General features: G+C 37.4%; 1 long non-coding RNA gene and 1 pseudogene across 6 annotated transcripts; both read left to right on the top strand.

Moving 5' to 3' along the window:
- Nucleotides 1-26,125: 26,125 nt before the first annotated feature.
- LOC111891968 (putative F-box protein At5g55150) lies at nucleotides 26,126-35,863 on the top strand (annotated as a pseudogene).
- Nucleotides 35,864-58,599: 22,736 nt separating this feature from the next.
- On the top strand, nucleotides 58,600-63,209 carry LOC122197281 (uncharacterized). Of its 6 annotated transcripts, none has more exons than XR_006190207.2 (6): nucleotides 58,600-58,882; nucleotides 59,107-59,273; nucleotides 59,439-61,049; nucleotides 61,334-61,391; nucleotides 61,608-61,693; nucleotides 62,852-63,209. It is a non-coding gene; the product is annotated as an uncharacterized LOC122197281 (long non-coding RNA). The 6 variants fall into 6 exon arrangements; XR_006190208.2 differs by having other exon boundaries at nucleotides 58,601-58,882; nucleotides 60,666-61,049; XR_006190203.2 differs by having other exon boundaries at nucleotides 59,107-61,049.
- The last annotated feature ends 8,880 nt before the right edge of the window (nucleotides 63,210-72,089 follow it).

Genomic DNA, 72,089 nt, shown 5'->3' with positions numbered 1-72,089 from the left:
TAGTATGATATGATGCCATGTGCTAGTGACAGTAGGGGGAGATAGTCCCCAGATTACCGGTCGATAGGGCCGAAGGGGCGGTTATGCCCAACCATGCTAGATAGATTATGTGATATGTGTTATGTGGTAGTAGTAGGGGGTGAAATAGTCCCCAACATCCGGTCGAGAGGACCGAAGGGGAGACCAACACCCATATATGCTAGTCAGTATCCGGTCGAGAGGACCGAAGGGGAGGCCAACACCCAGATATGCTAGTCAGTATCCGGTCGAGAGGACCGAAGGGGTAAGTCGGGCACCCAAATATGTCTGACAATATATGTATGTTATGTGGTTATATGGTATGCGGTACAGTGGGGGAACTCACTAAGCTTCGTGCTTACAGTTTTCAGTTGTTGTTTCAGGTACCTCTTCAGTCAAGGGGAAGGAGCAGGCGCGGTAGCGGCCCATCACACACACGCTCTTTGTTTTCCGCACTATGAGTCATTCTGGGATTTGTACTCTGACCTTATCATGTTTTGCGTTTTGGTTTACGACCACGAGACATGTTTTATCAAATGTTATGATCGTATGATATTTTGTTACAAACGTTTTTACAAATCACTTAATCAAAAATGAAATTTTTGGCCCGTATTTTTGGGATGTTATAGAAGAATTGCAAAAAAAAAAAAAAAAAAGCTCCGAAATTAAGAACAATTCCAAAATAGGGACATACACAAAAGAAAATGGATGAGAATGTGACGAATCTAGAACCAAAATCAACATGGTTCCTTATATAAATGAAATGGAAAAAATATGAAAATGTACATTTTTTTGACAAAAATAAGTTAGTTCATTATGCTTTTTTATATATAATTATTGTATTAAAAAAGAAAAAAGATAGGTCCTAGGACCTACCTTGAGTATACATAGATACGCCCCTAGATGAGATCTTCATAAAAATCAAACTTTTCGGCTATCTTGTTTAGAACATGCGGCGGAATGTCTAACAAGAGGGCATTGTAAAAGAACTTGGATTGAAATCTTGGAGTAGAGTGGGTATAAATGGGTGGCGGAATGTCTAACAAGAGGGCATTGTAAAAGAACTTGGATTGAAATCTTGGAGTAGAGTGGGTATAAATGGGTAACGTCACTACATTCATGCCCCAACAATGAATGAACCTGGTATGCATCTTGCGTTAGATACAAAAAGGTGTCTTGCTGAAATCTAGATGTCCTTTTTTCTAATGGAACGTCACTACGTTCATTCCCAAAAAAGCTTTGAAGGAACAGCGATACGCGAGTATCTTGATTAAATCAGCGAATCAAAAGTTATCACACATTTAAATTTAGTAATTCGTTTAATATGGTGGCTTAGAAATAGACACTACTACAAAACTGCGCTACTACGTCTGTTTTTGAAAATTGTGGTTTTTGTTTTCATTTTTCTCATCGGTCATAAACTAATTCATATAAATATTTCCATGACAATTTACTATTTTTAATGTTAGATTTTAATAATAAACGAACTATTTTTCTCAAAATTTCGAAACTGTTCATCGGGTTTATGAGTTTTTTTGAAGGAAGAATTTCATATATGTCCTTCTTAAACTTCAAAATATCATATTTATCCAACTTAATTTCTCAATATCATATTTACCCTTCATAAACCTTCAAAATATCATATTTGCCCAAATCCCTTTTTATTATGTTTTTAATATTTTATAATAATTTTTTATACCGTAGAATTATTATAATAATTAAAAATTTAAACCATATTATCTTTACGTTTATGATAATGGAATGTGAACTTCTAAATTGTTGGAATGTCATCCTCTTTACAAACAAAATGATTCGTCTTCAACCCTCTCCTTAGAATGTATATTTTGATTGTTTAGTTTTTGTTGTTGTTGTTGATTATTATGACTTTGTAGATTGAAGATATTTTAGATATTACCATTAATATTTTGATGTTTAAAAAGTACATATATGATATTTCGATATTTATGAAGGAAAATATATGATATTTTGATATTTAAAAAAGACATATATGATATTTTGAAAATTTATGAAGGGTAAATATGATATTTAGAAATTTTATGAAACATAAATATGATATTTAGAAATTAAGTTGGATAAATATGATATTTTGATGTTTAAGAAAGACATATATGAAATTCTTTCTTTTTTGGAACTTCAGAGTAATTGTATTTTTTTTAGAAAAAAAAACTTTTGGTTGGTCGGATGATTAATTCCGAACTTATTGATCATTTGAAAAACGTTATTATTGTTCTTAATATTAATTAAAATATGGTTAATTTTATTAATATCCCTTCTAATAAATATCTAATATAGATCTAACTGAAAATTTCTCCAAATTATAAATTGTTCTGCAAAGCTTTTAGGGCTTGAATGTTGAGACATTCCATAAAAAAAGGATGGTCGGATTTCGGACACCTTTTTTGTGCTAATACCTGTCTATAATAAGACAGTATAAAACTTTATCTCAATAATTCAAATTTTTACCTATTTATACTCACTCTACTCCAAGATTTCAAACCAAATTCTTTTACAATGCCCCCTTGTTAGGAACCAAGATTCCAAACCAAATTCTTTTACAATGCCCCTTGTTAGACATTCCACCCCACATTCTAAAAAAGATAGCCGAAAAGTTTGATTTTTATGAAGATCTCATCCATTTTCTTTTGTGTATGTCCCTATTTTGGAATTGTTCTTAATTTCGGAGCTTTTTTTTGCATTTCTTCTTTTCAAAAAACTATTTTTACTGATGTACGCAGTTTATTTTGAATTATTTAATATCACCGTTTTTCAGTCAAATGTCTGATTTTAAGACGTTATATAGTATATACTTCCATTTGCTATATTTATTATTATTATTAATGTTAGATTTTAATAATAAACGAACTATTTTTATCAAAATTTCGAAACTGTTCATCAGATTTAAGAGTTCTTTTGAAGGGAGAATTTCATATGTGCCTCTCTTAAACTTCAAAATGTCATATTTATCCAGCTTAATTTCTCAATATCATATTTACCCTTCATAAACCTTCAAAATATCATATTTGCCCAAATCCTTTTTTATCATGTTTTTAATATTTTATAATAATTTTTTATACCATAATATTATTATAATAATTAAAAATTTGCCCTATGTTTTAGAAGAAAGGGTGTGATCTTAGAAGGGTTCGCCGATGCTGATTTGGGTGGATGTGTGGGTTCAGGAAAGAGCACAACAGGTTATGCGTTCATGATTGGAGGTACATCAATCAATTGGATGTCTAGGTTACAAAAGAGTGTTGCTCTCTCAACCACAAAAGCAGAGTATATGGCTATTGCAGAAGCAACCAAGGAGCTTATATGGTTGAAGAACTTCCTATCAGAACTTGGAATGCATTAGGAGGATTGTGTATTGCATTGTGACAACTAGAGTGCAGTTTACTTGGCAAAGAATCCAGTGTTTCATAGTAGAACGAAACACATTCAAACGAGGTACCATTTTTTTCGAGAATTAATTAATGATGGAACTCTAAATCTGAAGAAAATCCTCGGAACGAAGAATCCAGCAGATATGTTCACCAAGGTGGTTACCACTGAAAAGTTGAAGCTTTGTATGGCTTCAACTGGCCTTTCAGAAGTTTGAGAAAAGGCATGGCAGAGAATGAGAGAGAGAGAGAGTGTGTGTGTGTGTGAGATAGAGATTAAGGAATGTTGCAAAGCTTTTGAATGACAGAGAAATAATAAGTCATTTAAGTCTCCAAGTGGGAGATTGTTGAGCTAGTGAAGCCATAAATGACAAAGTTCAAGGGCCAATATTGTAACTATATAATTAATTGGTTCATGTGTGAAGACTTGGAGTACTTTCTAATGAAAAGCATGCTACTGGTGAAACTGGAAATTTGTACATGTTGGGTTTTGAGCATTCTAACACTCCTATGATATACATGCAACCCTAAATACCTTGGATCTATGTTTTCTCTAATATACATACAAATACTAATATTCCAAGGTATTACCCTATCTAGCATACAATCATAGATACTTGGGTAATAATATAGATAGAATAGATACCTTTTGTAGTGTAGCTTGAATCCATGGGGCTTGAGTGCCTAGTGCCTCAAATGTGACACCTCAAATGGCTCACACAACATCAAATGCTCTTGGAATAACTTAGAGAGAAATCCACACTTCATAAAATTGGCTAACCCTTCTTTTACACACCCTAGTGGCCGATTTTGGTGAATAATATGATGCTTATATAGTATGTTACAATTAGGGTTACACCATGTAAACCCTAATTGTCATGACCTTTCATTTCCATGACCCATGGGTTATGTAACCTCCATGGAGCATGCATGGAGCATCCTATGGTTTAACCTAACTTGATATCCATGGAGCTTTGGCCCACTATATAAGTTATGGATGATTTACACAATCAAACCATATATTTAATTAGTCTTCTTTTGATCACATAATTAATTCTAAATTAATTCTTGATCAATACTAATTAAATATTATTATTCTTATTATTAATATATTAGAACTTATAATATATTAATAACCATAAGTGTCTTATTTCTCTCATTTAGTCTATCCAAGTGCATGATGCCATGCAACCCAAATGGACCATGCCTGGTCGGGTCAAGTACATACCAAATATAGTTATGGACTTAAACATTAATCCAACAGTCTCCCACTTGGATAAGTCTAAAACTATTATTGCGTATGACTTCGAAACCCAACTAGCAATCGTAGATCTCAAAAGCCGCTGTCGAACTCTGACCTTGTAACTGAACTCTGACCTTGTTAATGACTTGTCCATTAGATAAGTGATCATATATTCCTCCATTCTAGATATCATATGGACTGAGACATGGATTAATAATCATTCTCTCTGTCCATTTGTTGTTTCTCGATTTTTGATTTATGACGACTGACTGATTGAACAAATCACATCAGTCCTGGCTTGGCCAAGCACTCACATGTGTCATCACTAAATCATCGAGGGGCCCACATATATCGCTTTTATCCCGAAGGTAAAAGGAATGGATAAACTTCGACTCATATGGCTTGTTCTACTACTTGTTGAGTCATACACAAAGGCACGTTTTATAACATCGAGTTACCAATGCGTTTTCGTGCAACCAATGTACTATCAACTCATAGTAACAACTCATATCTCTAGGTTTGAAGAATATAAGATATTATCGTCTCATGATCACTCGTGATAAAATCCATGAAGTGATTCAAATGAGCGCGGGTTGAATCCTATACTCAGAACTTATGAGCACTCATGAGTGTTGTAGCACCACTTTGTCCACCAACTTAGACCTCTACAAGCCAACCCATAACAGTCTTGATTCATATCTACTTCCAACATATGACCAACTATGGATGGTTTAAATAACTTAGTCATTCAGGAAGAATAACCTAGTTTATTCTGGAAGTGAAAACATGCAAAATGAAACACAAGAATAAATGAATCTAATATGGTATCAAAACTATGAATATAAATAAAACACTTTTTATTTATCACCATACTGATTACTCATTATTCATTGTTTCGGTTTTATCAACTTTATACTTGAATTTAAAAAACACTAGTTGTCCGATGCTCCAAGCATGTACACTATGTTTTCTAAACAATAGCTTTGCAATACATCAAGTATGCACTCTATGTTTGTCTATGATCCTTACTTTGTGAAATAGATTGATTGAACGTACTTTCAATGATTCTCTTTTCACACTCCCAAATCCTTATCGAAAAAATGTAAGAATTCCAAATTCCTAACATTTACCAAAATCTGTTTAGATTTTAAACTTATATGCACAGATCCTCTTGTAATGAATATGTATAAAGTTACAAATACTTGTCAACAGTCATTACAGGTTATTCCAATGGAGATCAATTCCATGGAGACAAAGTCTCATAGCACATTGCTTTGAATATCCTTCTTGCATTAAGTTTCTAATCTTACACATATAACTTCCACCTATGGAGACAACTCCATATTCCTATTTTGACTACTACTTCGGAACAAGAGTTGTCTCTTTTCTAGAATATGTCAATATGGTCCTTCCAATATTAACAATATACTTCCAACTGCCCTTGAGTAGCCAATCTTTGGTAAAACCTTAGATTGTCCTCGACAATTGCTTAATCACTTTAGTCATATCCAATTCTAGACCTTTTTCCCCTTAATGTCCCAAGACATTTGGAAAATTTAGAAAGGATAAATATTATAGCACATGCAATCGATCTTGTACCCAAAGCAAACGGGACACGATTCATGATGTCTCACATAAAGACATGATTCTAGACCAGTCTTTTGCTACAATAATGTTTGTTTTCCATGTTTTCAAAATTTGACTATGAAGAGGGATGCCGTAATCATAACCGAATTTTCATAACACAATATATAGAATTTCCTTAAGTTGAGCCAATCCAACATGAAATTCATATATATATATATATATATATATATATATATATTCTTGACTAAAATGATTACAATCTCAATCTAAGCCTTTTAGAATTGAAATGAAGTATAATTTCCTCTCCCTTAATTATAGCAAAACAACCTTTTCAACTCTTGCATCCTCACGAGTTGAACTTTTGTTTTCTATAATTAACATTGCTAACTTGCAATACTTATCATAATTATCATGCTCCCACTAACATGATGATTATTAGCATAACACTTATGCTCCCACTAGCTTTGACATGTGCTCAGAAATCAGTTGGACTTCCAGAAATCAATACTTTATTGACTTTCTTACCAAAGTTCAGATTTATGTTACTAGATTGCTTTGATAAAACTTTATCATAATCATACACCTTATCTTAGATAGCTCACTGATATGTCTACACAATTTCAGAACTATGAAAAGGTATGCCGTAATCATAGTCTCAATTGTTTAGACCTTTGCCACTTCTCACAAGTCTATGTTAGTGTGCCGATAAACCACACACGCTCCACTAACAACTTTGAGAATGCAAATATCACAATTGATATCTACTTAAAAAATCTACTTAGTGAAAGTGTTTCCTCACCATCATTTTCATGAATCGGAGAGAAACCTTAGGACACTTAGATTTTTCTGGTGTATGAGTTCCTACCCATATGAATTTGTCAAAACCATAATCACAAGACAATGTTAGTGACAAATCCAAACTCATATGGATTGAACTTGTGTAATCTTAAGTTCTTGCCACCTGGCAGCACAAGGGCCTGCCATAGCTTCCAAGTAGCCGTGCAACCAATTGAGAACTCTCAGAACTACTATGCAAAGTCAATTTGAATAGGCACAAAAATGTCAACACGATATGTTATACACCTCAAGCCGTGTGCTAGTGAAGAATTTCAGGTTTTATTCTTGATTAGGTCTTGAAACTTTCAAGAGCTTTGGGACTCCCATTGTCCTCTTGACATATAAGACTCACTTGCCAAATATACAAGAGATAGTGCGGATTCTTTATCACAACTTACCAATTTCAAATATACAAGAGTAGATAACCTTTTAATCTTACATTTGACTAGTGTTAATAAACCTTCTTTAAGATATGTCACTCAAGTTACAATCTTGGAGTATGACTCTAAGAATTGGTTTGGAACGAAGTATGACTCATCTTTTTGATTTAATCATTTCAACAATTCATGACTCCTCTTCTTAGTCATAAAAATGCACTAAAATAAACTTAGAGGATCAATTGTGATATGGTATCTTAATCATTAAGATGATCATAAACATGATACTAAAGTACTCTCCCTTCTTTTCAGATTTGTGAAACTTTTATCTTTCTGCCAAATTTGATTCTTCTCATTCGTTCTGCCATACATTGAAGTATTTTCAATGTTTCAGAATTATACTTAAACTTGTAACTATAACCATATTTACTAAGCTTTAGTAAATCATGACGAATATTCTTTGTGGTGGACCTGACCAGCACACACCCAAGTGTACCCGATCCCTTTGTCCTTCCCTTAACTAATATATACATGTGAACAAGGAATTAGTCTTAATTTTCCAAAGATGAAAATTCTCATTCATCATACTATACAACTTGCATGATTTCAGGTTTCGGTCCAATTTAAACTTGGGTGATGAGAATCTTTCCTTATTTGGTAAAACTAGACACTACCACAGACGAAAGAATCAAATCGATTTTCAATATTGCTATCAATGGAATCTTATAAGCAACAAATTTTTCCACAAATGCCATTGTAAGGATACTTAAAATAAATGAAATAAATTTTTTTTCCTTTTATTTTAAAACTTTGCGGAAAACCTTATCCTTACAATCCATATGAAAACCTTGTTGTTATCTATATCTAAGCAATATATCATAACTCTTAAGCAACAACTCAAAAATTCTGATCACCAAACCATGCAATCGAAATCCATCTTCGCAATCAAAATCAATATATACTTCCTTTAAGTTTCTTTACTTTTCTTTGATTCTTAAAACATCAACATGTGACCCAATCACATCATGTAATAAGAATCTCCAAGTAGGAACTTAAGAGAGTTAGACAATGGACTTTACCTAAAATAAAGTCAAACTTATTGACTTTACCATCCTTAGGTAAGTTTGGTAGCTTCGTAACCAAAGCTCCTTCCTTTGGCAATAGAAACATATGGACCCTTAGGTAATAGTACATGGGACTATCTCAGACATAGCCTTTCTCTTTACCATTTGGTCAACCAAATTGACTATGGCCAATCCCTTTCCATTGGGAAGAGAACGCTTTTCTGGATTTCCTTGTCACTATTGTCCCTATCCATAAAGTTTTGGGAAGTTGATCTCCTAATCAAATTTGCTTTACTAGTACACCAAATCATTTCTGATTTAGCAGCACCAAGCGAATAGATAAGATCATTAAGGGTCTTGTCATAGTCTATTTCATTGGAGTCCCAAAGGAATTAACTATGTGACTTAGAAAGTGATTGAACATCTACTTCCTCTAGACTTTGACACCCAACTCTCCCGGCTTGTGAATACGTGACTTTATCTCCAAGATGTGATCACACATAGACCTTGCTTGCTAATAGGGATTGAGTGATCTTAAACTTTTCAAGAACTTGTGGTTAGGGAGAATAATTGGAGGAGGTGAAAGAAGTAAAGTTCCAAGAGATTTGGGAAGATCATAGATGTCTGAACTTAGACATCTTTTGGGAGATATTCAAGATAGTTGATCTAAAGTACTTAATATGACACCCAATATGAAATATTAAGGCTAGGACCCAACAAACTATTTTATAACTTAGAAGAGGGATGTCGTAATCCAAGCTATAAAATATTTGAAGGTAGGTGAATGACGATTCACCAATTTCCACCAAGATAAACGAAATGTATTATTAGGTTTTAATTAGATTTGAAACTCCTAGATCTTTTGAGATTCATTGAACTTTTCAATGGCATGTTTCAATCTCGAGTGTGCCCTTTAGGTTTTGTGACCGGGATGCCGAGGATCACAAAACAAGGTGTGAAGTAACCATGCAAATTACTTGGTACCCTTAAGTGTTTACCCCTCAATCGATGTGCCGGTTAACCACACACGCTCCATCGATACTATGATAAACATTAAGTTACCCTTTGCCTACCTTGTTAAGTCCAGGTTAGTGTGCCGGTTAACCACACAGGCTCCACTAACGGCTTAAACAAAGTGCAAAGTGTAATTCCATGGATTAGCACCTTATTCACATTTTCCTAAGTAACCAAGATTGGGGATTTATAAGTGTTTAGTTACTTAGTATTTATCATTAATACTTTTAATGAAGGGAGAATTATAGTCTTTGTCCTACCCGGTCGGCTAACGACCCTCCGCCACTCAAGGAAGCGGTGGGTGAGAGTGGACACCCATTAAACTGCCATTTTATAGGCAGTAACCTTATATCCCCCTTATAGACCGGTTTCGTGAATGAGGCCTACTAACGGTAAGACTGACTTTACTCTTATAAATATATATATATATATATATATATATATATATATATATATATATATATATATAAACTTATAATATTATAAAGTATAAGGGTTGAATTTTAAAATTCTAAGGGCTAACTTGGAATTAAAGTATTCACAAGTGAAAACTTTTCAAATTCCAAAACTTGAGGGCAAGTTTTGAAACTATTCAAAACTAATTAATTCCATAACTTATGTGTTTAAAGTAGTTTTAATTAAAAGACTCTCCAAGTTCCATAACTTGAGGACAAGTTATGGAAGACTTTAAACTAATAAAAGAATGTAACTTTTCTTTATTTTGTAACTTATGGAATTAATTAAGGTTACACATTTTATTACTTAATGAAGTGACTCTTGAACCTCCATAACTTGAGGACAAGTTATGGAGTCATAAAACCATTTAATGAGAACAAGACTCTTCATTTTTGTAACCTTTGCCATCTTTTATGAGTTTTAAGAAACTTAAATGTGACCTTTCATGTAACTTGAGGACAAGTTACACAAACACATTTTAGAATCATCTCTTAGATTAATATGGATTGAAAACACATAATCAATTAACTTATCTATTAATCTAAGCAACTCATATGAACAAAGACAATACACATCAAAAAATTTCATGTAATTAGCATACCTTTTAAACTAATACAAAACATGAACCTATTGACAATTATCTTTGGAATTGGATTAGTATGAACATTACCACATCAAAACAAGTTTATAAGATCAAAAACAGCTTAGGTTAATGTTCTTAGTCCATTTCTAGCCAAAAAACTCGAAAATATGTTGTCTGGGGCTCCTACTCGTCGAGTGTATCAACCTAATCGACGAGTAGGATGGGTTTTTCCTTGGACTCGGCGAGTTCATCAGTGGACTCGGCGAGTCCAGTGCCCAGAAAGCCAGAAAATCGATTTTTTCAGCATTTTTCAGCAATTTGCATCAAGTATAATTGAAAACAAGCCTAGGCTCTGATACCACTGTTGGGTTTTGAGCATTCTAACACTCCTATGGTGTACATGCAACCCTAAATACCTTGGATCTATGTTTTCTCTAATATATATGCAAATACTAATATTCCAAGGTATTACCCTATCTAGCATACAATCGTAGATACTTGGGTAATAATATAGATATAATACATAACTTTTGTAGTGTAGCTTGACTCCATGGGGCTTGAGTGCCTAGTGCCTCAAATGTCACACCTCAAATGGCTCACACAACATCAAATGCTCTAGGAATAACTTAGAGAGAAATCCACACTTCATGAAATCGGCTAACCCTTCTTTTACACACCCTAGTGGCCGATTTTGGTGAATAATATGATGCTTATATAGTATGTTACAATTAGGGTTACACCATGTAAACCCTATTTGTCATGACCTTTCATTTCGTTGACCCATGGGTTATGTAACCTCCATGGAGCATGCATGGAGCATCCTATGGTTTAACCCAACTTGATTATCCATGGAGCTTTGGCCCACTATATAAGTTATGGATGATTTACACAATTAACCCATATATTTAATTAGTCTTCTTTTGATCACATAATTAATTCTAAATTAATTCTTGATCAATACTAATTAAATATTATTATTCTTATTATTAATATATTAGAACTTATAATATATTAATAACCATAAGTGTCTTATTTCTCTCATTTAGTCTATCCAAGTGCGTGATGCCATGCAACCCAAATGGACCATGCCTGGTCGAGTCAAGTACATACCAAATATAGTTATGGACTTAGACATTAATCCAACAGTACGTAGCTTCAAAGTCAAGAATATGCAGTAGGCATGTGATATATTAAATGCATGAGACACACAAGTCATACTTTGCAGCAACATATACGTATATGTGTGTGTGAATTGAAGAAGAAGGTTACGACTCAAAAGACTATAATATTCATTTTCTCTTCATTTCTTAGATACACAATAACCATAACATCATAGAGAGTAGATACACAGATAAATTAGTGAGGTATTAATTTTTGTACAGAGCCTTAATTTTTGGCAGCCAAAAATTACGAGTGATATCTTACAATCAGTGATCTGATTACAAGTTCAAATTTTAGCCTTGTATGATTGTAATTTCCTTGGTGTTAATAAAATACCCTCTCTCTCGTTCGCCCGTGGATGTAGGTCAGATTAGACTGAACCACGCTAAATATTGTGTTCAGTTTCGTTTGTAATTTTTCAGTAGTTTTTATTCCGCGAGTGTTACCGAAATCATTTATTAAATTTTAGAAGTGCTTAACTTGTCTCGTTGCATTCCCAACAAACTGGTATCAGAGCTATGGCTGAATATGGGAAAGTTAAGATAAAAAATTTTGATGGTCAAGATTTCGGTTTCTCGAAAATGCAAATCGAAGATTATCTCTACCAGAAGAAGTTACACCAACCTTTTTCCAAAGACAAATCAGAAGCAATGACACAGGAGGAGTGGGACTTATTAGATCGGTAGGCACTCGGAGTGATAAGGTTGTCATTGGCAAAGAATGTCGCTTACAATATTGTGAATGTGAAGCAACCTACAATCTGATAAATGCGTTGTCTAATATGTACGAAAAACCTTTGGCAGCAAATAAGGTTTTCTTGATTCGACAACTTGTAAATTTGAAGATGAAGGAGGGTAGCTTGGTGACAGACCACGTGAAAGAATTTAACTCAATAATATCACGATTGATATCTGTTGATATTGGATTTGAAGATGAAGTTATGACGTTGCTACTGTTATCATCGTTACCCGATAGTTGGTCCAGCACAGTGACAACCGTTAGCAGTTCAGCCGGAGGTGCCAAGCTATCATTCGAAGGTATTCACGATTTAATCCTTGGTGAGGATGTACGTAGAAGGAGTATCAGAGAATCTTCCAGTAGTCTTCTAACTACTGGAGGCAAAGGAAGAAAGACCAACATAGGAGGTGGTGGTAGAGGAAGATTGAAGTCAAGAAAGAGAGGTCAGTCGAAGACCAGGAAAGATATTACCTATTGGAACTGTAATGAGAAAGGTCATTTCAGAAATCAGTGCCCAAAGCCTTCAACGGACAAAGGAAAGAAGGAAGTAAATATGGCAGCAGATTTTGAAGATGATGCGCTCATTTGTTGTGTCGAAAACTCAACTGAATCCTGGATCATGGATTCTCGTGCGTCTTTTCATGCTAGTCATTCCAGAGAAGTAATGCATAATTTCAAGCAGTGCAAAGGGAAAGTCAAATTAGCAGATAACAAGAGTCTGGATATTACTAGAGTTGGGGATATGGTCCTCAAGACAACCTTGGGTACGAAGTGGACTTTGAAGAATGTTAAGTTCATTCCAGACTTGAAGAGGATGTTAATATCTGTGGGGCAGCTTGATGATGAAGGTCACCATGTTACATTTGGTGATCATCAGTGGAAAGTGACAAAGGGAAACTTAGTTGTTGCTAGAGGTCAGAAGCAGGGTGCATTATATATGGTGGAAGTTTCTAATGCTGAAGTACATGCTGTTGAAGAAGTTGGGATATCCACTCTATGGAACCAAAGACTTGGATATATGAGTAAGAAAGGTCATATAAGAAAGGAATGAGGATGCTAGCATCCAAAGGAAGAATACCATATTTGAAGACTATGACAATTGACTTCTATGAGCCATGTATTCTGGGTAAACAGAAGAAGGTTACTTTCACAAAGATAGGTCATCCGCCCAAGTCCATGAAGTTGGAGTTAGTTCATTCAGATGTTTATGGCCCCACTTCAGTTTCTTAAGTGGGAGGGTCCCGATATTACGTTACTTTCATTGACGACTGCACAAGGAAAGTTTGGGTTTATTTCTTGAAGCATAAGTCTGAAGTTTTCAGCACATTAAAGAAATGGAAAGCTATTGTTGAGAATGAAACAAACTTGAAAATCAAGTGTTTCAGATCAGACAATGGGGGTGAATATGGTAGCAAAGAATTTGTTGATTATTGTGCTGACCAAGGAATCAGAATGCAGAAGACGGTTCCGGAGACACCCAGCAAAATGGAGTAGCAGAGAGGATGAACTGCACATTGAACGAGAGGGCTAAAAGCCTGAGACTACATGCAGGTTTACCCAAGATGTTTTGGGCAGATTCGGTCAACACAGCTGCATATTTAATCAACAGAGGACCCTCAGTCCCCATAGGGTTCAAGATTCCAGAAGAGGAATGGAAAGGTCGGGAGATTTCGCTCAAACACTTGAAGGTATTTGGTTGTGTCTCGTATGTTAAAGTTAAAGACTCGGAGAGAGACAAGCTAGAGGCAAAGGCAAGGAAGTGCACATTTATAGGTTACAGGTTGGATGAAATGGGGTACCTTTTCTGGGATAATGAGAATAAGAAGGTTATCAGAAGTCGGGATGTGGTGTTCAACGAGAATGTTCTATACAATGATGAACTTGCAAAAAGCTCAAACGGTGACAAGCAACCAGAAAAGAAGGATCAAGTTGAGTTAGAAGAAATCTCAGATGATGACGTTGTAAAACCTATTAGTACTCTAGAGATAAGTGAAAGTTCAGGAAGCAGTGGGAGCTCTGATGTATCTGGAGATAGTGGGAGCACAGTGGATAGTAGTTCAGAGGATGAGGTTGTAGATGATACAGAAACCGAAACTCCTATTATCCGTAGATCCACTAGAGTACGAAGACCTCCAGTCAGGTATTCTCCTTCAGCTAATTACTTGCTGTTGACTGAGAATTATGAACCCGAGTCTTATCTAGAGGGCTTAAGGATGAAAGATTCCATACAGTGGAAGAAGGCTATGGAAGATGAGTTGAGCTCACTTGATAAGAACCATACTTGGTCCTTGGTCAAGCTCTCGATAGGGAAGAAAACACTGCAGAACAAATGGGTGTTTCAGGTTAAAGATGAGATTGATGGCACCAAACGATACAAGGCAAGGTTGGTATTCAAAGGGTTTCAACAAAGGAGAGGAGTTGATTACAATGAGATATTTTCTCTAGTTGTAAAGATGGCTACAATCAGAATGGTCTTGGGTATTGTAGCCTCTGAAGATCTCCATCTAGAGTAGCTAGATGTGAAGACAACTTTTATCCATGGTGACCAGAAAGAAGACATCTACATGACACAACCAGAGGGTTTTCCCACAGTTGGTAAGGAAATCTGGTGTGCAAACTAAAGAAAAGTTTGTATGGATTGAAGCAAGCTCCAAGACAGTGGTACTTGAAGTTTGATAGCTTCATGCAAATGAGTGGTTACAATAGATGTCAAATGGATCACTGTTGTTACTTGAAGAAATTCAACTCCTCATACATCATCCTTTTATTGTATGTTGATGACATGTTGATCGTTGGATCTGACATGCAGGAGATCAACAAGCTTAAGAAGGAGTTGTCAAGAGAGTTCGAGATGAAGGACCTAGGGGCTGCTAAGCAGATTTTGGGCATGAGCATAGCAAGGAACAGAGGTATCAGTACACTAAAACTTTCACAAGCTAAGTACATCAAGAAAGTTTTAGAAAAGTTCAGCATGGTAGATGCTAAAGCCAGAAGTACAACTTTGGGAAGTCATTTGAGACTCTCAAAGAAGAAATACCCAAAGACGGAAGAAGACAAGGAATAGATGAATAAAGTTCCCTACGCATATACAGTTGGTAGCTTGATGTATGCTGTGGTATACACCAGACCAGACATTGCTCATGCAGTGGGAGTTGTGAGCAGGTTCATGTCAAATCCAAGAAAAGAGCATTGGGAAGGAGTAAAGTGGTTGCTACGCTACTTGAAAGGAACATCTGAGGTTGCCCTATGTTTCAGAAGAAAGGGTGTGATCTTAGAAGTGATGGGCTTTGAGCATTCTAACACTTCCTAAGTGTACATGCAACCCTAATAAACCTTGGATCTATGTTTGTCTAAGATACATGCAAATAATTATTTTTCCAAGGTTCATATCCTAACTAGCATGGCATGGGGAACATGATTCAAATAAAGCTAGTAGAAATACTTACCTTGTAGTCGTAGTTGATTCCTTGGAGTTTTAGAGCCTAGCACCAATAGTGTGGATGCCTCAAATGGAAATCACAAATCACCACAAACTTGGAACTTTGAGAGAATAGTCACTACTATCTTGAAATCGACCCTCTTGCTGTACTCACCTCAACTCGTGTGATTTCAAGAACCAAAGCCTCCTTTATATAGTGTGGTGGATTAGGGTTACATCCATGTAAACCCTAATACCCATGTCTCTTCGTTTACATGAGATTTATGGGTTAAAGCTCCATGGAGTATCCATGGACTTTCCATGCAAGCCTAGCCCATTCCAAATAAGCATTAGCCCACACTATATAAATATAGAAGCCCATATTTAATTAGTAACACTTTTGATCTCTAAATTAATCCTAGATTAATTATATGTAGCACCTGGTTCCTGGTACGTAAATCTTATTTGAGTATTTTCCATTTTTTTAGCCTTGGACTCGACGAGTCATAGGTCCGACTCGTCGAGTAGAGACGGGACCCCGGTACACATTTAAGTTGGTGACACGGCGAGTCCATATTTCGGACTCGACGAGTCACCGCTGTTGGATGAAACCCTAAGTTTCAGGGGTTTGCACCCTATTTAAACAACATATCCGCCCCAAGCCAGCCCCCATTCACCCCCCAGAGCTTCCAACCCTCGTTCTAAGCTATTCATTGAAGAGTTTGAAGCAATTGTTGTGTGTTCTTGAAGGTTTTGAGGCAAAAGGGAAGTAGATCAAGAGGAAGGGAAGGAATCCAAGCATCTTTGTGCTCTCTCAGTAGTTCCTTTGAGGTATAACCCGTTTTCCCCCTGTTTCTATGCTTATTACTTCATTTAAGTCATTCTTGAGCCAATCCCCAAGCTTGTATGTGCAAATTATTTCGTAATAAGCTGATTGGCCCTTAGATCTAGGCATGGTTGAGCTCCAAGAGCTCAGATCTGTTGCCTTTATGGACCCTCATTGCATGAAGACCCTAGATCTACCCTTTTGGGTGCATTTAGAACCCTAAAACCCTTATTGGTGAATATCTACACGTAAAGTTGGAAACTTTACGTGTGATTCATGCTCTAGGAACCCAGATCTGTGAATGGCATGGACTGGAATCGAGAAAATCCGTGTAGATAATGGTTGCATGGCAACGACTCGGCGAGTCGTTCATATGACACGGCGAGTCGGTTCGCGAGTCTCCGAGTTTGTCCCCTTTTCGTAGTGTCGAGTGAGCAGTGAGTCACGGGGTGTGACTCAGTGAGTCGGAAGCTGAACTCATCCATGGAGGAACTCAGCGAGTCAATGCCCTGACTCGGCGAGTTCAAGGCAATATCCTTAGATAAAGAACGGACTCGGCGAGCTGTTCATACAACTCGGCGAGTCGCAGCATAAGTGTTCTTCGGATGAAGATGAACTCGGCGAGCTGTTCATACAACTCGACGAGTCTTAGCATAAGTGTTCATCGGATGAAGATGAACTCGATGAGTTGTTCATACAAGTCGGCGAGTAGGATGAAAGACTTGAATATCAGTTTAGAAGGAGAACTCGTCGAGTCATCGCCTAACTCGACGAGTAGAAACGGGATTCAGGACAATCGTTTGGGTAGGGAATCGGCGAGTTGAAGAGCCAACTCGACGAGTCGGGTCAACTAAAAGTTGACTCTGACTTTGACTTAGGGCATGATCAGGGTAAAATGGTCATTTTACCCAAAGGACAGTTAGCAGTGTTTGATTGAGTATGTTGTGGGAATTGCAGCCGGAGGATTTCCGGAGCAACAGCAGCAGTAGACAGTCAGTTCCCGATCAGATCAGCAGCTACTTCGAGGTGAGCTACCTTCCAGTAGCGGTGGGTCTACGGCCACAATGCCGGCCCACCAGTAGGAGTTGTATGTAGATGATTGTCTCTGTGATATTCATCTAGGGATTACTACTACCTGTGTTGTGTTTATGTGCTAGTATGATTTAATGCTATGTGCTAGTGACAGTAGGGGGAGATAGTCCCCGAGATATCCGGTCGGTAGGGCCGAAGGGGTAGTCATACCCAGCCATGTTAGATAGATTCTGATATTATGATACATGTTATGTAGTAGTAGTAGAGGGGAGAAATAGTTCCCTAGTATCCGGTCGAGAGGACCGAAGGGGAGGCTAGCACCCAGATACGCTAGGAAGTATCCGGTCGAGAGGACCGAAGGGGAGGCCAGCACCCAAATATGCTAGGTAATATCCGGTCGAGAGGGCCGAAGGGGTAGGTCGGGCACCCATATATGCCTGACAATATGTGTATGTTATGAGATTATATGGTATGTGGTACAGTGGGGGAACTCACTAAGCTTCGTGCTTACTGTTTTCAGTTTTGGTTTCAGGTACCTCCTCAGCTAGGGGAAAGGAGCCGGCGCGGTAGCAGCATGTCACACACACACTCTCTTGTTTCCGCAGTTACGAGTTTATTCTGGGATTGATACTCTGATATTTGATTGATCGAATGTTGTGGTTTTCAATTTGGTTTTCGATGTGAAATGGTTTAATCAAACAATGTTTTAACTATTAATGCTTTTATGTAATGTTTATAACGAAATTTTTGGACGTGAAAATTGGGTCGTTACAAGTTGGTATCAGAGCCCTGGTTTGAGGGATTCGGACACACCTTCGGGGGTGTCTGAACTCAAATCGAGGGATTAAAAGATCTTCTAAAAGAAAATGTTTTCTAAAAGTTAAGAAAAGAGTTTTGAGAAAGAACGAAGTCTGTGATGTGCGCGACCGGCCGAGCTCAAGTAAGTATTCCCCAAAGTACCCATACAAGTTTATGTTATGTTTATCAGCTTTTGTAGAACAGCATGCTAGGATAGGACTAAGGATCTAGGAGTGATGCCTTCTGTGCCTGCTTTATGTGTTTCAGTTTTATGAGAATTGCATGCTAGTATCGAGTAGACAGCAGTAGGGTAGCCTATTTAGGTTATGCCTGATAGTATGAGTTTAGCACTGTGTGCTAGTTCAGTGTTTCTCTATGAGAGCGGAGTTGTTTGAGGTTGTTTCCCTTGTCTGAATGCTGCTTGGTTCGTGCTATGTGGGACTCTGAATAATGGGAATTAGCCATTAGGCGAATACGTCACGTCACATTTGATTAGGGTTGAATAATCTTAGAGTACAGATTTGATCGTACTGCGTAGCTCTTGTTTGAGTGCAACCGTTGTAGGGACGATTCGGGTACTCGAAGGATTATCAGAGCCTCATCACGTGTGATGGTATTCGGGTAATGGCTAATTGGCATTACAAGGAGGTCTGCAGCAGCTGAGGACTGGATCGAGTAGAGTCGGAGATTTCCCTAGGGCGAGCCTAGGATGAGTATAGTAGTGATCAACCATAGTGAAAGGGATCTGGTGGAGTCGAGGCAGTCCTTGAAGAAGGTACGGATAGATGTGGAAGGTAGTATGGGCCCGTACTACTGAAAGCAGAGGATCAGTACCCGAACCAAGGAAGGTCAAGATAAGACCAGGGAACTTGTAAGTAGTTGTGATCCCTCAGGAAGTATCAGTATCACTAATGATTGTTGTGATGTATTGCAGAATGGTGGTACTTCGATCGAGGCCGGTAGATGGCGGTTCAGGAGAAGGGTCAAGTTCGGGATCAGGTTCCGAGCAGGTAGATGAGGGACTACGCGAGTTCATCGCGTCAGAGATCACCAGGGGTATCCTTGAGTCGACTCCCATTATCTTCGGGTCGATCAAGGAAGGGATCATCGAGTTGATGGAGGATCGCCTCAGGGCGTTCAGGAGCGACATGGCATTTGGCCAGTCGGGTCCTCGCACACTGTCCTTTAAGGACTTCAGGGGCAGTGGTGCGCCAGATTTCCACGGGGTGAAAGACCCCATTGCTGCCAGGAGATGGATTGTAGACATCGAGTCTGCACGGTTGACAAGCTTCTGCCCCGAGGGGTCGAAGGTGAGGTATGCAGCAGGGTGTTTACGGGACCGAGCCCGGGATTGGTGGGAGTCAGTGGGTGACTCGTTGGGAGCCTCAACTATCGAGGCTATGACCTGGTCGGACTTTGTGACCAGGTTTAGGGCAGAGTTTGCGCCGGCTGTTGAGCTTCAACAGCTGGCCAGGGAGTTTCTGGACATGAGACAGACAACGGAGACTGTGGCGGAGATCATCGCTATGTTCCGGGAGAGGGCTTTGTTGGTGCCACAGTATGCTGGTGACGAGGATATGAGGAGGACCCGCTATCACGACATGCTCCGAGCTGACATCCGGGAGCATGTTAGCTTTTCGGCTTGCCCTACCCTGGACTCCATGATTGCCAGGGCGAGGGAGAGGGAGATAGATTTGGAACACATCCAGAAACGGAAGGCGGAAGAGGGTCAGTCAGGAGGGGCTTCGGGGAAGAAGCCCAAGGGACCAGATGCGGGGCCGAAAGGCCAACAGGGACGGGGACGCTGCAGGAAATGCAGCAAGACGCACGAGGGGGCGTGCAGGTTGGGATCATCAGGCTGCTACAAGTGCAGCAAGTCTGGGCACTTTAGCAGGGATTGCACTGCTCCGACAACAGTTATTCAGACGTCTGAGTTGCTGTGTTTCCACTGCAACCAGAGGGGCCACAAGAAGGCCAATTGCCCCCAGTTGACAGTTTCAGCGCCAGTGAAGGCGCCAGCTCCAGCGACCCTGCGGATCACGGATGGCCGGTAGGGCAAGGCAGAGGCTCCAGTGGTGAGGAGCCGAGCATTTCAGCTGACTACCGAGGAGGCACGCGCCGCACCCGATGTGGTGACGGGTATGATTCTTTCCCTCTCTTTTATTTTTATGATGTTATGATATTGATATGTGCTCCGTATGTATATGTATGCATAAGGATCGTTCCATGTGAACGGCGACCCAGTTCAGGTGTTGTTCGACTTGGGTGCATCCCGATCATTTGTTTCCCTTGCGCTTAGCAAGAAGTTTCATGAGACTTCGGGCGAGTTAGATTGCCCTTTAGAGGTAGAGATTGCTGATGATCGATCGGTGCGAGCATCGATGGTGTTTCGAGATTGCGTATTGCGTTTGTTTGAGGAGCGCTACTTGGTAGACTTGGTTCCCATTCCGTTGCGCGGGAAAAAGGTGATTATAGGCATGGATTGGTTGAGCCCTAATGGGGCGGTGATAGATTGCGCACAGCAGCTAGTGTGGGTCAGGACCCCAAGCGGGGGAGAGTTAGAGATTCATGGCGAAAGGCCGCAGTGTGGACCCGCAGTATGTTCAGCAGCGAGGGCGAGACGCTACCTTCAGCAGGGATGCGCAAGATATGTCGCGCACGTCATGGATACCCGGGAGGCGGGTAAGGCGACAGTGAGCGAGGTTCCGGTGGTGCGAGAATTCGCAGATGTTTTTCCAGAGGAGCTTCCTGGGATACCTCCGGAGCGACAGGTTGAGTTTAGGATCGACCTCGTTCCTGGTGCGGCTCCGATAGCCAAGGTATTGTATCGGTTGGCTCCTCCTGAGATGCAGGAGTTGTCTACACAGCTGCAGGAGCTGTTAGACAAGGGATTCATTCGACCGAGTAGTTCACCCTGGGGAGCCCCGATTTTGTTCGTGAAGAAGAAGGACGGGTCGCATCGGATGTGTATAGATTACCGGGAGCTGAACAAGGTAACGGTGAAGAACCGTTACCCGCTCCCGAGGATTGATGACCTCTTTGACCAGCTTCAGGGAGCATCTTGGTTCTCCAAGATTGATTTGCGTTCGGGTTATCATCAGATGAGGGTCAGGGAGGAGGATACGCAGAAGACCGCGCTTCGGACACGCTATGGCCACTATGAGTTTGTGGTGATGCCGTTTGGGCTCACCAATGCTCCTGCCGCATTCATGGACCTCATGAACCGCGTGTGCAGACCGATGCTGGATCGGTTTGTGATAGTCTTTATCGATGACATCTTGGTTTATTCCAAGACTCAGGAGGAGCATGAGGAGCATCTGAGAGAGGTGTTGGAGACCCTGAGGAGGGAGAACTTGTATGCCAAGTTCTCCAAGTGTGAGTTTTGGTTGCGCGAGGTGAAATTTCTCGGACACCTTGTCAACCAGAACGGGATTCTGGTCGATCCGGCCAAGGTCGAGGCCGTGATGAGATGGGAGGTTCCGAAGTCTCCATCTGAGATTCGGAGTTTCCTGGGATTAGCAGGCTACTATCGGAGATTTATTCAGGATTTCTCCAAGATAGCCGTACCCCTGACGCGGCTGACGAAGAAAGTCGTGGTCTTTCGATGGGGACCCGAGCAGCAGGCTGCATTTGAGACACTGAGACAGAGGCTGTGTGAGGCGCCGATCTTAGCCCTGCCAGAGGGCGTAGAGGATTTTGTGGTATACTGCGACGTGTCCATTTCAGGGTTGGGCGCGATACTGATGCAGAGGGGGCATGTCATTGCCTACGCTTCGAGGCAGCTCAAGCCTCACGAGGCGAACTACCCGACGCATGATCTGGAATTGGGGGCGGTGGCATTTGCCCTCAAGATTTGGCGAAATTACCTCTACGGGGTTCGATGTACCATCTACACGGACCACAAGAGTTTGAGGTACCTCATGGATCAGCCGAATCTGAACATGAGGCAGCGTCGGTGGTTGGACGTGGTGAAGGATTATGATTGTGAGATCCTTTACCACCCGGGGAAGGCCAACATGGTGGCCGATGCGCTTAGCCGCAAGGCGACGCCGATCAAGTATATGTGCATGAGGATGTCCGTAGTGACTCCCTTGTTGGAGCAGATTCGGGAGGCCCAACAGGAGGCTATCAAGGAGGAACATCGGAAGAGTGAGCGTGTGGTGGGTCAGGTTTCCTCTTTTGATTATGATAGCCGAGGACTATTGACACTACACCGTATGGTGTGGGTGCCGTATCACGGAGGAGTGCACCAGATTTTGATGGAGGAGACGTACAAGTCCCGATTCTCTGTTCATCCCGGGGCGACAAAGATGTATAGGGATCTTCGTCCAGATTATTGGTGGCCATGCGAGTATTGACCATCCCCCATTCGAGATGTTGTACGGTCGGAGGTGCAGGACCCCGATATGCTGGGGTGAAGTAGGCTAGAGAGTCATGGGGAGCACCGAAGTGGTGCTCAAGACAACCGAGAGGATCCATCAGGTTTGGAGCAGGCTTCAGACTGCTCAGAGTCGGCAGAAAAGTTACGCCGACAAGCGTCGATCCGACCTGGAGTTCCAGGTTGGGGATATGGTTCTCTTGAAGGTGTCGCCTTGGAAGGGCGTCATTCGATTCAGGAAGCGGGGCAAGTTGGGACCGAGGTTTATTGGGCCGTTCAGGGTTGTAGCCCGGGTGGGCAAGGTGGCGTATAGGCTGGATCTGCCAGTCGAGCTCAGCCAGATCCATAGCACTTTCCATGTTTCTCAGCTGCGAAAGTGCCTAGTGGACGACTCAGCAGTAGTGCCGTTAGAGGATATTCAGGTTGATGACAGCCTGAATTACATTGAGCGCCCAGTCGCAATCCTCGACAGGAAGTCGAAGGATTTGAGGAACAAGAGGGTGGAGCTAGTGAAGGTGCAATGGCAACACCACAAGGGTTCGAAATGGACTTGGGAGCCGGTGGACGAGATGATGGAGCATTACCCCGAGCTGTTTCAGGATCGAGCACCAGACTTCAAGGACGAAGTCTAAAATAAGTGGGGGAGATTTGTAGCACCTGGTTCCTGGTACGTAAATCTTATTTGAGTATTTTCCATTTTTTTAGCCTTGGAATCGACGAGTCATAGGTCCGACTCGTCGAGTAGAGACGGGACCCCGGGACACGTTTAAGTTGGTGACTCGGCGAGTCCATATTCCGGACTCAACGAGTCACCGCTGTTGGATGAAACCCTAAGTTTCAGGGGTTTGCACCCTATTTGAACAACATATCTGTCCCAAGCCAGCCCCCATTCACCCCCAGAGCTTCCAACCCTCGTTCTAAGCTATTCATTGAAGATTTTGAAGCAATTGTTGTGTGTTCTTGAAGGTTTTGAGGCAAAAAGGAAGTAGATCAAGAGGAAGGGAAGGAATCCAAGCATCTTTGTGCTCTCTCAGTAGTTCCTTTGAGGTATAACCCGTTTTCCCCCTGTTTCTATGCTTATTACTTCATTTAAGTCATTCTTGAGCCAATCCCCAAGCTTGTATGTGCAAATTATTTCGTAATAAGCTGATTGGCCCTTAGATCTAGGCATGGTTAAGCTCCAAGAGCTCAGATCTGTTGCCTTTATGGACCCTCATTGCATGAAGACCCTAGATCTACCCTTTTGGGTGCATTTAGAACCCTAAAACCCTTATTGGTGAATATCTACACGTAAAGTTGGAAACTTTACGTGTGATTCATGCTCTAGGAACCCAGATCTGTGAATGGCATGGACTGGAATCGAGCAAATCCGTGTAGTTAATGGTTGCATGGCAACGACTCGGCGAGTCGTTCATATGACACGGCGAGTCGGTTCGCGAGTCTCCGAGTTTGTCCCCTTTTCGTAGTGTCGAGTGAGCAGTGAGTCACGGGGTGTGACTCAGTGAGTCGGAAGCTGAACTCATCCATGGAGGAACTCAGCGAGTCAATGCCCTGACTCGGCGAGTTCAAGGCAATATCCTTAGATAAAGAACGGACTCGGCGAGCTGTTCATACAACTCGGCGAGTCGCAGCATAAGTGTTCTTCGGATGAAGATGAACTCGGCGAGCTGTTCATACAACTCGACGAGTCTTAGCATAAGTGTTCATCGGATGAAGATGAACTCGATGAGTTGTTCATACAAGTCGGCGAGTAGGATGAAAGACTTGAATATCAGTTTAGAAGGAGAACTCGTCGAGTCATCGCCTAACTCGACGAGTAGAAACGGGATTCAGGACAATCGTTTGGGTAGGGAATCGGCGAGTTGAAGAGCCAACTCGACGAGTCGGGTCAACTGAAAGTTGACTTTGACTTTGACTTAGGGCATGATCAGGGTAAAATGGTCATTTTACCCAAAGGACAGTTAGCAGTGTTTGATTGAGTATGTTGTGGGAATTGCAGCCGGAGGATTTCCGGAGCAACAGCAGCAGTAGACAGTCAGTTCCCGATCAGATCAGCAGCTACTTCGAGGTGAGCTACCTTCCAGTAGCGGTGGGTCTACGGCCACAATGCCGGCCCACCAGTAGGAGTTGTATGTAGATGATTGTCTCTGTGATATTCATCTAGGGATTACTACTACCTGTGTTGTGTTTATGTGCTAGTATGATTTGATGCTATGTGCTAGTGATAGTAGGGGGAGATAGTCCCCGAGATATCCGGTTGGTAGGGCCGAAGGGGTAGTCATACCCAGCCATGTTAGATAGATTCTGATATTATGATACATGTTATGTAGTAGTAGTAGAGGGGAGAAATAGTTCCCTAGTATCCGGTCGAGAGGACCGAAGGGGAGGCTAGCACCCAGATACGCTAGGCAGTATCCGGTCGAGAGGACTGAAGGGGAGGCCAGCACCCAGATATGCTAGGTAATATCCGGTCGAGAGGGCCGAAGGGGTAGGTCGGGCACCCAGATATGCCTGACAATATGTGTATGTTATGAGATTATATGGTATGTGGTACAGTGGGGGAACTCACTAAGCTTAGTGCTTACTGTTTTCAGTTTTGGTTTCAGGTACCTCCTCAGCTAGGGGAAAGGAGCCGGCACGGTAGCAGCATGTCACACACACACTCTCTTGTTTCCGCAGTTACGAGTTTATTCTGGGATTGATACTCTGATATTTGATTGATCGAATGTTGTGGTTTTCAATTTGGTTTTCGATGTGAAATGGTTTAATCAAACAATGTTTTAACTATTAATGCTTTTATGTAATGTTTATAACGAAATTTTTGGATGTGAAAATTGGGTCGTTACATTATAGATCAATACTAATTAAATAATATGATCTTATATTAATATATTAGAACTTATAATATATTAATAAATCATAACTTGTACTATTCTTAAAAGCTTATCCATAAATTGTTCGGGTGAAGTGGAACCCAAATGGACCATGCCGGGTCGGGTCAAGTACATACCAAATATAGTTATGGACTTAGACACTATATCCAACAAGAAGGGTTCGCCGATGCTGATTTGGGTGGATGTGTGGATTCAGGAAAGAGCACAACAGGTTATGTGTTCACGATTGGAGGTACATAAATTAGTTGGATGTCTAGGTTACAAAAGAGTGTTGCTCTCTCAACCACAGAAGCAGAGTATATGGCTATTGCAGAAGCAACCAAGGAGCTTATATGGTTCAAGAACTTCCTATCAGAACTTGGAATGCATCAGGAGGATTGTGTATTGCATTGTGACAACCAGAGTGCAGTTTACTTGGCAAAGAATCTAGTGTTTCATACTAGAACGAAACACATTCAGATGATGTACCATTTTATTCGAGAATTAATTAATGATGGAACTCTAAATCTGAAGAAAATCCTCGGAACGAAGAATCCAACAGATATGTTCACCAAGTTGGTTACCACTGAAAAGTTGAAGCTTTGTATGGCTTCAACTGGCCTTTCAGAAGTTTGAGAAAAGGCATGGCAGAGAGAGAGAGAGATTAAGGAATGTTGCAAAGCTTTTGAATGGCAGAGAAATAATAAGTCATTTAAGTCTCCAAGTGGGAGATTGTTGGGCTAGTGAAGCCATAAAGGAAAAAGTTCAAGGGCCAATATTATAACTTTACAATTAATTGGTTCATGTGTGAAGACTTGGAGTACTTTCTAATGAAAAGCATGCTACTGGTGAAATTGGAAATTTGTACGTAGCTTCAAAGTCAAGAATATGTAGTAGGCATGTGATACATTAAATGCATGAGACACACAAGTCATAATTTGCAGCAACATATATGTATATGTGTGTGAATTGAAGAAAAAGGTTACGGCTCAAAAGACTATAAATATTCATTTTCTCTTCATTTCTTAGATACACAATAACCATAACATCATAGAGAGTAGATACACATATAAATTAGTGAGGTATTAACTTTTGTGCAGAGCCGTAATTTTTGGCAGCCAAAAATTACGAGTGATATCTTACAATCAGTGATTAGATTACAAGTGCATATTTTAGCCTTGTATGATTGTAATTTCCTTGGTGTTAATAAAATCCCCACTCTCTCATTCGCCCGTGGATGTAGGTCAGATTAGACCGAACCACGTTAAATATTGTGTTCATTTTCGTTTGTAATTTTTCAGTAGTTTTTATTCCGCGAGTGTTACCGAAATCATTTATCAAATTTTAGAAGTGCTTAACTTGTCTCGTTGCATTCCTAACACTTCATTCACGACCAAGAAAATCCACCGGATGTGGAGCCGTTTTCCCGACCACCAAGTCATCAACAACCCAAACACCCCCTCCTTTGTATCTCCTGCCCTACTTCGACCCCCTGTCACCTTCCTATATACGCCTCTTGTTATTCTCGTTAAGGAGAAATTCGGACACAACATCAGGAGGCTGCCGGAGCAACCTCTGCCACCCACGACCGCCACTACTTGTGGTCGTCATTAGCCTCCTACCACCATAGTTTTTGACCACTACAAAACTCTCCCCTCCTCCCTCATCTTCCTCGTCGTGTACTGCCAGATGCAAAAGGAATGAGGCAGTGGAGCTGCTATCACTAGCCACCCGTCATCGACCACCACCTCGTTGTTGCCACTGCTGTGAACCATCGCCACCTCCGAATGCTGCTTCCGTCAACCCTCTCTGTCCAACCACCACTCTAATTTGAAGGTGATTGCCTTCCCCCTCTTATTTGCTTCATCCGATTGAGAAAAGAGACTCACTATGATGAGATTATTTCCAATCGATGTGGGTGCTTTGCGTTAGAATGTGTGTGTCTGCATGTTTGGGTTTCAATTTCTTTCTATTGCTTGATTTTGGCTTTTATTCATCAATTTGGGCATATCAAAGATGAAGTCCATGAGATTTTTTTGAAGACAAAGAGATAGATAGATAGATAGATAGATAGATAGATAGATAGATAGATAGATAGATATAGAGAGAGAGAACTGTGGGTGGGGTGGGGATACTTTTTTTCTTTATTTTTTAATTAAATCAACATTAGAATAATTATAAAAATAAAATAATAAAATAAAATGACATAATCGTCTTTTTAAGTTTTTTTGGACCAAGAACCCAGAAAAACTTTGATTTTGGACCATCCATGCAAGTTGGAAACTTTTTGGACCCCATCCAAAGGTTTTTGAAAACCACAAGGACCAAATTCGAAGTTTTGTCTATTTTAAAATTTTATGAACGGTAAATATGATATTTAGAAATTTTATGAAGAGTAAATATGATATTTAGAAATTAAGTTGGGTAAATATGATATTTTGATGTTTAAGAAGGGCATATATGAAATTCTCCATTTTTTGGAACTTCAGAGTAATTGTATTTTTTTTAGAAAAACAAAAACTTTTGGTTGGTCGGATGAATAATTCCGAATTTATTGATCATTTGAAAAATGTTAATATTGTTCTTAATATTAATTACAGTATGGTTAATTATATTAATATCCCTTCTAATAAATATCTAATATAGATCTAACTGATAATTTCTCTAAATTATAAATTGTTCTACAAAGCTCTTAGGGCTTGAATGTTGAGACATTCCATAAAAAAAGACAGTCAGATTTCAGACACTTTTTTGTGCTAATACCTGTCTAGAGTAAGACAGTATAAAACTTTATCTCAATAATTTTAATTTTTACCTATTTATACTCACTCTACTCCAAGATTCCAATCCAAATTATATTACAATGCCCCCCTTGTTAAACATTCTGCCCCACATTCTAAATAAGATAGCCGAAAAGTTTGATTTTTATGAAGATCTCATCCATTTTCTTTTGTGTATGTCCCTATTTTGGAATTGTTCTTAATTTCGGAGCTTTTTTTTTTTTTTTTTTTTTTTGCATTTCTTCTTGCCAAAAAACTGTTTTTACTAATGTACGAAGGTTATTTTGAATTATTTAATATCACTGTTTTTCAGTCAAATGTCTGATTTTAAGTCGTTATATAGTATATACTTCCATTTCCTATATTTATTATTATTATTAATGTTAGATTTTAATAATAAACGAACTATTTTTTCTCAAAATTTCGAAACTGTTCATTGGATTTAAGAGTTCTTTTGAAGGGAGAATTTTATATATGTCCCTTTTAATTTCAAAATATCATATTTACCCAGCTTAATTTCTCAATATCATATTTACCCTTCATAAACCTTCAAAATATCATATTTTCCCAAATCCCTTTCTATCATGTTTTTAATATTTTACAATAATTTTTTATATCGTAGAATTATTATAATAATTAAAAATTTTAACCATATTATCTTTACGTCTATGATAATGGAATGTGAACTTCTAAATTGTTCGAATGTCATCGTTTTTACAAACAAAATGATTTCATCTTCAATCTTCTCTATGGAATGTATATTTTGATTGTTTAGTTTTTTTTGTTGTTGTTGATTATTTTCATGTTGTAGATGAATGATATTTTAGATATTACCATTGATATTTTGATGTTTAAAAAGTACATATATGATATTTTGATATTTATGAAGGGCATATATGATATTTTGATATTTAAAAAGGACATATATGATATTTTGAAATTTTATGAAGTGTAAATATGATATTTAGAAATTTTATGAAGGGTAAATATGATATTTTGATGTTTAAGAAGGGCATATATGAAATTCCCCCATGATATTTTGATATTTATGAAGGGCATATACGATATTTTGATATTTAAAAAAGGACATGTATGATATTTTAAAATTTTATGAAGGGTAAATATGAAATTTAGAAATATTATGAAGGGTAAATATAATATTTAGAAATTAAGTTGGGTAAATATGATATTTTGATGTTTAAGAAATTAAAAGGACATATAAAAGTTGCTCTCAGAACAAGCTTGATAAAGAGGTCGGGGTGGTGCAAAGAGATAATAGGATGTTGATCGGGTTGAAGAATTCTCTAGAAGGACTTAGAGATTCGGGGGTGTGTTGGAATCTTAAGTCGAGTTGGACTTGGAGACCAAGTAATAGCAACTTAGTTTTTAGGAAATCATAAACAAGTAGGTTTCTAGTTTCCTAATTGTAATCTAATTACAAGTCGGTAGTTAGGAGTATATATACACATGGTTTTAGGTCGAGTTATGATCATTGGAAAACATTGTAATATCGTGAGTTTTGAGAGAGTTTCTCATATGATATTTTGATGTTTAAGAAATTAAAAGGACATATACTTTTGGTTGGTCTGATGATTAATTCCGAACTTATCATTTAGAAAACGTTATTATTATTCTTAATATTAATTAAAATATGGTTAATTTTATTAATATCCCTTCTAATAAATATCTAATATATATATCTAACTGATAATTTCTCCAAATGCAAAGCTTTTGGGGCTTGAATGTTGAGACATTCTATAAAAAAGGACGGCCGGATTTCAGACACCTTTTTTTGTGCTAATACCTGTGTAGAGTAAGATATTATAAAACCTTATCTCAATAATTTTAATTTTTACCTATTTATACTCACTCTACTTCAAGATTGTCAGACAATCCGGCGGACATTCTAAACAAGATAGCTGGAAAGTTCGATTTTTATGAAGATCTTATCAATTTTCTTTGTGTTTGTAGTTCATGGAGATCTTCGGCCACCACAACTAAAAAGTTCATACACCACCTTCCTTCTCGCTTTCCATTGTTGATGCTTGCAGAGTCCAACACCGAAGAAGACAATGATCAATATTACCGTAAGTTCTTTCTTCTTTCAAGCGGCACGATGCGTAAGGTGCAACTACCAGAGGCTCACTGGCAACGATGTATGTCAACCCATGGGTGGTTACTGACCACCGGTGAAGAAGAGTTCTACGCCAAGCTCATCCATTCACTTTCTCGTACTCAAATCGATCTCCCTGAGCTTTATATGTTCGAGGAACTCTACTTTGATCAAGACGAGTGGATGTACTATGGGCACTGCATGAGGAAAGTAGTTTTTACGTCATCGAACCCTCTATTATTGGATCCCGACTTTCGTGTTATCATCATCTGGGGTCAAACTATAGGGTTTTGCAGACTTGGTGACGTTTCATGGACTCGTATAACAGTTTGCGATGGACATCTTCTCGACATTACGTATCATAACATGCGAAAACGGCTATACACAGTGACAACCATCGGATAAATCTACGAATGTGACGTTCTTAGTTGTGGACGAGGTCCTCTAAATTTGAATCGATTGTCAACATTACCACGAAAAGAATTCGACTGTTCGTGCCTCCAATCAGCTTATCTTCTCGATTGGGGTTATGACAAGTTGCTAATGGTTACACGTGAACATCAGTGGTACAAGAAACATAGTGAGGAATTTCGTCGTTATGGACCGTATAGCACTAAGAGGTTTCAATGCTTTGTGTTCAGTTTGGATGATGGAAAGTGGTCGAAACTCCTCAGTTTGGGAGACAAAGCTGTGTTTTTGGGTTTCAATTCATCATTCTGTTATGAAAAGTAAATTCTGTTTTTTTAACCGTTTCCATCTTCAGTACATTCTGTTATTTATTTCTAAACCCGAAGGATGAAGTTGTTTGAAGACTCTCAAAGAGAAGTCATGTATTATCATATTGGTATAAATTAAAGTAACTGCTTTGTTTGTTTGTTTTTTTTTTTTTGTTTTTTTTGTTGTTCTTTTTTTTCTGTCAATTGATTCTGTTTTTGTTTCTTCACCAAATATGATTGTCGGGTTGTTTTGCTGTTTATCGAATTTACAGACTTCCATTATTTAAGCACACATGTCAGTTTGTATAGTCACCCTAATTATGTTTTTCCCTTAATTTGGTGCCTTTATTTATGTCACTCCTGTTTAATGAATACTTTTTTTTTTTCAATAAAATGCTTCATTAATGTTTTTTTTTTCAATCTATTATTAAGGTAAGCTTAATTTTGGGCTCACTATCTGTTTAATGAGTACTTTTTTGCAATTTTTATGATCATGCTGTTCAGGTTGATGTATGTGACAAATGATGCCTCCTTCACCATGCTTCTTTAAATTAAAGAATTTTTCAACCATATCTAACTTCCAGTAAGCCTTTTGTTTACTTCAATTTGTTGAACTCATCATTCTTACGTCCTTACTGCTGAATTTGTTTTTGTTTCAGCCCACTCTTTTTTTTTGTCAAATCTTTTCTTATTTTCACTATGATTTAATAGTTTTGTTTAGTATATTCTTATGCTAATCGGATATCTTATAAATCTTTTACACATAATAACTAATAATCAGTGGTTTTACGTTTACATCAACTGTTTACATTGTTCAAAAATTTTCACATATTCATGTATTGTATATGTAAGGTTAAAGCTCCAGATTTGACCATCAGTCCTGTTTATTAGGTTGAAATTGATGCAGTTGACTATAATAAGGTACCATTTTTAAGTCGGTATATATGTCTTACTTATAATTTTTTTTATTCGTTATTAATCGTGACATGTCCAAACTATGAAAAGAATGACAATTCAACCTACATGTCCATGGCTTGGTCTTCTGAGGTTCCATGTTTCAGGTCGAACTCCTATGTTTGCCTCCTGATAAAGTTGTTGGTGGAATAGAGATACACATCATTGTCTCCTTATATTATCTTTTTTTTTTTTTGTTATTAAACAATAAGTGAATGAAAAAGAAGATAAAATGGTGAAATGACTTTTCTTATGAGATTATGGTCCACAGGTTGACCCGTTATCAAGATCACCAAGTCAAACGTAAGTACACGTTAAAGTGATGAATCTTTGTTTAACTTTTGTTAAAAAGAGCATGTGAATAGGGAGGAATATGAGTATAATGATGAGTAATATGTTTTACATTGCAATACATAAATTAAGGAAAAAAAGAGAATAGTAATTTTCTTAAAGAATCAAAATGTCTATTTTGTTCTCTTTAGGTTTAGTTTAATGGTATATGATTTTAGTGATAAATGGTTAACTGAGAAAACAAATATTTGGAGATATTAATTTTGATTATATTTTTAAATTTAGGGATTTTTTCGTAGTATCCAAAGATTGTTGAAGGTTATTTATTTTTGTTAGTTGTTTATAAAATAAACATATTTTGTTGTTTCCCTCATAACTTAATTTATTAGAAATTAGTTAATCGGTTAACGAAATCGAATTTATGTTAAAAAAATATTGAAGCAATGTATTGAGTTAACTTCCTTAAAGACAAGCTGGGTTAACTATCCATGAACCCAAATATAGTCTACTATAGTTGGTGAAATGTAATTGATGTAATCGAGATTCTCACAGAAACAATAAAGCAAGGTGAAGATGGAGATAAATTGCTTAAACAATATCACTCCTATAGAAGATAGTCTTGTATAAGGGACATCTATTGAGCAAGTAGTGTCACATACATCTCCTACTATGCTTCTCTTTTTGAGATAATTAATGCTGACGTGGCAATTAATTAATTTATATTTGATTGGCAGGGATATTTCCATGTACTATTGTTTAGCTGCAGTATGAGATTACTTTCGTCTTTGAATACAAACAAGATTGTGCTTCCGGCTGCAGATGATGCTAAATCCATATGGACCAAATTAGGCTTCGAAACAATAGAAACACAAGAGTTACATTTTATCATCTTAACTTATGAAACTCTATTACTTGGATAACTTTATAAAATATAATTACTTTTTTTTTGGGTTGGCTTGGTGACCTAAGGCGAAGATGCTCGGCTATGATGACATTTAAAGGCACACAAAATGGGACACACAGAAGAATAACCTGGAGAAGACAAATATATTACATAGTTCTAACCAAATTTAGCAGTGTACTTTTTATTCTTTTAGAACAGGAAAAGATGAAAGATTGTATTCTCTATTTCATGTCGCAGTATTTTGATATAACTTCAAATTATCAGATCGACCATCTGACCTGTGCAACGCACGAGTCTCTACACTAGTTTCTATTACAAACGGTCTTAATATTTAGTGTTTTTATTAGTTTTGAATTATTTTTTATTAATTCTCTAAACCGAGCACCAACATGCTTATCAACCATGAATTCTTAAAAAACCACTCTATTATGGATGAAATGTTTTGTAAAGTAGGCAACCATAATACGCATCAATCAATAAAAACAATATCAAAGAAAGAACATGTATGTAGGTTGGGAGTTGGGAGCATAGATATTTCATGCTATAGACTATAGGACTCAATAATGCATGACCCTCACGAAGACTTCTGAGGAATGACTGGACTCGACGAGTCACACGAGTACACTTAGTGAGTCAGGTCAAACTGGGACTGTTGAACTCGAGTTTGACTTCTGTTGACTTTAGGGTTTGGTCAACATAAGTAATGGAGACCATGGAGGGGTAAAATGGTCTTTTACCCATTCCAAGAGTTAGAGAGGATGAGAGAACAACCTTTGGTGTATTTGAGTATGAGTGGAGTATTGATTATAGATACATATCTAATGTGTTAGGCGGAGACTAGTTCGAGATTCACGAGTACGAGACTTTTACTTGCTAGCTTACGAGGTGAGTCTTCTCACTATACTTACCAAGAGTGGTATATTTGCATGATTGAGCTGTCTTATGTGCTTACCTGTGTATTATGATATTCTTCATTATGTCTTTGTGATTATGTTGAATATTGTTATTATGAGTTTGTTGAGATGGGACCGGAGGGTCCCACTGAGACACACTGACTGGAGGGTCTTATGGAGTTATGGCCTAGAGTGGTTAATGAGCTGTGTGTGTGGTATTTTGGGGAACTAACTAAGCTTTGTGCTTATAGTGTTATGTGTTATGTGTTATGTGTTATGTGTTTCAGGTACTTCTCAGGACCACGGGAAGGCGCCGGCTTGATTGTACACACATCAGAGTTTGATTTATGATTGAGAGGATCCTGGAGTTATATATATATATATATATATATATATATATATATATATATATATATAGTTTTTTGACATGAGTTTTGATGATTTGACATTATGACACTTTGTGGTTTTATTATTGGAATAAATGTGTTTTGAAATTGAAAATTTTGGTTTGAAAATTTACGTTGTTACAAGTTGGTATCAGAGCCTTGGTTTGAGGGATTCGGACGCACCTCCGGGTGTGTTTGGACTCATATTGAGGATTTGAGAAGAATTTTCAAAAGAAAAGAATTTTTCCAACATGAGAACGAGTTTTAAGAGAAAATAAGTTGAAGGAGTGTGTACAATCAGCCAAAGCTCGAACGGTGATTTCCCAAAATACCATCACTTTGTGATATTTATGAGATATTTTGTTAAGATTACATGCTAGAGGGTAGGCTAGGTATTTCATATTCTATGGCTCAAGATGCCTGATTTGTGATGCCTTAGCCTAGGAGATATTTTGATACGTGTTATCTGTTATTTGCTTGTTTATGTGTTGAGTTCTGAGTCGGGAGATGATCTAGGAAGAGATACTTAGATGAGCTTAAGAGAGGGGTCTACTAAGAGAGTAGCTTATGATTTGTGAGATATAAAGTAATTTTGAATTAGAATCCTAGGAGGAGGACTTGGGGTGACTATAGGTGGGGTGTGGAAGGTAGTATTGGGCCAGCACTACTGAAAGCACCAGGTCTATGTGCAATCCAAGTAAGAACCATTAGGATGCTAAGGAGCAAGTAAGGATGAGTAGTCGAGTGTGATTATGCTCGAGTGAGTCTCTAATGATTTTGTGTTGTGTTTCAGAGACATCATGGTAGGTACACGCTACACCCCAGAAAACAGTGGAGTTAGCGATGATGAGATTCGTAGGATGATTCATGACGAGGTAGCCGCAACCATACGTGAGGCAATTCCGGAGATGTTTGGGTCTATTAAGGCCACTTTGATCGAGATGTTTGACGAGCGATATGCTGCAGTCTCTAAGGTGGCTGCTGCTGCTGCCACCACAGCTGTTGTTGCTTCCAGGCCATAGGGAGGTGACTTGTTGCTATACCGAGAGTTCAGCAACACGAAGCCACCAGAGTTTGATGGGACTCAGGATTTTATTGTTGTGATCAGATGGATCTCTGATATCGAGGGTTGTTTCTACACTTGTTCATGCCCGAAACATTTGAGGGTGCGGTCCGCACTGAACCAGCTTCGCTTGGGAGCGAAGGACTGGTGGAAGTTTGTAACGGCGAGTTTTACTCCTGCAGATCATGCTGCAGTGACTTGGGAGAGGTTTGTTGTGATGTTCTGAGATGAGTATGTTCCCCCGGTGGAGAGGGAACGGTTGGCCCAGGAGTTTCTGTCTCTCAGGCAGAAGACAAAGTCGATGAATGTGATTAAGCAGATGTTTCACGAGAGGGTGTTGTTCTGCCCTAAGCATATGTCGACTGAGCAGGCATGCATGAGCCGGTATTTGAGCATTCTGAGGAGGGATAGTCGAGATTTCGTGGCGAACTCGTCTTATCGGAAATTTGTTGAGCTTCAGGCAAATGCTAGGAGGAGGGAGATCGAGTTGGAGACTCAGGTACTTATCAGGATCACAGGACATATATATATATATATATATATATATATATATATATATATATATATATATATATATATACAAAAACATCAATTATGCTAACCATTTTATTCTCTATCTAGTCGTGGTAGCGTGTATGATCCCACAATGTTAATTGGGTATTATTATTGACACCCTTAATGATTGTATATTTACTTACCATACCCCTTTAATAATTACTTTATAGGTAGATTGCAAAATTCAATATTGATAATTAACTAATCACTGTGAGTGGCATAATAGTGGGCCCATGCAACCATTTGGTTCTTACTTTTATATTTGGGTTATATGTTAATAAATATTATAAATTGTAAACAGTTAAAATATATTATAAATTTTATCATAGTTAATATATTCATGGAAATAATAATAATAAGAGTTGGACGTCACAATTAAAACATTTTATATTTATATAGGTATCGATGTTTTAAAATTAAATAAAATATTTTAGTCTGATGTAATTTAAAAATTATTATTTAAAGGTGGCTAAATCATTTAAATGGCAGTAGTGGCAGTTGGGAATTTAAAATGATAGTATCGGGTATTACATTTCTAACACCCAATCAAACTTAGGCAAAAAGTAAAATAATTATGACAATATAAGAGAAAAAATAGATGTAATGATTAGGGGTATGGTTAGACTCTAAAGAGGGTATGGATAGGGTAACCTAACCCTTTTAATTTAGAACAACTTCATGCCATTAGCAAGACCTTATATGCAATAATTGGAGAAAATTTTGGATTGCAATAATTAGGTTTGTCGGTGCATGTGTATCAATTCATTTGTAAGGCCTTCCCGTATACATGCAATGAGGCCGGTTGTGGTTGAACTGGCCACGAACAACGGCTGTGCACACCATGTTGGGTTTTATACATAGCCAACAATCATATGTGTGCATGTAACCCTAATTTGAGGATCTATGTTTTCACTATTAGACATACAAGCATTGAACACAAAACTAGAAACCCTAGGAGGCACATGTAATTTTCGAAATTAACATATAATTGTTGGAATCGTGTCTAAGGCTGTAACTATATTAGGCAAGTATTTGACCCGGTTGTGCATGGTCCTTTTGGGTTGCCTTCACCATAGCAACTTGATAGGATGATTTATTAAGAGAGATTAAATATTATTAGTATATTTAGAATAATATAAAGAATAATATATTGTTATTTGATTAATATAAGTCATAGAATTAATTGGAATTAATTTGGTGACTTAAAGAGATTAATTAAATAAGAGGGTATAAACTGTCAATTGTTTGATAGTTAAACTTTAGACTGTAAATCCATATAGATATGGATTGTACGGATTCTAGAAGCTAAGGATTGCTTCAAATCGTCCAAGAGTTATCTAAGGAATGGATTTGGATAGCCTTAATAGAAGATTATCCAATTAGGGTTTAGGTTGTAACCCTTAAGGAGTCTACAAGTATAAATAAACCCTATGGCAAAGGGAAATCGATACTTCATCTAAAGTAAGAGAACCTTGGCTGATTTCCTCCCCTCTCCTCTCTCCCAAATCATCCTCCTTGCTAGTTGGTGTTTGTAAGCCATTAGAGGAGTGACAATTGTGACTCTAGAAGCTCCAAGACAACAAGATCAACAAGGAATTCAAAGGTATGATTCTAGATCTGTTTTAATATTGTTCTTACACCTAAATAGTCATTAGAAGTCTTGGATTCAAAGCATGTTTAATTAGAAAGCCTAGATCCAAGCATTAGGGTTTTGCATGCGCACATAGGAAAGTTCTTATGGCTAAAACCCATCAGTTGTATCAGAGCCTAGCTTGGTTTTCATTAAATTGTTGCTTAATTGTCTGAAACTAAACTGCAAAATTCGATTTTTGTGTTTCTGAGTCATGGACTCGGCGAGTTCCATAGTGGACTCGGCGAGTTGGCCTAATTCGGTGAGTCCCTTGGTGCACTCGGCGAGTCCAAGCGTCAGGAATGGCCAGATTCGGGATTTCTTCATGATTATCTTATGGAAACTTACCTTAATCATATTAGATCAACCCTAATCATATTTTTTGATATATATGACTATAATTTTGATCTAATTAGAGATATTTATCAACTAATAAAATATTTAATTTCCTTATATGATAAATAATTAATTATTTTGATTATTTTGGTAATTATCTTGCAAGAAATCTTGAATAAATCAAATATAGATAATTAGGAAATTAATTGTTAATTGAAATTATTTGTTATTTGATCCTCCATGTTTTAAATGTTTAAAACTTGTCCTCAAGTTTAGAAATTTATATTTTGTAATTAAAAGTTTTAATTTAGACAATTTAAATTTCAAACCCTAGATTTTAAAATGTTTAAAATACAACCCTATACTAATATAATATTACAAGTTTAATATATATATATATATATATATGTATATATATGTATAACTAAAATGCTAGTCTTACCGTTAGTAGGCCTCATTCACGAAGCCGATCTATAAGGTGGGTATAAGGTTGCGGCCTATAAAATGGCGCTTAATGGGTGTACACTCACACCCACCGCTTGCTTGATCGGTGGAGGGTCGTTAGCCGAACTGGTAGGATAGGGCAACCTCATCCTCTCATTAAAAGTATAATAGTAAATACAAAGTAACTACACATATTTTAAAATTTCCCAATCTTAGTTACTTTAGGTAAAGTGAATTGATGCAATCCCATGAAATTACACTTTGCACCCTTGCTAAGAAGTTAGTGGAGCGTGTGTGGTTTACCGGCACACTAATTGGTTCTAAGCAAAGGTGGCAAAGGGTGATTCATTGTTTATCATAGTTCGATGGAATGTGTGTGGTTTACCGGCACATCGAATAGGTGATCGTTACAATGAAGGCACCATGTGAATTTGCATGGTAATTCACACCCGCTTTGTGATCCTCGGTATCCCAGTCATAAACTAGAGGGGCATATCGAGATTTAAACATGCCATTGAATAGTTTCAATGAATCTCATCCGATCCTAGGAATTCTCAATACATTTAGGACTAATAGTTAGGTTTTATGGTGGAGAATTAGTGAATCGTCATTCACTTACCTTCAATTTATTTGCATGTTAGATTACGACATCCCTTTTCTAATATGTAAATGTTATTGTTGGATCCTAGCCCTAATTTTCTTATTGGGTGATAATTAGGGATTCATATTCTAATCTATCTTTGTCCTTTCTATTTGTAGATGTCGAACGCCAACAACGCTGCTGCTAGTTCTTTCACGTTGATGAGCCTTTGCCAAAAGGTCACCTTCGATGGAAGGAACTTTAGCGAATGGATAAGATACATTCGCACCATTGCTCGTTATGAGGATAAGGAGTATGTCCTCGATGAGAAGCTCGAGAAGATTAACCCTGAAATCGCTAGTCCGGCTGAAATTACCGCTTTCGAAACTCATGAGTGAGATGTAACGAAGGTACATTGCATCATGATAGCCACCATGAACTCCGAATTCCAAAAGTCCTACGAGGACATGTACCCGTACGAGATGCATCAAGACTTATTGGAGAGATACCACCAAAACGCGAGACAAGAGCGTTATGACATTTTCACTAACATGATTTCCGCTAAGATGGGTCATGGAGAATCTCTTACCGTGCACCTGCAAAAGATGCAAAGGTATGTCGACCGCCTTCGCAAGTTAAATGTTGACTTTGGGGAAGACTTGGCGATCGACATGGTGCTTCACTCTTTGCCTCCGATGTACAATCAATTTAGGATGACCTACCACATGAACAAAGAGGAGGTCACCCTAAGCAAACTCCAAGGTCTCTTGAGGGTCGCTGAGAGCAACTTCAAAGACATGTATGTTGCACCAACTCCCAATCCACCCGTTGCTCCTGTCTTGGCTATTGGTCAAGGAAAGGGAAAGAAGAGGAAGGCTTCGTCTAAGAACTATCGCAAGGTTAAAGCCCGAGATGGTGCCTCTTCTAGTGGGACCAAAGTTGATCCTGCTAAGCCCTGCCCTAACCCGAAGGAGGCAGAGTGCCACCACTGCCACAAGATAGGACATTGGAAGAGAAGCTGCCCGGAATACCTGCAAGCCATCAAGGAAGGAAAGATCAAGCCATCTTTCGCAGGTATATATACAATCAAATCTAACGATTCTAATCATGCTATTTCTTGGGTTCTTGATACCGGTTGTGGTTATCACATTTGTTCTAATGTGCAGGGACTAAGAAGAAGTAGGGATGTGGAGCAAGGAAGAATCAATCTAATCATGGGGAACAGAAGATCGTCGCCTGTGACCAAGATTGGAGTGTATTCTTTAGTGCTTAGGAATAATTTATGTTTAGATTTGAACAATTGTTGCTATTCACCAGAAATGGCTAGAAACATCATTTCATTTCATGGTTTATATAGACAAGGTTTTAGATTTTCTTTTAATAATGAGAATGGTTCTATTTTGTCTTATCTAAATGGTGTCTTTTACTTTGAAGCTATACCATGTAATGGAATTTATGAAACTGTTATGATTGTTGATAACTTAGGAAATGATGTTTTGAATATAGATTCTTCCACTAGTATGGATAAAGCATCCTTGTGGCATTGTCGTCTTGGACATGTCAACAAGAAACGCATAGCCCAACTCCAAAAGGATGGAGTGTTGGAGTCATTCGACCTTAGGGAAGATGACACGTGCGAGTCCTGTCTACTTGGAAAGATGACTAAATCACCCTTCACAAGTACGTGTGAAAGGGGTGAGGGTCTATTGGACTTAATACATACCGATGTATGTGGACCGTTTAGATCAACAACGAAGGATGGGAACCGCTTCTACGTGACTTTTACCGATGATTATAGTAGATATGGGTATATCTATTTAATCAAGCAAAAGTCAGAAACTTTTGAAAAGTTCAAAGAGTTCAAGAATGAAGTGGAGAATCAATTGGGCAGGAAAATCAAGATGCTTTGATCCGATCGAGGAGGAGAGTACCTAAGTCTTGAATTCCACGATTATCTCAAGGAGTGTGGAATAGTTTTTCAATTGACGCCTCCTAGGACACCGCAGTTGAATGGTGTGGCAGAAAGGCGTAATCGAACCTTATTGGATATGGTTCGCTCTATGATGAGTCGTGCTTCACTACCTATCTCTTTTTGGGGGTATCCCTTAAAGACTGCCGCCCATATCCTTAACCGAGTCCCTACTAAGAAGGTTGCGAAAACACCTCACGAGATGTGGACAGGGAAAGCTCCCTCGTTGGCACATATCAAGGTTTGGGGTTGCGAGGCTTTCGTAAGACGAGATACTCACGACAAGCTCGAACCCCGAAGTGAGCGATGTATTTTCATCGGCTACCCGCAGACATCCTTTGGATATCTCTTCTATAGACCGAAGGACAATGTTGTCTTTGTTGCGAGGAGAGGAGTTTTCCGGGAGCGAGAACTCATAGGCCAAGGAGACAGTGGGAGGCAAATCGAGCTTGAAGAGATTCAAGAGTCGATTGATGAAGGAACCTCTACCGCTGGCACTCAACCCGAGGAGGAAACTCCGGTTGAACCGATTGACGAATCCTTACCTCTTAGACGTTCCGATAGAGTTAGAGTTCTACCCCAGTTTTATGGTTTTCATATTACTACCGAAGGGGACACGTATATTAGTGATGGTACACTAATAAATCTTGATGAACCTAATAGCTATAAGGAAGCCATGGCAGGCCCGGAGTCTGCGAAATGGAAAGAGGCAATGGATAGCGAGATCCAATCCATGTATGATAACCAAGTTTGGAATTTGGTTGATTATGTGCCCGGACGTAAGACCGTTGGGTGCAAATGGATCTTCAAGAAAAAGACCGACGTGGATGGAAATGTACACACATATAAAGCACGATTGGTTGCGAAGGGCTTTACTCAAACTCCCGAAGTTGACTATGATGAGACCTTCTCACCAGTTGCGAAGATAAAATCTATTAGAGTGATGCTAGCGATTGCCGCATTTCATGATTATGAAATTTGGCAAATGGATGTCAAGACCACTTTCCTTAATGGAAAGTTGGCTGAGGATGTTTACATGGCTCAGCCAGAGGGGTTTGTGGATCCGAAGCATCCGAATAGAGTGTGTAAACTTGAGAAGTCCATTTATGGACTTAAGTAAGCGTCTCACAGATGGAATCTTTGCTTCGATGAGAAAGTCAAAGAGTTTGGATTTGAACGAAGCGAAGATGAGTCTTGTGTATATGTCCAAGCCAGTGGGAGTATAGTAAGCTTCCTCGTTCTATATGTCGATGACATATTACTCATAGGAAACGACATCCCGACTCTGCAGGAGGTTAAGTCCTGGCTCGGGAAGTGCTTCGCTATGAAGGACCTCGGAGAGGCTTCTTACATTTTGGGAATAAGGATAGTAAGAGAAAGAAGTAAGAGACTAATTGGACTTAGTCAGAACACTTACTTGGAGAAGGTACTAAAACATTTTAGTATGGAAAACTCAAAGAAGGGAGAATTACCGATACAAAGTTCCAAGCAGGAAACCGTAGCTGATTCAACGTGCGAATCAGAGTACATTGCAGCGAGCGAAGCGTCGAAGGAGGCAATATGGCTGAAGAACTTCATCGGTGATCTTGGAGTTGTACCTGTCATAAAGGAGCCCATGGAGATTTTCTGTGATAACGAAGGAGCGGTTGCCTTGACCAAGGAACCGAGGGATCATGGTAGATCACGACATATCGACAGAAAATATCACTTCATTAGACATCGTGTAGAAGAAGGACAACTCGTAGTGAAGAGGATATCATCAGAAGATAACCCAGCAGATCCGCTTAGGAAGGGACTGAGTAGGGTTAAGCACTTGTAGCATGCTAGGAGTATTGGGCTGAAGGGTGATATTAGCATAGATTAGATAGTATTAGAAACGTGTAATAGATAAATGTAATTAACATTTGATGATTAAATAAAGGAGTTTTATTTATGAGTAATGTTACTATCTTATGTTAATTGTTTAGCTATTGTTTCACTTTGCATGTTTTGACTTCCAGAATAATTGAGTTTATTAGGAATAATCGAATTGTTCAAATTGTCCACAATTGTTCATATGTTGGAAGTAGATATGAATGAAGATTGTCATGAATCGGTGCGTAGATTGTCTAAATGGTATTAGACATAGCAAAGGGTTGCTGCGACGTTCATGAGTGCTTATGAACTGGTTTTGAGCATTGGAACAAACCCGCACTTGCTGGAATCACCTTATGGAATATAATATAAAAGGGTGATCGCAAGACGATAATATCATATAGTCTTAAAACCTAGATATATGGTTTGTTATTTCCTAATTGATTGTACATTGATAATGCGAAAACGCATTGGTAACTCAATGTTATAAAACGCATTGTTGTGTATAGTTGATTATTAAATAAGTAAATGCATATAAGTCAAAGTTTATCTGTAACTTTTATCTAAGAAGGTAAAAGTGATATCTCGGCCGCTCGATGATTTGATTTGACTTATGTGCCGGGCCCAATCAGAACTGAATTAATGTGTTCGATTAAGTTCTATGTCGAATAAATCAGAGATCGAGAAACCTAAATGCTTGACTAACCATTCCATAGGATTGTCAGCATGATATCTAACAGAGGACTGTACAATCCCTTATCTAAAGGACAAGATTGATTAGATCAGAGTTTGACAGCGTCTTTAAGAGCTACGATTACAAACCGAATTGTACTTGTGCATATAGTTACTAGACTTATCCGTGGGAGACTGTTGGAATAGTGTCTAAGGCTGTAACTATATTAGGCAAGTATTTGACCCGGTTGTGCATGGTCCTTTTGGGTTGCCTTCACCATAGCAACTTGATAGGATGATTTATTAAGAGAGATTAAATATTATTAGTATATTATGAGAATAATGTAAAGAATAATATATTTTTATTTGATTAATATAAGTCATAGAATTAATTGGAATTAATTTGGTGACTTAAAGAGATTAATTAAATAAGAGGGTATAAACTGTCAATTGTTTGATAGTTAAACTTTAGACTGTAAATCCATATAGATATGGATTGTACGGATTCTAGAAGCTAAGGATTGCTTCAAATCGTCCAAGAGTTATCTAAGGAATGGATTTGGATAGCCTTAATAGAAGATTATCCAATTAGGGTTTAGGTTGTAACCCTTAAGGAGTCTACAAGTATAAATAGACCCTATGGCAAAGGGAAATCGATACTTCATCTAAAGTAAGAGAACCTTGGCCGATTTCCTCCCCTCTCCTCTCTCCCAAATCATCCTCCTTGCTAGTTGGTGTTTGTAAGCCATTAGAGGAGTGAAAATTGTGACTCTAGAAGCTCCAAGACAACAAGATCAATAAGGAATTCAAAGGTATGATTCTAGATCTGTTTTAACATTGTTCTTACACCTAAATAGTCATTAGAAGTCTTGGATTCAAAGCATGTTTAATTAGAAAGCCTAGATCCAAGCATTAGGGTTTTGCATGCGCACATAGGAAAGTTCTTATGGCTAAAACCCATCAATAATTAGGGTTATGATACATACCTTTTTTGTTATATTGTAATAACAATCAAATCCTTGAAGATCTTGAACTTTGGTAGCAAGCGCCACATGCATCGCGCCTCTAATGGCTCACAAAAAAACGTAGCAACCAATGATTACTATATAGAGAGAGAAGTAGAGTAGAATTTTGGTCCTTAGCCTTTCTTGGAGTGCATGGGACGAAATCCAACCCTATAGGGGTTTATATAGGTGATAAGGAAGGTTTAGGATAAGGCAGGTGTATCTTAGATAACCCTAATCCCTTAACTTCCTCCCTAAGGCTTCCAAGGCACCCTTAAAGCCCAAGGAAACCCTAGGACACTCTAGATTTCGTTCCCCGCCTCTAAGGGAGGTTCTAGAATGCTCAAGGCTCAACTTTTGAACATTGTCACCTTTAGTGCCTGCAATTTCAATTAATTCCTTTAATCCTAAAAGTAATTCCAAATTAATTTCTGATTAAATATTAACTAAACAATATGATTTCTAATTAATATATTATATACATAATACATTAATAAATCATTTATCTTGATTTCAAATTAATTTAATAACCAAGTAATAAATTAATAAATCATTCTTCTCTCTCTAACATTTATCCTATTCAATTGTCAGGTTTGAAGGCAACCCAAAAGGACATTGCTACTATCAATTCAAGTACATACCGATTATAGTTATGGGCTTAGACACCTAATCCAACAGTCTTCCACTTGGATAAGTCTAATAACTATAGTTACAAGTATAACTTCAATAATTGACTAACAAATTTTAGCTACCAAAAGCCGCTATCAAACTTTGACCTAGTCAGTGACGTGTCCTTAGATAAGGGATCAAATATTCCTCCATTCTATAAGATATCGTATGGACATGAGACATGGATTATAATCAATCTCTTTCCAGTAGTTGTTTCCCGATTTCTGATTTATGACGACTGACTAATTGAACAAATCAAATCAGTCCAGGCTTTGCCAAACGCTTAAGAGTGTCATCACTAAATCATCGAGGGACCCATATATATCGCTTTTATCCCACATTGGGTAAAAGGAACGGATAAACTTTGACTCATATGCTTGCTCTATTTACTCATCAAATCACACACAACAATATGTTTTATAACACCAAGTTACTAGTGCGTTTACATATTATCAATGAGCAACCAACTCGTAAATCGCAACTATATGTCTCCGTTTCAAGAATATAAGATATTATCATCTCATAATCACTCGTGATAAAATCCATGAAGTGATTCACGTGAGCGTGAGTTTAATCAAATACTCAAATCTTATTTCATGAGCAATCATGAACACTGCAGCAAACTTTTGCTATGTCTAAAACACTTTAGACAATCTACAATCAGATTCATGACAATCTTGCCTCAATACCTACTTCCAAAGTATGATCGACTGTGGATGATTTGAATAATTTTATTATTCGGGAAGTCAAAACATGCAAAGTGAAACACAAGAATAATTGAATCCAATATGGCCTCAACACTTTGAGTATAAAAAAACACATTTTATTTAATCACCATGTCGATTACACATTAATCATTGTATAATGTTTCGGATAATCAACTTAATACTTGAATTGAAAAACAATAGTTATCTCATGCTCCAAGCACGCACACTATGTTTACTTATGGTCCTTACTCTATGAAATAGATCAATTGAGCATATTTCAAATGATTCTCATTTCACAATTCCCAATCCTTATCACAAGTGTAAGAATACCAAATTCTTGCAATGTGTTAGATTCTAACATTTTACGCAATGATCCTTTTGTAATGACATAGCACTAATGTTAGAATTTGCTAATGATATTACAAAGTGCTCCATTGGAGATTGTTACAAGACAACTCCATAGACATGAAGTCTCAAATTCAAAGTACATTCCTTTGAACATCCTTCCTGTATAAAAGTTTCTAATCTACATAAATCCTTAATATCCAACTCTCATTATGGAAACGTTTCTATATTTTCCATATGACAACACATTCTAAATAGAATCCTATCTATTCATAATAATGTCAATATGGTCCATCCATTACTATACTTCCAACTGCCCATAAGTGACCAATCCTTGGCGAACCTTAGATCGTTCTTGACAGTTGTTTAATTTACTTTAGTCATATCCGGTTCTAGTCGTTTTCCCTCTTAATGCCATAGGCATTTGGAATAGACAGAATGGTCGAATATTACAATATATGCAATCGATCCAATACCTGAAGCGTATGGGATACGTTACATTCATATATGTCATTTGACTAAATTTGATTAAAATTTCTCGTTCTAAGCTTTTAGGTTTGAAATGAAGTATAAGTTCCTCTCCTTTATTTATAGCAAAACAACTTTTCAACCTCTGCAACTCTGTGAATTGAAACTTTTGTTTTCTATAATTAATATTGCTAACTTGCAACACTTAACATAATAATCATGCTCCTACTTAACATGATAATTATATCCTTACCAACATAACACTTATGCTCCCACTAGCTTTGACATGTATTCAGAAATCAACTGGACTTCTAGAAATCAATACTTATTGACTTTCATTACCAAAGTTCATATTTCTGATATGTGATGCTTCGGTAAGACTTTATCTAAGCTTTTCAAACTCATACACCTTTCCTTAGATAACTCATATGTGCGTCTAAACAATTCTAGAACTTATAGCAATAAGTCTTAAATGTTCAAACTATTTGCCTTTTCTCACAATTCGAACTATGAAGATGGAAGCCGTAATCATAATTGAATTCGAGAATGCAAATACCACAATTTCTATCTCCTTAAAATCTTCTTAGTGAAAGCATTTCCTCACAATCATTTTCATGAAGCGGAGAGAAACCTTATGACACTTATATTTTATGGTGCATGTGTTCCTATCCATGTGAATTTGTCATAACCATAATCACAAGACAAGGCTAGTGACAAATATAAACTCACATGGATTGAACTTGTTCAATCATTATTTCTTGCCATCTAGCAGCACAAGGGTCTACCATGTCTTCCAAGTAGTTAAGCAGATCACCCATACAGATCATTTAATTTTTCATTGATTAAGATGCTTTGCCTTATGAAGTCAAATGGGAACTCATAGAACTGACTTGCATAGTCAACATTAAATGGAATGGGCACAGAAACAAGAATGTGTCAACAAGATAGGTTACAATCCTCAAGTCGTGTGCTAGTGTTTAACAATAGGTTTACTCTTGATTAATTCTTGAAACTTTTCAAGATCATTTAGACTCCCACTGACCTCTTGACATATAAAATTCTCGTCCTGAAAATTCCATAACAAAAAAATACTGAAGAGTTAGTGCGGGTTCTCATCAAGACAAACACTTCACACAATTAGTCTTAGTTGGTCTTTGTCTTATCCAAGACATCACAACTTACCAATTTCAAATGTGAAAGAGAAAAACATTTTCTACTCCACATTTGATGAGTGTTATAAACCTTCTTAAGATGATGTCACTCAAGTCACAATCTTGGAGTACGACTCTAAGACTTGATTTTGGAACGAAGTATGATTCACTGTTTGTCTTAACCATTTCAAAAATATTCGATTCCTCTTCTTATCCATACTAATGCACTAAGGTGTCCTTACAGGATCAATTGTGATACGGTTTCATAATCACTAAGTTAATCATAAAACACAATACTTAAGTATTCTCCCTTCTTTTCAGATTGGAGAAACTTTTATCTTTCTACCTAATTGATTCTTCCAATTTGTTCTGTCATACATTGAAACTTTTCAATGATTCAAAATTACACTTAATCTTGTAAGCATAACCATATTTACTAAACCTTTAACAAATCATGACGAATACTCTTGTCGTTCTTTGTGGCGGACTTGACCTAGTGCACAACAATGCGTAATAGATCCTTTATTCCTTTACTTGACTCACATACTTATTTGAACAAGGAATTAGTCTTAATTTCCCAAATACGAAGGTTCTCATTCATCATACAATACAATTCGCATGATTCCAAGTTTCTGTCCAATTGAAACTTGGTTGATGAGAATCTTCTTTATTTGTAAATTTCTAACACTTCCACAAATATCATAACTAAGAATCACATCCATTTTCAATATTGCTAACAATAGAAACACACAAACATCAATTTTCACAAAAGCCATTGCAAGGATATATAAATAAATAATACATAACAAAGTTTATTTTATTTATAAAAGTGCGGAAAAACTTGTCCTTACAATGCAATTATAAATGAAAACTATGTTACTAAACATTTCTAAACAATCTATCCTAACTCTCAAACATCAGCTCAAAAATCCGATCTTCGAACCATGCGATCGAAATCCATTTCTTCATGATCAGACTCAGCTCACTCTTCCTTTAAGCTTCTTTTTTTTCTTCGATCCTACATAACATCAAAATGCAATCTTATCACATCATGTATTAAGAATCTATAAATAGGAACTTAATAGAGTTAGATAGTGGATTTACCTGAAGCAGAGTCATACATCTTGACTCTCCCATCTTCACGATCCTTCAGGTAGATACGACAGCTTCACATCCAATGCCCCTTCTCTTGGCAGTAGAAACGAATGGACTCTTTTGGAACAACACATGGGACAATCTCAGATTTAGCCTTTCTCTTTACCATCCGGTCGAACGGTTTGACTATGGTCAATCCCTTTCCATTGGGTAGAGAAGACTTTTATGGATTTCCAATGTTTCCATTTTCAATGTCCATGGAAGTTTAGGAGGTTGATCTACAAGTCAAATTTGCTTTACCAGTGCGCCAAGTCATTGCTGATTCAACAGCAATAAGAAAATAGGTAGATCAATGAGGGTCACGTCGTGGTCCATCATATAGTAATCTTTAATGAGCTCACTATATGAGTCAGGATGTGATTCAAGAACAAAGTCAACAACCAAATTCCTTGAGACATCGACACCCAACATTCCCAACTTGTCAATATGTAACTTCATCTCTAAGACGTGAGCACATACAGACTTTCTATTTTCGCGTTTGCTTGCCAATAGGGCTTGAGTGACCTTGAACTTTTCAAGTCGACGGACATGTGGGTCAGGGAGAATTATTGGAGTAGGTGGAGGAAGTGAAGCATGATTTCCATTTCCATGATCCAATCGTGGAACATCATCTTCACATGGAAAGCTTTTTCAACAAGGTTCGGGAAAACCATAGTTGTTAGATTTCGACATCTACAAAACGAGAGAAATTCAAGGTCGTTGATTCAATCCTTAATATAACACCCAAATGAAAATATTAACGCTAGGACCCACCACAATATTCTACAACTCGGAAGAGGGATGTCGTAATCCAACTGCAAAATATTTGAAGGTAGGTAAATGATGATTTACCAATTTCCACCATGAAAAACGAAAATGAAGATTAGGTTTTAAATGAATTGAAAGTCCTAGATCTTTTAAGATTCATTGAACTTTTCACTGACATGTTTAATCTCGATTATGCCCTTCAAGTTTGTGACTGGGATGCCGAGGATCACAAACAAGGTGTGAATAACCATGCAAATTAACTTGGTACTCTCGAAGACGTATATCACCTAATCAATGTGTTGGTTAACCACACACGCTCCATTGATCTATGATAATATACGAGCTACCCATTGTCATCCTTTATTGGTCCCATATTAGTATGCCGGTTAACAACACATGCTCCACTAATGACCAACAAGGTGCAATGTGCAATTTCATGGATTTGCACCAAATTCACTTTTTTCTTAAAGTAACTAAGATTTGAGAATTTATAAAGGTGTTTAGTTACTTCGTATTTCATTATACTTATAATGGAAGGTTGTGTCCTATCCTACCCGTTCGGCTAACGACCCTCCACTAGTCAAAGGTACGGTGGGTAAGAATGGATACCCAATGACAATCATTTTATAGGCTGATTCCTTAAACCCCCCTTATAGATCAACTTCGTGAATGATGCCTACTAACGGTAAGACTGACATTTACTTATACATATATAATATTAAACTTTTAATTCTATATAGTATAAGGGTGTATTTTATACTTTTCAAATACTAGGTGTTTTAATCAAAAATTTATTTTTTTCAAAAATTAATACTTTTTAATTTTAAAATTTTAAATATTAAAACTTTGATTTAATAATTATCCAATATTAAACAATTAATTTAAATTATTAAATCTTAAAGGATTATCCATTAATTTAAATAATTAATTTAACCTAATCCCTTTATCCCTAGATTTCAAATTTTTAATTATTAATTAAATAATTAAATTAATAAGTAATTACCTCCAGACACTTTGCTTCTTCTAGATTTCATCCATTAATGTTACTCCTTAATATTTTTTTAATCAAGAAATAGAAGTCAAAATAAGATGATATATTATCTACTGTTGTATACAAAAAACTGATTGCAAATATATGATTAATGACTATATTTTTGTTATCAACTGTGTAGTACACGGATGGTTTATGTTTAACACATCCGCTTTTCATTGGTTCGTTATGAATTGTATTTTTAAACATAAAATAAGTAGGAAGCTTCAATTTTATCCAGATTATTAAGTTTTGATTCTTGTAAAAAACATATTAACTTTTACATTTCAGTATGTTACAGTTTTTAACCTTTGGTTATGAAATTTTAAAGTTATTGCAATATATTACACCTTAACCTTCAATTATCAAATTTTAAACTAATCCAATTATGATTTACTTTTAATTAATTTATGCAAATTATTGCTGGTTTTTTAGGCATCTCATGTTCAACAACAAGAGGATGGAAATGTGATTTGATTGATTGTTTTATAAAAAGAAAGACACAAATTGATTTTTTTTAGACCCATTGAATTAAATGGAGAATTCATCGCCTCATTGAATAGATAAGATTTAATTTGTTAGTCATTTCGATTTCAAATTATTAATACTAATTTTATTTTTCAACAATGGTTTTCACGGGTTTAAATCTAATAAAGTAATAAATAAAACTAAGGTATGTACCCATCATTAGCCTTATGGTGTTGAAACCAATTATTGTGTCCTTGTGCAAAATTAGTGACATTCTTGGACAAAATGTGTGCTTGTGCAAAATTAGTGACATTCTTGGACAAAATGTTGAATTGGATTATTGTGTCATTGTGCAAAATTAGTGACATTCTTGAACAAAATGTTGAATTGTATTTTCTTTTAGCTTTGTTCGTAATATCATTGATCTTTTTGTATATCAAGATCAAAACTTGCTTAAGAATCGATCTCTGTAACTTGAATTACCACCATAGACTTGAATTACCACCATAGACTCAAGTTTGCTTTTTTCCCATTTCCAATATAAAGGAACACTTTCTTTGCAGACGTTGTAACATTCATTGACATGTCACTACAGGAAATATGGGCATTAGCGGCGACATGTCATTGACGCGTTATATGTCGCCGCTAATGTCATGCGCCGCCGCTAATAGTCACATAATAATGATCTGTGTCAAACGAGCCCCATCCGTTCGATTTGTTTTCAATCGTAGGGTTGTAACGAGACAAGAAAAGGCGCTGACTTTTCTCTCCAGGTTGTCGCTGCTAATACCTATGCGCCGCCACTAATGCCTATGCGCCACCGCTAATGCTCGTCGCCGCTAAAGTCCTTTACAGATACCCCCCCCCTCTTTCAGCTTCCTTTCTGTGTATCGTGTCTTCTGTGAAACCTCCCAGCCGACTCAAGATCCTTCGACCATCGATCGTGTCCAGCCGTCATTCCTGCCACAAGACCACCAGCACCGCCAACCCAACCTCCATTCCGTCAATTCCGTCGAAGACTCATATCACCGGCGAAGACGAATCATAATATCGGTGACGAGGAAGTAAAACCGGTGACCACCGGTGGTTTTTGCCTCCTTCTCCGTTGATTTTTTTTATTTTCTTATCCCACTAATTTAAGAGTGGTATTGTTGCAGCCATTGTGGATTTTTGCGACCTCTAGCAGGTTTTCTTATTTTTTGCCGGAATTTAGCCGGTAAGAACTTGTTAGTCGGAAAGCTACCAGGATACAGCCACCACCACCCTTCTCCTCTAGATTACACAACCAGGTTCCTTTATAACATATGTATTTGTGTATTTATATTATGTGTATGTACATATGAATTTGGGATAACTACAGTAAAGTCCTTTTATTTTTGCAAAATTTTCAAAAAAGTCATAAATTTTTTTTTAAATAAAAAAGCCCAAAAAACCGGAAAATTTATTTAGTTTAGTCCCTTTTTACCTATTAAGCAGGTCATCCGCCTATGTGGCATGCCAACTTGGACAGTTTGCTGACGTGGCAGATGATGTGGCATGCCACATCAGTAAACTTTATTATACCTTTAAAAATCGGGTTTTGTGGACAAAATGACGCCAACATGTTTCGAAGTGGGCTGTCCAAACAATGGCCTTAGCTAGCTACTACACTAGTTTCATTTCAATGCTTTAAAGCCTTAATGGCCATATATAATGTCTATTAGATTTTACTTATAAAAATCAAGAAAAGATGGGATAGGGAGGTTCGAACCTGCGCTCCTTTCCCTATCAAAACAACTTACCACTTGATCTGAATGACATTTAATATCATTCTCCTTCACACTTATATTTAATGTATTTAGTGTTGTAGATTTAAATACGATTAGTATTATTATTATTATTTTTATTGATAATATTGTTACTATTAAAAACGAAATTAAATAAATAATTTTAAAATCCAAGTTTAGTATTATTATAAAATAAACACATGTATAAATAATTTTAAAATACAGTTTTAACAGGATTTTGTAGGACCAGAAACCGGACCAATATATAGAACTGGTTCCGATTCAGTTCCAGGTACGGGTAAAGTTGGTCTAGAACCGGAGAACCCGAAAACATCAAAATGGATTGGGTGGAACCGAGTAAAGTGGATCTAGAACCTGAAAACCATGGAAACCATAATTGTTTAGTAATTACTTAGTCGGTTGAACTTTGAAAATTTTCAGCTCTGATATCCCGACTTTGGAGGGCTATAAGTCAGTGAATATTAAACCAAATATAACAAAATTATAGTCTAAAACAAGCTTGTGAAAAATGTTCGACGTTAGCTAGTCGGTAAACTATGGTTAAGGGATTAATCGGCTAGACGGAGATTAATCGGAGACCATAAATTGCTAATTTGTTGAATTTTAAAAAATTAAATATGACCAATATCATAACAATGTTCATAAATACCACTAATATTATAACAAAATAGGTTAGTGTGATTAATACAACACTAATCATTATTCAAATAGTTTATGTTGTTATGAAACTTCTTTAAAGTGTTAAAATTTCATCATTTATTGCTTTTTCACTCACCGTGTATGTAGGGTTTAATCGTTAGACGCCTTTTAATCGGTTAAGTAGTGCTTAGGGACTAATCGGAGATTAATCGGGACCTAGTCGAGATTTTTACAACACTAGTATAAACTTATACGCAAACTCTAAACTACATGTTAGAAAAAAAAAAACATCATGGCAATCCGACTTCAAACGAGTTAGATATGCATGTATTAAATTTTTCACAGAATACAAAAAAGGCTAAAAAATAGAAAATTCCCCATTTTGATATCTCGACTTTGGGGGAATATAAGTCAATGAATATTAAACCAAAAATGATAAAACTATAGTCTAAAATTATGTACAAACTCTAAAATACGTGTTTGAGAAAACCGCATTCTAATCCGACTTTAAACGAATTCGATATTTTTGTTTTAAAATTTTTGCAAAATACAAAAAAAAAAAAAAAAACGAAAAAACATAAAACTTCAAGCTTTGATATCCTAACTTTAGGGGACTATAAGCCATTGAATATGAAACCGAAAATAAAAAAAATTATAGTCTAAAATTATGTGTAAACTTTAAACTAGACGTTGGAAACAACATGTCAATTCGACTTTAAATGAATGTGATATGTATATTTTAAACTTTTCACAGAAACCAGTTCCGGTTCTAAAACCCGGTTTACCCAGACCCAAAGGACCCGAAACCCGGATTACCCGGAACCCACGTAAAGTCATTCTTTAAATCCGAAACCCTTCTACACATTCTGGTTCTAACGGTTCTGGTTGTGTTCCGGTTTTTCGTTTTTAACTCTCATCCCTAGTCAAGAGTGGATCTAATACATTTACTGTGTATCCTATATTGGTTACAGATGTGAACTATGTTACTTGGTCTATTAAAAGAAGGTGCTTGGCTATATAAATTAATGGTTCTTAAATCTTAATGACATAAATGGATAGCAAAGTATCTAAAATTATTTCATTCAATCAGTAGAGCACCAAACATTTAGAAAAGAATAGTAAATTACATGATTCGTCTCTTGTCCGAATGCTAAAATACATGTTTTGGTCTTTATTTAAAAAAATTAATTCGAACCGTCCCTCTTATGTTTAAAACTTGCAGGTTTCTCCCTACATGATCTGAAATGACTATTGTCTTTCGTCATTTCCTTTTGGATTTTTTTAGTTTGCTTTGTATTATTAATATAAAAGAAGAAAAAAAATGTGAACCCACACCAAATCACTCCACCTTCAACTCATGTACGTACATCTCATCTATTTCACTGTCTTCCAAAACCCCATTTATGAACTCTAAAGAGCACCACCACTAATGCACCGACGACACTGATTGAGCACCGGAGAACACTATATCATCGGAGCAGCTTTCTTGCATCCCTTCTCTTGTCGGTCTACTTCCTCACCCTGTCTTACTTAGTCGGCCACCGATGGATTTCGAATTGAAGTTGGGATTCTTGAAATCAAATTTTGCAATTGAGGTTTCAAAAATCAGATTTTGGAAGTTGAGATTTTAGAAATCAAGTAACCGTCAAATTTCAAAGTTGGGATTTCATTTCACCATCTTCACCTCCGTCGGAAACCACCTCTCCCCCTCTTCTTTGATTCTCTGAATATAAAGTTATGATGTTTACTTTCATTTTATAATCTTGTTTGTTTGTAGTTTAAGTTTTGGGTTTCGATTTTGAAAGTGAAGCTGCAAAGTTCTTGTTGGAGAATACAAGCATCAGATTCTAGAAAAGAAGCTCTAGAATGACGACCACCACCATCTGTAGGATGAAGAATGCAACTTTTAATCATACGACAAATTAATTTTTGAAAATAAGAACTACATACAATATGTTGACACTTGAATCAGGGACAGATCGTGTAATTTACTCAAAAAAAGAAAAAAAAGTTAAAAAAGACAATCTAACCATTAGGGAGGAGGGAGTCGTTCCCTTCCAACCCACCAAACCCACTGCCACATCAAATTTTGTCTCTTCTTTTTTCTTCATCTTTCCCAACCCACAACACACGGAAATCCTATATTTTTGAACCCACTCAACCCACTCAATTAAAAAAAGAGAGAAAATAGAGAGAGATGATGAAGTGGGTTAGTGAAACCAATCAACCCACTCGTTGAAGCGGGAGTGGTACCACCGATAACTGTATTGCTAATTAAGATTTTACATTTGATTGTTTTGTATTTTTTTTTTAATTGAGTGGGTTGAGTGGGTTCAAAAAGATAGGGTTTCCGTGTGTTATGGGTACGGAAAGATGAAGAAAAATAAAAGAAAAAAGTGATGTGACAATGAGTTCAGTGGGTTGGGAGGCAATGACTCCATCCTCCCTTAGTAGCAATAAATTCAACAGGTGTTATGCCAACATGGCATCATATGGGCTCTAATGTGGCATTGTAATGATATGTATTTGCAAAAAAATTAAATGAATTCTATTCATTTAGTCCTTAAAGTTGTAATTAAATCCAAAGATAAAGTTTTGTTATAATGTTGCCTGAAGTGGAAAAGTTTCTTGAAAAATTATGTTGTCATTATGTCATTATAAAAATTAAAATGCCATGTTGGGTAGGGATGTCAACGGGGGCAAACGGGACGGGGAGTCCGTCCCCCACCCCCGCCCCCGAAATTTCCTTGTTCCCCCGTCCCTGCCCCCGCCCCCATTCCCCCACCTCCGATTTATTTTGGGCTGTCTTTTTTTGGCTAAAAGAAGTTTTTATTTACAATAAAATAAACTATTTTTTAGGTAACAAATAATTATTTATAGTAGAATTTTACATGTTAAAAATTAAAAAGTTATGATATCTTAAAAACATTATACTAACAATTTAAAAACATGTTTTTTAGATGAATTTTAGATGATCAAAATCATGTTATAGTTTATTATATTTATATAATTAATATATGCAAATATATGTGTAATTTATTAACAGGGTCTCCATGGTGGTTTCGGGACGGGATTGCCTATCCCCGCCCCCGCCCCCGAAATTAAAACGAGGGTTAACCATGCCCCCGTCTCCGATTTTTTTAAAAAATTTCCCCCAAACGGGACGGGGCCCCCACATGACTTTTTGACATCCCTAGTGTTGGGCTATATATAAAACGTCTTAAACCCACAACACGAACATTAAATGCAAAAATTATAGAAAAATTGTTACCTATTTATGACATTGAACCTAAAACTATAAAGTATATACAAATTTTGACATTTTGAAGAGTTACAAATGCGTCTGAATGAGTATAATCTTCATCTTCCGCCAAAACACTTTCTACCAAGAGGACACGATGGTAATTTTTTTGTAATGTTTATCTTAACTTGATAGATATTAATGCATGTATGTTATTTATATATGAACGTGTAAAAAGGGTACTTCGACTTGGTACCATTATACTTCGTTTTTATAATCCTTTTTCCTTTATTCCATATCATGTGGTTATGCTCTTGGGATTTATACGATTGGCAGTCTATCAAAGAAAACGAAGGTCATCATTAGATGAAGATGCAGGGGCAAAACCATCATTTTTAAAGAATTAGCTAATATCCTCTCCTATCCTTGGTCAAAGTCCCAATCAATGGTCAAGGTCAACAGTCCATGTTGACCCGACTCGTCGAGTGCAGTTCACCGACTCGTCGAGTCCTTCCTGAACTCAAGAAGTCGTGAAATCCTCCGTTGAATCGTCGAGTTTCCCTGCAACTTGCCGAGTTCATACATGTCCAAATGTCGGGAAAACCCTAGCTGACTCGCCGAGTCATCTTACTGACTTGCCGAGTCCATGCAAAAATCGTTACACGGTTTGTTTATTTTAAGTTTGTATCCATTTACATTTATATGCACATGGTGACCCTTTTAGTGAGGGATCTAGCATCCTATCTTTATTTGTTCCTTTTTTAGCATTACCAAATACAAAGCATTGTTTACTATTATAAATAGATGGATTTGTCATGGAATTGAAAGTACAATGCTATAAATAAGTATAATTTTGAAAGTACAATGTCTAAATAAATAAAAATTGAATGTACAATAAATAAAAATTGAATGTACAATACTTTAACGGAAAAAATTGGATGTAGTATGATATAATATACAAATAACTAAAGCTACATTATCATTTTTTGCATTTGTCTCTTAATCTATAGTTCTTGCTTCTACGTCTACAAATGACTATACTCTTGTTATATTCTATATTATTTTAATTTGTCAACCGTGGTTTTCATGGGTATTAACCTAGTCTTCTCTTCTAATAAAACAATACATTAACCGCCACGTGGCATTCTCTTAGCCCCTCCCAATCTATTTTTCCCGCTCCTATCATCTAACTAAATTTCCGAAATTGCCCTGCTTCCTTTGACTTGTAATATATACCGTATTGAAGTAGTAGTTTCCGTAATCATTCCTCTCTAATTCAAATCAAAATCAAAATTCAAATCCTCCCAAATTGAAGCTGTGATTTACTTATTGATCGCAAAACAAAGATCATCTATCTATATCAAGGGATTATAATGGGATGTTATGGCATCAGAGCAGAATCATCGACTAGGGTTTATGCATTTTCTAAGAATCCGTCTCTTATAATCGTTTTATTTCTCGATTGAATATATGCATTATCGATCGAAATACAGTTCCTTTCAACTTTTCGCCAAGCTTCTCATGATGGTACGTAGTTCCTTTCAACTTCAACAAATTTGTTTGTGTTTATTAATTTTGTTATAATCGATCGAAATACAGTTGTGTTCGTGTATGAAACCTAAACCTCCAATCGTTTCTATGGATGATTGCTGATCTGATTGCTAATTGCTAATTGCTAATGCACAAATTAGAAATTCAGTAATTGAATTGTTTCTATAGTGATTGATAGTATGATCATTCAACATCACCAGAAAGGATAGAGAAGAAGATACAGAATGCTCCACCTGGTCAAGGCACTGTTAGGATGCTTTCTCGAGAGGAATGGGAAAAATTTAGAGAAGTCCAACCAAGAACTCCATTTGAATCTAAACTTGCTCGACCTAATGCACGAATAAGAACATGGGAGCCTCTACACATGGTAAATCTTCAAACTTTATCACTAACATTCATTTCTTATTTTTGTTCATAAGTTCTTCAACTGTTTGCTTAATCATATTACTATAAACAGTAAAAGAATGAACACAAGTAAATTGTTATTAACTTATTATATGTGAAAATACAAAGTGTGTTGCTATTTTGCTAGAGGATGTTAAGGATTGGACAGTTGATGTGTTGACAGATGCTTTTACAAGGGCTAAAGAATGTGTGAAACAGGGATCAAAGTAGGGAAAATTGAGCTTTTAAATGTTGTTTAGAAATGAAACTAATTTACATGTTTTGATGTAATATTCACCATAGAATATACAAAACTAATTAATTGAGAAATGGTTGTTGATTAACTTTGTTAGTATATGTGCAAAATGATGAAGCTTTTGTGAAGATGAGAAATATCAAATTGGAAGATATATGTTTTTAAACTAATGATTTGTGATTTGAATAATCAAAATAAACTTCCACTTTTTATCAATTATTTCTTTTTTACTTGATGCAGTTTGAGTTTATAATAGTTATTAGACAAGCAATCATTTCTTATTCATCATCACTTATGGTTAGAAGGGTAAAATTATCCATTCTCTCTGTATCCCTACTTATGATGGGTGAAATGCGTTACTGTTTACCGTGAAAAAAGAAACTAAATTGCTCTTTTTGTATCAAGCCTTAAAAAATAGAAAAAACAAAATGCATTGCTATTTAACTAGAAAAAAAAAGAAAGAAACTAAGTCATATTTTTTGCATTCTTGCATTAGGTAAGAAAAACTAGACAAAGGAAAATACATTACAATTTAGCCTGAAAAAAAAAACCTTTTCGGATCATTTAAAAAAAAGAATACAAAAAGGAAAATACATTGTTTTTTAGCGTGAAAAAAAGAAACTACATTGTCCTATTTTTTGCATTAGTTACAAAAAAATGACAGAAACTAGGTTGTTATTTAGCTCGAAAAGATAAAATAAGTTTCCTTATTATGCATTAGGTTGCAAAAATATAGAAAAAGAAAAGTATGTTGCTATTTAGCATTAAAAAGTGAAAGTAACTTGCCAATTTTGCATCTGGGCACAATAAATAAGAAAGGAAGATGCATTGTTATTTTGTGCGAGAAAACATTGTTATTTAGCATGAAACATCTGTCATTTCCTTTGAATCAGGTCACAATAAATAGACAATGAAAATTACGTTGTTGTTTACCGTGAAAAAAAGAACTTGCTGTTTTTGTATGAGATAAAAAAGTGTGTTGCTATTTAGCTTGAAAAAACTAACTTTCCCTTTTTTTACATTACTTCAAAATACAAGTAACTTGCTATTTACTTCACAATTTGTAAACTTCTGTTGCAAACATTATACTATATTATATCATTTTTAACGATATCATAGATCCACTCAAGGGGTACTCAGACAATACCGATCATGTGGCATCTCAATTAACACCATGTACTCATGTAGTACCATTTAAGGTATCTAATTTGACCTGTACCAATTAACTTCAAGCATATTGATCTATAGGATTCTATTCCAACATGAAAATAATGTAGGGAGGAAGTAAAACACATTATCCATAGCAACTGAGGTACTTTATACCAATCTTTATCTATTTGCGTTTTATTTCATTGATAGCATCTTAAAATCCAACATTAAATTCTATTATTTAAGTTTATTACAGTTCCAAAACTTTACTCATAATATGAAAGCTAGTTAGGGATTAACAATAGATGCGAAGGTGCTCTTCCTTATATCACATCAACCCTCAAACAATGAAAGGTTCGAATAATATTTTTTAATTAATTGCTTAATTTTTCCACTTATTTCCATTGTTGTTGATCTTTCAGATTTGATGATAAAGCATAAAGAAGCATATTTCTTTACCATTTAGTTAATCTTTCTAAAAACTAAATGAATGACCTGCAAAATACTTTGTTCACCTTTCTTATTTTTTTAAATGTATTTTATGAAACGAATTGGGGTTACCCATTCCAAGATGCACGGTATGTCTACGTTTTGGTAAAGGTTTTTACTAATATCTCCATGATTGAATTTCATTTCAGGACATAATGAAGGATGCTCCGTTTATACACTGAAAATTGAAAATTTTAGCAAAGACATGTAAGTAAATTTACTACAAATAGCTCCTGTGTGCTGCAATTCAATTTGCACATCTGCATTTGCTCTTTTTTGGCATTTGAAGATAATTTGTGGTCTTTTCTTTCATCGGCTTTTAGAGATTCATGGTTTTCAGAGTTTAGTTATATTATTGATACTCTTAAGTCTTATCCAAAGTTGTAATTGGGTACTAAGGATTTTTATCATTCTATAATGCAGATCGAATCAGAGTTAGCTGCCTTGCCCCTGTCTTATGCTTCTATCATTTCGAGGCCCTTGCTTATATGAAGATAGTGGCATTAGAGGTATCTTTTTTAAAGATGAGGTTGGAAACACAAGGTTAATATTAAAAGTGGGATACTAAAATATAAAAGATACATGGGATGGATGTTTATCGATCAATATTTTTATTTCTTTTTTCCAAAATAGTCTTTTTATAGTCAGAAATAACAATGCACTACATTTCTATTTGATTTTTTAGTTTTCATAAAATCAAGCATTCAACATTAGGCAAATGAAATTATATTGCTATTTCTTTAATTTTTATTTCTAAAATATAAGTTATGTTAATTTATCACCCGTGGGTTGCATGGGTTTTAACCTAGTATCCTAATAAAAGAGTGCAAAATTGCCATGTGGCAATTGCTCAACCCCCAAAAGCTTACTTTCTCGCCTAAAATGTCTAAGTGATTTTCCGTAAATGCCCTTATCCCATATACTATGTCCAACAATTCAGATGTTTTTGTTCCTGATTTTTAGCAATCACAATAATATAATGTTGACCTTTTAAAAATTTAATTTCTTTATATATTCAATACAATCAGGGATTTTGAATTTGAAATCGTTAATAATTTCAACCTAAATTAGTAAATTACAAAAGGGAGCTGATCCGTACACAACAATTTTTTTCCATACACAATAATTAGTGCTTTAAAATGTTGTATTATACAACTATATAATGCATAATTTGTTGTGTATTGCAAAAAACTGTTTGTGTATGAATCACTATGTGATTATTTGAATGTGAGCAATATTAGGCCATAAATCAGCTTAGGTAATCTTATCATAAAATTTGAAACGACAACCCATTTACTTCCTTTCTTATATGTCTCATGCGTTTCCAGATTTTAACATTTTTCTCAATTCACTTTTTTGCATCTGTAAGGTAGCATCCATTCACTATCTGCCATCAGTTTGAAGATTATATTTGTCTGTGACATTTGAAGAATTGGGCCATCACGTAATAACTAAACACCCCTCTAAAAAAGAAATCAGTAAAAAGGAACGACTTGGTTCATTCCATTCTATTAGGCTAATGAAACAAGTCCCTTTTCATTTCATTATGCTAATGAACCATTTCATTCATTTCTGAATTCCATCATACAAAACACTTTCTAGAAAAAAAATGCAGAAAATATCACTTCACTTTTGGTGATGTTTTTTGTGGTGTTGTTTATTGTTAGTTTGTCACCGACCGACTAACGGAGATATAAGGATGATTGCTTTAATTACCGCCGTATCGTTCCATCCTAATGGTGCCACTGGAGGGTTTCAGGCGGGGACGCATGATGTCTAACCTAAACTACGGTTGGGAAGACGAATAAAGGGGAGTGATGCTGCTGGCGGTGGTTGATAGTTGTTGCCGAATTACTTCCTTTCTTGTACGTAGACTTCGTCAGTGGGTATTTCAATCAATTTAAAAAAGGGACCTAATTCTTTTGTTTATTTTAAACGCGTCCTTTGATTACATAAAATTGAAGTATGATGAACTATGTATTTTTATTTGCCGACATACATCCCCCAAAGTTTCTGAGTAATAAACCTTCATGCTATTATTATAACTTCATTAAATAAAATGGAAGCATAAATAATTTGACGATGACTAGGTATATATGTTAAATGAAAATAAAATTAACTATATATTTATATATGAAAATGAAAATGAAATTCTGATTGTATGTTTCTATAACAACCGACAAAACCTAAATCTTTGTAAATTAATAATTTTTTACAAATTAAACTTTATAAATAATATTTTTCTTTTTTAATCATGGTTTCCACGGATTTATACATGGTCAGCATTCAAATGATTCGGAATAAACCAGACATTCATTCCATAAATAAAGAGGAAGAGGCACCCTTTTTAGCACGTTATAATGGTGAGGAATATTTCCATAATAGATGCAAAGGTTTGGTATTCCGAACCAAATTGTATAATTTCAACAAGTGTTTAGTAGAAATGAAATATAAATGTATTTTCACAGTGCGCCTGCTATTTGTTCTTCACCAACATAGAATCTCCTGCACGCGTTTATGCATGCGCTTATACCGATAATAAACAATACAAAAAAACCTTCGTCATGACGAACCACGAACATGTCTCATAATTAATAATATAAGTAATAACTGCTTCATAAATATCATTTGATGCATGTCTTTAACTTGATTTACTCATAGTATTTTTTTTTATTAATAAAATTGATTTGTTATTATTTTAATTTAATATTTATTTATTTATATTTTATCTTGATTAAATAAAATATACTACAAGTCTGGTTATTGGTATGTTAAAGAAATCAACCTACCAAAAACCACATATTTGTCGTTCATTACGTAAGTACCAATCATAACGTCTACCGAAAAGAAACTATACATCAAAAGAAAATATTTTGTCGCACATCGAATTGAAACCAGTTGTCACCCAAAAACTAATCGACGAAATGAAACAAATAGAGGTCGTTGTATCGCGCTATGACCTTATTGGTATGTGTGTATGTATGTATGTATAAACAAACCTTAGTAACTTAAAAAATGTGGCAAACGTTTTCCAATTTCAACCTTTTTATCTGATTCCAACATTTTATCCTTGACATATTTATATTTTTACAGAAGAAAAATGTTTGATGCATATATGGAAAAATCTCCAAAATCTATATCTAACTATTGGGTTGTCTGGTTGGAATTTTAGTTTTAGGTATAATAGGAAGTTTTGCATTATTTGAGTCTATCTATTTCACGTTTTAGTATTAGAATAGATTTCTAATTTTTCTAGTATAAAATAGGTTTCAAACAACCCATTGTTTCTCTTAATCGGGCTTGTGAGAGACTAACCGGATGCACATAATAAACGGACGGGAAGATGTCAAAGCGGGTGGCTTTGAATCGGTTCATTTTGCGGGTGACAGAAGATGGTAAGGTGGTCGTGACCTTGTCTTCTTGTTCGGTGGAAAAGTGCTCTCGGAACAAGCTTGATTAAACAGGTCGGGGTTGTCAACAAGAGAATAGGATGTCGTTGGTTAAAGAAGGAGGTTCGATGACATATCAAGTTCTGGTTTTGACTCCAACGAATTATCCGGTATGGGCGGTCAAAGTCAAGTCGATTACAGATACACACAACATATGGGAGACGGATTAACCGAAAGCATTACGTGAAACATCGAATCAAAACAAGTCAAAACAAGTTCTTGTTTTTTTTTTTTTTTTTTTTTTGTTTCAAGCAATACTCAAAGACATGGTGTTGCAAATGGCGAGTTACACCGATCCAAAGCAAGTGTATGATGGGCTAATACATGGTATTTGGGAGTGGATCGGGTGAGAACGACTCAGCTTGCAACCTTAAAAAGGGGGCTTGAAAGCTTGCGCACGAAGGAGGGTGAAACGGTCAATGATTTTGTGACGAAATTATCCGGTTTGGCTTCAAAATCAAGGAGTCTTGGTTACGAGCTTTAAAAAGTCGATTTGGTGAAAATGTTACTTGATTCGATGCCTAAGTCGTTTCTTCAAATCGTGGCTTCAATGGAGCAATGTTTCGAGTTGGATTTGACGTTATTCGATGAAGCGGTTGATAGATTGAAGGTGTAACACCCAGAATCAGAAAGACCAAGAAAGGAAAGGAAAACCCTAAGTTAAAGGGGTCAACTCGTCGAGTCCATGGGTGAACTCGGCGAGTTGGAGCAGGACCAGTGTCAGGGTTTAAGTGACCGACTCGGCGAGTCAGGTCTGGGTTGGAAAACCCTAATTTCCGGGCTTGGTACCCTATTTAAGCATCTCATTCTCCTTCTATCAGCCTCATTTGTAGCCCCTATTGTCCAGAAGCTATTCCACGAAACCCTAGTGTTCTCTTTGAGTGTGTGAGCCATTGTTGAAGAGTTGGAGTGTTCTTGAAGCCTAGAAGGAGAAGAAGGAGTTGAGGGTTCAAGAGGAAGGTTGTGGATCCAAAAGATTCATCTCTTTAGGTACTCATTTTGGTAATCAAGTTCCTTCCTTGCCTTGATAATTGTTTGATCATTTCATGTCCCTCTTTATGAGATTTTGGACCAAGTATGATACATTTTGGGTTTGGACATCCCCAAGTTGAATCCCTTCTGCTCCAGTTGTGTCTTGGCCCCGAGAGTCATAAAGTATCAGCCTTGAGAGTGTAGGTGAAGCATGGTTGTCTTAAACCCTAGTTTGTGGTGTGTTTAGCATAAATCTCCTTAGTTACACGTAAAGGTTGCAACTTTACATGGGGAATGGGCTTTGGGAGAGTGGATCTATGAGTTGGATCCCCTGTTTGGCTCGAAAAGCCACTGCATGGATTAAGAGCTGAAGCGACTCGGCGAGTCACATGGATGAGCTCGGCGAGTTGGATGAAGTTGGGCAGGAAATCGACGAGTTGGAAGAACAACTCGGCGAGTCAGTTGAAGTTTGCTTTGGACTTGGCGAGTCTGTTCTTGGACTCGGCGAGTCAGGTCGCGAAACTTCGAACCCTTCGAGTTAAGACTCGAATCAATGAGTCGAGTGGAGACTCAGTGAGTTGGACAGGATAGGACTCGGAAATCGGTGGACTCGGCGAGTCATGGGTTGACTCGGTGAGTCGAGTCGCGAATGGAAGGACTCTAAGCATATGAACTCGGCGAGTCAGTAGGCAGACTCGGTGAGTAGGGTTGACCTGGAAGGTTGACTTTGATCAAGACTTTGACTTTGACCGAAGTTGACTTAGTTTGACCTCTGGAGTTCAGTTTGGAACTAAGTGTTATGTTGATACTAGCAGCTAGTGGGGCTAGTGGAGCAGCGGTTCAGAGGGTTGTCGGTCAGCAGCCAGAGGATTATCAGCAAAGTTCAGCAGTGCGAGGTGAGTTACCTTCCAGTAACGGTGGGTCTAAGGCCACAATGTCGACCCACCAGTAGGAGACGTATGATAGATGATTGTGTATGTGATATCATCTAGGTTTGCTACTACCTAATATGTTGTATGCTAGCATGATATGTTGTATGTGATAGTAGTAGAGTTTGGTTGTTAGGACCGAAGGGTAGTCAGACACCCCAGATACGCCTGACAGTATGTGATGATATGTATGCATGCTGGCTTGTTATGTTATATGCGATAGAGGTAGTAGGAGGGGATCAGTCCCCGAGTTCGGTTGTTAGGACCGAAGGGTAGTTCAGGAACCTAAATATGTCTAATAATATGTTTATGTCATGTTATATGTGGTATTAGTAGTAGGGGTGAAATAGTCCCCGAGGTTCAGTTGTTAGGACCGAAGGGTAGTCAGCGCCCCAGAATGGCTCGGCATTGGTAGGTCAGCGCCCCAGAATGGCTAGACACGGGTAGGACGACACCCCAGAATGGCCGCATGGGTAGGTCGGCACCCCAGAATGGTCGTACCGGGTAGGTCGGGCACCCCAGAAATGTCTGGCAGTATGTATGTGATATGATTGTATGGTATGTGGTACGATGTGGGAACTCACTAAGCTTCATGCTTATGGTTTTCAGTTTTGGTTTCAGGTATCCAATTTTCAGAGAAGGAGCTCGGGAGGGTTGTAGTGCACACACCATGACAAGTCAACCAGGGATGTTTTACTCTGATAATTAAACAAGTGTTTGGAAATGAGACTATGATTTGTAATATAAACCCTTTTTGTAAGTTTGAACGACTTAACTGTGAATTAGTAATGTTTTTTTAAAGAAATTTTTGGACCGTATTTTTGGGGTGTTACAAGTTGGTATCAGAGCCTTAGTTTAAGAGATTCGGGCACACTCTCGGGTGTGTCTGAACTCAAACTGAGGAAGTGGTATAAAATTTTCAAAAAGAAAGACCTTATAAAAGGATTTTTGAGGAAAGAAAAGGGTTGTAGATAAAGCAAAAATAAACTTTGGAAAGGGAAAAGGGTGCGGTGCATGCAATCAGCCGAGCTCAAGTAAGTATCCCAAAATACCCATACAAGTTATGTTATGATACGATTATTAGAACTGCATGCTAGATTTGGACTAAGGATCTACGAGGATGCCTTATGTGCCTGTTATATGTGTATGAGCTTTATGAGATGCATGCTAGAATAGATTCCTGAGTAGAGGATAGAGCAATATGATTGGATTATGTGGTTGGATTTTCCCTTGTCTGAATGCTGCTTGCTTTGTGCATTGTGGGATTCTGAGTGATGGGAGTTAGCCATTAGGTGAATACGTCACGTCACATGTGGTCAGGGTTGAATAATATCAGAGTGTTGGATTTGGCCCTATTCCGCAGCTCTTGTCTGAGTCTAACCGTTGTAGGGACGAGTCTTTTACTCGAAGGATTATCTGAGCCTCGTCACATGTGATGGTATTCAGTTGATGGCTAATTGGCATCACAAGGAGGCCTTCAATAGCTGAGGACTGGTTTGGGTTGAGTCAGAGGTTTTCCTAGGGTAAGCCTAGGATGAGATAGTGCTGAGAACTGTAGTAGTAGAGAAAGGGACCTGGTGGAGTCGAAGCAGTTCTTGAGGAAAATACGGATAGATGTGGAAGGTAGTATGGGCCCGTACTACTGAAAGCAGAGGATCCGTACTCGATTCGAGAAAGGCCAAGATGAGACTGGGAACCTTGGAGAGTGTGTTAGACCTCTCGGGAGTATGTATGATCCTGACATTTACGCGTGTATTTTGAGCATGGCGACCACGCAACACGGAGCAGGAGGATCAGGATTCGGTTCAGGATCAGGTTTGGGCGCGGGATCCGAGCAAGTTGATGATGGGTTACGCGAGTTCATCGCGTCTGAGATTACGAGAGGCATCCTTGAGGTGACCCCGGTCATTTTCGGGTCGATCAAGGAGGGAATCATTGAGCCGATGGAGGATCGTCTCCGAGCTTTCAGGAGTGATGTAGCATCTGGCCAGGCGAGTACGCGCACATTGTCCTTCAAGGACTTCAGAGGGAGTGGTGCGCCGGATTTTCACGGGGTGAAGGACCCCATTGCTTCCAGAAGATGGATCGTAGACATTGAGTCTGCACAGTTGACGAGCTTCTACCCGGAGGGGTCAAAGGTCCGCTTTGCGGTGGGAGGTTTGAGAGATAGAGCTAGAGATTGGTGGGAGTCAGTTGGTGACTCATTAGGAGCCTCGGTCGTCGAGGCTATGACCTGGTCAGACTTTGTGACCAGGTTTAGGGCGGAGTTTGCGCCGGCAGTGGAGCTTCAACAGCTGACCAGAGAGTTCCTAGACATGAGATAGACGACATAGTCGGTGGTGGAGATTACCGCCAAGTTTCGGGAGAGGGCCTTATTAGTGCCTCAGTATGCAGGGGATGATGAGATGCAGAGGACCCGCTATCATGATATGTTGAGAGCGGATATTCTGGAGCATGTCAGCTTCTCGGCATACCCGACCCTGGGCTCTATGATTGCCAGAGCTCGGGAAAGGGAGATCGATCTGGAGCACATTGCAAAGAGGAGTTCAGATCAGACGTACACTTTGGAGGGTCCCAGGAAGAGACCCAAGACTTCATATCAGCGATTAGTAGGTCGGCAGGGGCGAAGTCAGTGCAGCACGTGCAGGAAACCGCACGAGGGAGTGTGTCGTTCCAGGGGTTCAGGCTGCTACAAGTGTGGCAGTGATGGTCACGTCAGCAGGGACTGCCAACAGGGGGCAAGCCCATTATGTTTTCACTGCAATCAGGTGGGCCACAAGAGGATCGAATGCCCGACGATGTGACATCCCCAAAATCACGGCCATAAAAGACCGATTTTCATTTATGCTTTTAAAATAATTTCAGAGTAAATCCTTTTGATTTGAAAGAGTTGCGGAATTTGTTCCCAAAAACAAAGTATGATAACATAATATTTACCAAAGCATTTCATCATGAAATGTATTTTCATTAAATAATCAAAACTCGGGATGTCATGTTCTGATACAGACCATAAAGCATAAATGATAACATTCCAAGTCATTCAACAAATATATACATATACAGACTTGTAAACAAAACAACTTGATGATTCATCCATCTTATGCCCTTGCGCCACTTCCTATAATACAAATAAACTGAGTGGGTCAGGCTTGGGAGCCTGGTGAGCATATAGGGTTTTCAACCCACAATAAATAATTATATTTAATTCCACCAACCAACAATAACCCACTTACCCAATCCCGTTATTCTCACTTTACGTCCCTAAAACAACTAACACAAGGGACCTAGTCTTAGAATATTTCATCGGGGCGACAACACATGCATTCGGGGGTTTCCCGACAATATATGTCAAATAAGGCAACCATGAAGGGGATGGAGTACAGCGAATGAACACCCAAGTTAATTAACACCTACAGGTGGCGAACCTGCTAGCGTTCCACATGACTGTCTAGAAAAGTCTGTGGTCGTCATCTAAGCTCCGCTAGATGACTAAATCAAAACAACATCGAGGCCTCTCATCTGTTTATCACACAACTATCTACCCATGTTCTACCCGACATATTAGTAGATAAAAATATATTTTTTTATACATAGTTTAAAACCTGTATAGCATTCTCATTCAATACATATTCCAAACAACAGATGAGACACATACACATGACACGTATTTCATAGAGAATAAATCAGATCCATGAGATAAAAGAAAGTGAATATATATTCACACATATAACAACAAAATATACACATAACACGTATTTTATATAAAATACTTCTTAATAATGCGTTAGAAGAAAGTAACCACACACTCACTTGATCAGAAGATGTTCGGACAACACTACGGCTTATAGAAGTAGTATTCTTCGGCAGATCTGGAAGATCTTCACAAAAACCGGACTTCTCGGGATCTTCGGGTCCTCGAGACTTGCTTCGGGGCTCAGGAATGATACCGGGGCTTTGGGATAATTCGGGCATGAAAAACAATGCAAAACGGGAGAGAGAGAAGAGAGAAAAGCAAAAATATCGGCTGCCCTCACACCCCTTTTATAGGAGGCTAAGGCGTCGCAGTACGCTGGGCGTACAGCTTTACGCGGGGCGTACTGCCTCGGATCGTAGTTCGGATCAGAACGGTGATTCCTCCCCCCTTCGGATATTATCCGATATATATATATATATATATATATATATATATATATATATATATATATATATATATATATATATATATTAATTATTTAATAAACTTCAAAAATTCATACCTTCATCATACGAACTCCGTTTTCGACGTTCTTTATATCCACGCGTAGGTGAGACTACGCTCTATAACTTTTGTTTAGACTCCGTTGGCTAATTTTGACTTTTATCTTTATTATTTATTTTTAGTAGGCCGGGATAGGAAAACTTCGTTATAAATTCATAACTTCTTCATCCGACGTCCGTTTTCGCCTATCTTTTTATTGTTTCACTACTATCGATGAGATCTTCGATTCTCATTTAGATTGTTTTGGGTAAAAGCCGTTCGGTCTCAAATCGAGTATTCGGGCTGCATACTGCTAGGTCGAAACTTCGAAAAATCATAACTTCCTCATACGAAGTCAGATTTGGGCGTTCTTTTTATGCACGCTCTCGGTTTAACGAACTCTACGATTTTTGTTTAGATTACTAAGGATAAATATTGCTCTAACGTAAATTTCACTTTTTACGTCATTCAGTGTTGCCAGTTCTGTTGCGAAACTTCGACAGGTCATAACTTCTTCATTATAACTTGGATTTTGGCATTCTTTATATATTCGGAAACCTCGTTTCAACTACTACAACATTATACATAGATATCAGCTTTATCTAACATTTTTTTGACGCTTATTTTTTTTTCTTAATTACATTAAGACACACAATTTAAGCACAAAACACAAAATACACTTCTGTTATCTCAAAACGGGTTACAAAGGTTAACCTAGACTATTACATCAACAATAATGCCTAGCCTGGAAACGTAGGTGTTACAATTCTCTCCACCTTAGAATGTTTCCGTCCCCGGAATCACACATCAACAAACAAATGCAGATAGCGATGCAACATGTCACTCTCTGTTTCCCAGGTGAGATTTGACCCATTCGTATGTTTCCAACGAACAAGCACTAACTCGACCATCTTGCGTCGAAGCTTCTTAGTCTTTCGGTCAACAATTGCCTCAGGTTCTTCAATTAACCTCTTGTTTTCATCAATTCTCAATTTAGAAATTGGAATTATATCAGGAACTTCTCCCGTGAACTTCCTCAAATAACACACATGAAAAGTGTTGTGAATTCCATTCAGTTCTTCGGGTAATTCGAGCTTGTAAGCTTGGTTCCCAATTCTCTGAAGAACTTTAAACGGTCCAATAAACCTTGGACTCAACTTTCCCCTTTTACCAAATCTTATAAGTCCCTTCCACGGCGAGACTTTAAGCAAAACCGAATCTCCAACCTCAAAAGTCATCGGTCTTCGCTTCTTGTCAGCATAGCTCTTTTGACGATCCTGGGCTGCTAACATTCTTTCCCTGATCACTTTCAACTTCT

This window comes from Lactuca sativa, chromosome 4, assembly GCF_002870075.4.
Source record: "Lactuca sativa cultivar Salinas chromosome 4, Lsat_Salinas_v11, whole genome shotgun sequence".
Lineage (NCBI taxonomy): Eukaryota > Viridiplantae > Streptophyta > Magnoliopsida > Asterales > Asteraceae > Lactuca > Lactuca sativa.
This window is presented reverse-complemented; position numbering and strand designations above follow the sequence as displayed.